This window comes from Vombatus ursinus, unplaced genomic scaffold, assembly GCF_900497805.2.
Source record: "Vombatus ursinus unplaced genomic scaffold, bare-nosed wombat genome assembly UNPS02014794.1, whole genome shotgun sequence".
NCBI classification, from domain to species: Eukaryota; Metazoa; Chordata; class Mammalia; order Diprotodontia; family Vombatidae; genus Vombatus; species Vombatus ursinus.
The window spans coordinates 2,663,351-2,735,439 of NW_020954572.1; the positions used below are offsets into that span (position 1 = coordinate 2,663,351).

General features: G+C 36.7%; 1 protein-coding gene and 1 pseudogene across 2 annotated transcripts; one reads left to right on the forward strand and one right to left on the reverse strand.

Annotated features, from left to right (window-relative positions):
- Positions 1-4,495: 4,495 nt before the first annotated feature.
- On the reverse strand, positions 4,496-37,459 carry GOLGA5 (golgin A5). 2 transcript variants are annotated; one of them, XM_027869997.1, is made up of 13 exons: positions 37,239-37,459; positions 35,066-35,630; positions 29,908-30,135; positions 27,496-27,715; positions 26,834-26,957; positions 20,559-20,762; positions 19,679-19,849; positions 15,680-15,808; positions 12,391-12,489; positions 9,336-9,558; positions 8,585-8,690; positions 6,508-6,571; positions 4,496-5,098 (listed from the first exon to the last, which is right to left on the reverse strand). In XM_027869997.1, exons 2-13 carry the CDS (start codon positions 35,610-35,612, stop codon positions 5,018-5,020), a joined length of 2,196 nt encoding a protein of 731 aa, XP_027725798.1. In that variant the 5' UTR covers positions 35,613-35,630; positions 37,239-37,459; the 3' UTR covers positions 4,496-5,017. The 2 variants fall into 2 exon arrangements, with proteins under 2 accessions (XP_027725798.1, XP_027725799.1); XM_027869998.1 differs by lacking the exon at positions 37,239-37,459 and adding an exon at positions 36,410-36,430.
- A 9,465-nt stretch (positions 37,460-46,924) lies between these two features.
- LOC114048985 lies at positions 46,925-62,963 on the forward strand (annotated as a pseudogene).
- The last annotated feature ends 9,126 nt before the right edge of the window (positions 62,964-72,089 follow it).

A 72,089-nucleotide genomic window follows, 5' to 3' on the forward strand; every position in this document is an offset into this window, starting at 1 on the left:
GAGATTGCCGAGCAAAGAGGAGTGATATGGTCAGATTTCAAGAATACCACTTCAGTCACTGAGTGCAGATTGACTAGAGAGGGGGAGACAATGCAGAAGCTATTTTAATTGTTCAAATAAGAGGTGATGAGGACCTACACTAAGGTGTGGCTGTGTGAATGGAGTGACGGAAACAAGTGTAAGAGATGGTGTTGAGGTAAAATTGACAAAGCTCAGGAAACAACCGGATACAGGTGTGTTTGTGCGTGTGTGGACTTTGAGGCTGCAAACCAGGTACTGGAAGGATAATGGTACCCTTGAGAGAAACAGAGGGGTCCAAAGAGGAGGCAGTTTGGAAGAAAATAATTACTTTGTATATACTGAGCTTGAGTGCCTATGGAACATGCAGTTAGAAATGTCCAATAGACAAGTTGTTGATGTGGAACTGGGGCTCAAGAGATAAAACTATGGCTGGACATGTGGATGTGGGAGACAACTGCATAGAGATAACTGAATCCATGAGAATTGATGAGATTACTAGAAAGAATATAAAAGGAAGAGAGACAAATATGGAGCTTTTGGAAAACACATAAATATGGATGACTAACCAGTGAAGGAAACTGAAGAGTGGATAGACAGGAGTCATATAGGCATTAAAAGCTGAGTTGGGATTTAAAATCAGGTCTTCTCACTCAAAATCTAGTACTCTTTGCACCATGCCACCTTGCCTCTTATGATGATATAGCTTATTTGCCACTCAGTATGAGACCCATTCAAGGAGGTCAGTACCAACTCCGAGTCAACTTTGTTCACGTTCACAGGGACATCTAGTATCACACCCAAATAGAATCTCCTGTCTTTTCCTCTTCATTGTCTCCTCAACCCCACCAAATTTCCTTTATTAAAGATGTAGATAACCAATCACTGCATATTGCTAAACAGTGCCATCCTCAAGATTAATCTTCTTGGTAAAGAGGCAGAGAAAATAGTCAACTAGACAGAGTGCATTTTATTTACTGCCTTTTGGCTGTATTTTCATAGAAAACTCAGGAATCTGAATTCCTCCTAACCCTATTCCAATACTAAAACCTTCCCACTAAATGCTTATCTCAATAGTAAAAGCCTCTATATACCCAAGAGGTTTTTATATTTATCCTATTAAGAATCTACTCCAGGTATTTCCTAGCTTAGATGACAGAGGGAGATGAAGTAGTTTCAATATTAACAATATACACACTTAGTGCTTAAGTTGTTAATAATTTTTTTTCTCATTGCCAATCCTTAATTTTTGCTTAATCAATTTTAAAGTCAACTTCAATTAGAAACAGACCAAAGAATATTTAGGAACCCTACTAATTTGGGAAAGCTTATGATTCACATCAGAATCTCTTTTCTTCAGGTTATCTCTGACATTATGGACAAAGTCAAAATTTTCATCATGTCCCTTCTTAGAATGTTTAATACAAACTACGGGGGCCATCTCCAGTTGTCCTGATCTATAGCTTGCCACTGGACTCAGATGGCTCAGGAGGAGAAAGTGAGGCTGGTGACTTTGCAGAGTTCTCTCTCACTTAGATCCAATTCACTTGCAAGTCATGAATGTCACGGTCTTCTTCGAGAATGAAGTACAAACAAACTACACAGAAAGAATGAAATATTTAGAATCTGGGTATCTTAAACACATTCTAAATAAGTGGGCTTTGTTACGATTGGGGATTATAGGGACAAGGAGAATACCAGCAGAAGACAAGGCTTTTTTTTTTTTTCTATTTGGATATAGAGAAGAGAGACATTCTAAATGAAGCTAATTTATGTATTTCCTGTGGTTTCTCAGTAAGAATTTCTTTTGGTCTCTGTTCACTTCCTGGGTCCTCTTTTGTACTGTTTCCTAATTTTTACATATTTTGGAGAGGACAAGGAGGTGTCTGTGTTATATAGCACACCCCAAGTAATGTGGATGAATTGGAAGTTCTTTCCCCAGATTCCTCACATAAGAATAAGGCACTACCCACAACCTGACATCTTGCTAAGAAAGCTCCTTGCCTCTCAAATTGTGACTTTCCGAAGATTTTCAGCCAGGTAATAGCAAACCTTGTACTTCTTTTAGGGGCCACATCCTGCCATATATAGGCCTTTTTCTGTACACAGCCATCTTCTTTTACCATGAATTACTCAAGACCAAAACATATAAAGTGCTTTCCAAGGTCTAAGTACCAGATAATAGTGTTATTATATCAGGCATAGTTGAGATATTTCCCTTGACTAAAAAGTTAGGTGGAGGCCTATTCAGTCCAGTATGGTATACTTTGTTTTTTTGGAGGCAATCAGGGTTAAATGACTTGCCCAAGGTCACATAGCTAGTGTCTTGAGGCCAGATTTGAACTCAGGTCCTCCTGATTCCAGGGCTAGTGCACTGTACCACTTGGCTGCCCCCAGTATGGTATACTTAAAAGTCAGGTGATTTGGGTTCAAATCCTGGCTTTGCCACTTATTAAATATGGAAATCACTAACTTCTTTGAGCCTGTTACCTCATTTGTAAAATCACACAAGACTGTGAGGAAAGTGTTGTGTAAACTTTAAAACAAATAGCTGTAAATACATGAGGTATTATTCAACAGATAGAGAGTGACTGGTACCAGACATTCTAAAACCCTGCCAGAATCATAGTTCCAGCCACAAAAGAAGTAGGAAGTTCACTGTTACGTGGCTACAGATCTGTGTAGTCACAAAGAAGCAGCTTAAATATCAGAGTACGAGAACACTGAGATTGAATTCAATTTCACAAGTATTTATTATATGTCTATTATGTGCCAAGCACCAAGGTTGGTGTTGGCGATACAAAAATCAAAAACCAAAATAGTCACTGCCCTTCAAGGAGTTTACATTTTCTGGTGGGAAGATGCCTTCACATTTCAATCCACCAAATACTACTTTAATGAGAAAAACCAATGCTCTTATAGAAGGTTATATTTTGTCGCAGTGCACTCTGGGTAAAAGAAAAAAGGCTAAGGAAATAAGAAAACCCCATTTTTGAACTGACAGGCATAATCACAAAATACCATACTACTATCCACATTGTAGAAAGAATTTGATACTACCCAGAAAAGTAAATCATTTTAATAAAGGATTGATGGTCTAACAAGCTCCTTTGACAAGATTGTATTTTAAGTTATGTTGGAAAAGTCCTAAGTTACTAGAGGTTAAGTGGATGGGTAGGAATTACATAAACGCAAACAAATAGTTTTAGTATCAAGAGTCAAGAACTTGGAAATGGAGACACAATTAAAGGTTTAAACATGTACAGAAGTATGATTCAGGAAATGCTCTGTCAAACACTTCCAAAGCCAAGAATGTGTAAAGATTGAGCAAAAGATTTAGAGACTTCCCAACACAAGGCAGGTGGCTGTGAGAAAGGATGCAAAGTTTGGCGATATTCAGTGATGAGACACATGGTAGTTTTCATTTTAAGTACACAAGCTGTTTCTAATCATTTTCAAGAAATATCTCCATTTGGAATTATTTCTTTTTAAACTAGAAAACCCTTTACAAAAACTCACATATCAAATATTTTTAAATGCTTCTAAACTATTACTTTATTCCACCCATGCATCAAACCTGGCATCACAACTCAGCATGTGATGGACTATTGTACCTGAGAAAAAATATCTGACAACTTCAGGGGCTAACTATGGATCAGTTTCCACACCTCAGACTCCTATATACAAGTAACATTACTTTTTCTTACACTGTTAATCTTTTTGTCCAACTTCACACAAAACTAAGAAAGGTCCACATACCACTGGAAGGCCACTTTTAAAGGTTGCTTTCCCAATGATGAATGAGAAGCACAGATGTTCATGTGGTAATTAGCATTCCTACTTATCTATGGTAATACTGAAGCAGGAACCTCTGTTCAAATTATCTGTTTTATATGTTTCCATTAACTACCAACCAAGAAATCTGATAGACATACCTTAGCAATATAGCAACTGTAAAATAAAACGTCCAAGTATATTATCATCATCAGCGTCCATAACAACTCAGGGATATAGGTATGTAGGTAGAAAGTTGCAAAGCTCACTACACTAAACTCTAAAAGGAAAAAAAGTCATTTTTCAAATGACAGTTGGATAAGTCTTCTGTAGGAGTATAAAAATATGAAGGCACAAGTAGCAGCTAAAATAGGCTTGATTCCTGACTGTCATTATTGGAGTTAAGCTATGCTCATGGATGCCATGGGATGGCCTAAGGCACAGTCAAGGGAGAAGGAAAAAAGATAGTAAAAAGGAAGAAGATAAAGCAAAGGCAAACAGAGGAAGGAGGAAGATAGGGTGGGAAAAAAAAAGAGATGCATGCATAAAGTGAGAATGTGTTGAATGTCACTTACTGCTCCAATACCATTCAGCAGTAAGTGCCATAGTTTGCCAACTTTTGTTATGTTGCTTATCATATCATTTGGGAAGGTATATTAGATTGAACAACACAAAACTCTTGGGTAAAAAAAAGGAGAAAGAAAAAGATGCACATTAGATTTTATTCCTGTAAATATTTATGAAAAGATATTGCACCAGCCAATCAGGCCTTTACCATGAAGAGGGGGGAATATTTACAAAGTAAAAAACATGGAAATGCAAATACAGACAGAGTAACTAAAACTTTTATTTATATATCTAAATACAATTACTTTCCCTGATTATAGCCCATAATCAGTAATGACCTAAAGTATAGTATCTGCTATACCAAACTGGTCTAGCCTGATGTTCTTATGAAAATTCATTATGTGTGTGTATCACACTAGACCATTAACTTTGTGAAAAGCAAAGGTTAAGCTGGGCTTATGTCTTTTTCTAAGAGACTATTACCATTTTTTTTAAATTAGAGGCAGAAATTATAGAGCATAGTATTTGTTCAATAATTTAAAAATTGAAAGTAGTACTAAAACAGGTAATGATATATGCCCTTCTCGACCATTTCAGGCAACAGACTTTTTGCAGATCCAAAGTCCAGGGGAAAAAAGACTGATCACTCCAGCTCAGTTCATTTGCCAGTTGGATGGTCATGGTGCATTTCTGGTGTATAAGTAAGTAGAACAATCATGACCCAGAAGTGAAGCAAAGCCTGAAGAAAGAAATGATGTATAGATTAGTCAGCAAGTCATTTAATGAGGACCTACCATGTGTACATCATTGTACCAAGTACTTTACCAAACGTAACCATGGTGCTTAAGGAACTTAGAAATCTAGTGGAGGCATTTTGGTATCAAAATCCATGCTGTGGTAACACATACAGCTATACAATAAATGATCAAATGAATGCAGTGCTAAAGTAATTAATTGCTGCAATAATTAAACAGAGCCCACAGTGTCTTGAAAACCAAAACACAAGCATGACGGGGTGGTGACTAGGATGTAGGAAGAAAAATTCCTTAACAATCATAGTATTCCAAGAACTAGAATGGGCTCTTTGGAAGGTAGTGGGTTCCCCTCACCAAAGGTGTTTTAGCAGAGGCTAAATGACCACTTGGGGATATCATAAAAGGAATTCATGCTTTAGGTAGGGGGTGCAAAGCAGACCTCAAGGTCCCTTCCAACTTAAAGGCTCTTATGATTCTGTGAAATCTTTATCAAATATATACCAAATGATGTGTTTGATGACTAAAGGCAAGATCAGAGTTGGATATTAAATTCTAAGAAGGTAAATGTTTATTAATTCCTTCCTTAAAGAAACTCAGTAAAAATTATATTATAAAGCACCGTGATAACCACAGATTCAGTAACAGTGCAGATCAAATTGTCTCCTACATTACATACTGATATGTATGGATGTGTGCACATGCATGTATATATATATATATATATATATACACACACACACATACACAGTTATATGTATTCATGTGTATATACACACATATAGCTTCTCTTGAACACAGATGCCAATCATTCCCTCATTATTAGTAATATAAAATCTATTTTATGTTTTTCCCTCTAAATTCTTCGAACATACCCTATTTCATTTTCTAAATTTACAGAGCTCTTCCCTCTAGTGGATGACTGAGAAATTTCATTTTGTGTATACACGTTTACTAGGGAAATTATTTGCTTGGGCAACAAACTTACCATACACATAATTACTTTTATACTCATCTATGTAATTAACTAATCTTTGTAATTAACAGACATTCAAAACAGATAAAGGTATCCCAAACTTCGACAACAAATTCGTTAATGAAGCTTGAAGAAAAAATCATTTTTAATGCAGTATGGCAATTTTTAACAGGGCAAGCTTAAAAATAAAAGGTTACATTAAGTTGCACAGAAATTTAAGTCACCTGAGACCCAGATAAAAACTTCATGTCTACAATGTTGTCATTACTTTACCAGTCCTCTCATGGTATACTTTAAAAAAATTTAAGTCATGACTGTCCTAAACTAATTTGACACTTTATTAGCCTGTCAGTTAACACTTGGAGCTAGAAAAAAACTAGCCGAGAGATCAAGTACAGCTCCCCAGTGGAGCTTACTCACCATATATATAATTACGAATATTCTTGCAATGGGGTATCTTCGGAGAAAGATTCCCAGACGGATGCTGTGCAGACATAAAAGATAATTAAAATTCAAAGGAAAGTTTCCCTTACTGGTGACAGTCTTATTTTACCCCAGCCATATTTATTATTAAAGTGGCACATCACCTAGTACAATTTCTTTCCTAAAAACTCAGAGTAGACCGTTTAACCTAGAATAACTATTCCAGCAATAATTCATAGTTGCGAGGAAGTGCTGAAAAGAACACTGCTCTTAGAGCCACAAAGTCTGCCACTTACTAGCTGTATGACCACGGCCAAGTCCCTTTACCTCTAAGCCTTTTTCCTCATCAGAAAGACTGAATTGTGTCACAGGGCTGCTGGGAAGATCAAACAAGATAGTGTATGTAGAGCTTTTCAGTAAGGAAACAGCAAAGCAGCACACAAATGTAAGCTACTCATCACTGTCATCTTTAAGGGGAATAACTATGGTTTAGTTGTCATAGTTAAAAGCTCTGACCCCTGCTACAAAGAAAAGACCCCAACTGGAGAAAGCCCAGAACAGGTAGAAGGCAGGTGTGCTGGACTTAGGCGCAAGGCCCAATTCTTCCACTTTCTGGTCGTATGACACCAAGCAGGCCACTTTACCTCTCTGGGCCTCGGTTTCTTCATCTGCAAATTGAGGGGGTCGAACCAGATGATTTGTAAGGTCTGTCCAGTGCTGACATTCTGTGATTTTTATCCCTATAGTTACATCAACACGAAGCTCGCGTGACTCAATAAAAATTTCTACCATTCAATTTTTCTCCTAGAAATCAAGAAAGAGACTAACAACAAAGCTGGGTGGGATGCAATTGAACCCCACCCAAGAACTGCCATCTGTGACCCTGATGAGAAGCTGTCATGGCAGCAGTAACATGGAGTTTTACGCTAACAAAGAGCCTTACAGGCATCATCTCCTTGGATTCTCAACAGCCTTGGTAGGGAAGAAGCACAACCAACACTCTCCCAACTTTATGGATGAAGGAAGAAACTGGAGCCTCAAGGCATAGTATCTTCTTCAAAGTCATGCAGTGGGGCAGCTAGATGGCTCAGTGGATAAAGCACTGGCCCTGAAGTCAGGAGAACCTGAGTTCAAATCCGGCCTCAGACCAAACACTTGACACTTATTAGATATGTGACCCTGGGCAAGTCACTTAACCCCAATTGCCTACAAAACAAAACGAAAAACCAAAATCATGTAGCTAGTAAGTGGCAGAACCTAATTTGAACCCAGGTGTTCTGACCTCGAGGTCACTACTATTTTCATAAAACTACTCTGTTTCTTGGAGACTTTTGAGTAGAATCCCTCACTTCTGGAGAGTACAAAAGAACAGAAACTAAAGAAAAAATAGCACCAGTCAAGAAAACTCCCCTCCTCCGCCACTTCTTTGCACCATTTTACTCTCTGCCAAAATAAGCAGTTAGCAGATCTGCCTTCTCCCACCATCATCATAAAGGGGAGGCATCTGAGCTGGGCCTTGAACATGAGATAGGACTTCAATGCATTAGATTTTCATATTTAAATTATGGAGTACTGACATAAAGTGTAGCAAGTACAAGTTAACAGGGCCCCCAATATTCAACTCTTCAGGTTACATAAAGATTATGTGAAAGCATTTCCTTTTAAATATGAATGTAACTTTGCTTTTGTTTATAAAAATGCTACAATCTGTACTAAAAATAAATTATTACTTATTTAAAATACAATTTGTTCCATTAGTCTAGTAAAATACAGGACAAATAGGATCTTTTTCTCAATTAAAAAGATTAAGTGATAATATAATTTATAGAAAGGAAAGCCAAGGTTAATCATGTTCCATTAAAAGTTCATGTTTCAGTGACACTATTCTGGGAATATGTAAAGTAAGCCCCATGTCCACTTTCTTAAAATGAGCAAGATAAATGTCACTATTAAAACTATGCAAAACTTTGCAAAATGATGTGCTTTACTCTCCATGACTGGAAAGACTTTTCAGAATAATTTGTGGATCTCAACCCTAAATTACAAGTATTAGTTTTTTGGCATCTCCTCTTACCTAAACTGGTCGATAGTACTGGCAGCTTTCCGTACTCTACCATACATTCCTGCCATACTGGTTTCTGAATCACTGAAAAGAACAGGAACATTTCGTACACGTGTTCCTAAAAAAAAAAAAGAACAGTCAGTTATCACACAGTTCTATTTGTGGCCTTTTTTACTAAAAAGAACTGTCTGTACCTTTATTACTACTCTACATGAAGGCTCTCAAGGTCTAAGCCAAAAGGACTGATGGCAATACTGAATCACTAATTTGCAGCATTTAAATAAGATATTTTGAAAGAAATGTTTGTGTTGGTTAATATAACAACTATCAATTATCTTTGGCTTTTATTTTTGAACTAAGATATTTATCAGAATTTAAGAGGGCAGATCTACTTATAAGAATTTAGTTCAAAGGCTCTCCATTATTCATGGGTAGATAAAAGCAACTCTTGCTTTTAAGCTTCACTGTTAGTACCCACTGAGCTTAACTATGATACACAGCCTTCTATTAATAATTCTTCATATTGTAAGACAACTGTCAACTTTTAGCCTCCCTTTCCTCAGATAAGATACTAATTTCTTTAATTTCTCCTCCTGAAAGTATTTACTATCTAATTCATCATTAGTCAAACTATTTACTGTAGTTAGACAAAATAAAAAATGCTTCCTAATGTGAAGAATTAAGGTCAGTAAGATACAGCATAGTAACATACAAGCTAGACCTTCTAAATTGTACGACCTTTCAGGATTCTTCTTCCAATTACCTTCAACACCTTCAATTCCAGACATATTAATAGAAGGTCCATTACTATGACCAGGGACAGACTTCATCTGTTGCTCAAGCCGCTCCAGCTGATAGACAAGAGAGTTCTTTTCGGTGCTAAGATTCTCCAGCATAGTTTGCTTCTGAATCAGAGTCTCAGTCAGCTGATGAAGTCTATTTTCTAGCTCTGATTGACTGCTATTGCTTAGAGTTTTGTTTGTGAGCTGAAAGTCAAAAAAGTTGTCTGAATATTTCAGTCAGTTCATGAAATGAGTCACTATTCCATACTATACAAATCATATAATTAAGAGCCTATAAGTCAAAACTAAAACTAATTCTCTAACTGGATTCTAACATTCCTAGTCTAAAAAATGCACAATGATTACTGATTGCTTACAAAATAAAGAGAAAATTTTGTTGGCACTTAAAAGCTTCCACCGTTTAGATCAACCGTTTCCACTTAATCCTTTTCCCACTACTTCCTACCATATCTTTTGTTAGGCTGGCGGTCTTTTTCAATGGTTATGTTTATATTTCCCCCAGCTGAGAATGCCCTATCCACTTACATCTTCACCTATCCAAATCCTACCCACCTTTCAGGGTCCAAATCAATTCCTAAATCCTGATGAAACCTTTCTCAGCCCACACATGTATTACTTATTAAATTTCTTTCACCTATACCACAAATCTTGGCACTTAACAGGTACTAAATGATAATCTTTGTTTTATGCAAATGAATCTTGCCTCCCCAATCTGAAGGGCAAGGGTACCTTTTATTATTTTTGTGTCTCCCTCCCATATCACCCAGCATAGAACCAAGCACATTGATAGCTGTTAACACAACAAATGAAAGTCCTGCTTACAATAGGATTACTTTTTAAGATTTTTAAATAATTTCATAACCAATCTATTTTAAGTCAGTCTTTCAGATACTAAGTATGACTTACTCTAATAAGTTTTTTCCTCCAAAACTTTTTTCATAAAACATAAATCATTGATCACTCTAAGTGTGTGGGTATTTGCAAGGTTTCAATAGACTACATTTTTTGATTATACTTTCTTCTATAAGGAAAAATTATCTCTATCCTATTTAAGATTTATAACTTTTACCAAAAATTCTACTACAACTCTTGGTTATCTACCAGCTAGCAAAGGGCACTTTTAACACACAAGTTGAATGAAAAAATGAATTTAGCAGGGCTGATCCTATTTTTGGTTTACCCATAACCTCTGATTCCCTTCTTTCTGCACCTTCAGAGAACTGGCAAGGGAAGAAGATGGTGAAATAGTTCAGCTAAATGTTCTATATTTACCAAGATATACTGTAACTGTAAGTTAGGTAGTAATGTGAATTGTATTCTTAGTTTTTCTAGTATAAAATTACTCTTTCAAATTATCTAAGGACAGATACTTCAGTCAAAATTTAAGACCATTTGATTTTCTATGGTTTATCAAAATACTAAGCTCCATGCCTAAGTAGACTACGAAAGAATTAAATGTCTTTAGAAAAAATTCTGAAAACAGTAAGAGTCACTGATAGATGTATCTTTATGTATCATCTGTTTTAATTAAAACTAAAGGTTAAAAGAAAATGACAAATGTTAAGAAGATATGGGAAAACTGGAACACTCTACCATTGTTGGTAGAGTTGTGAAATGATCCAACCATTTTGGAGAGCAATTTAGAACTAAGCCCAAAGGGCTATAAAAATGTGCATACCCTTTGACCCAGTAATAGCACTTCTAGGGCTGTATACCAAAGAGAACATACAAATGGGAAAAGGACCCACATGTACAAAAATATTTATAGCAACTTTTTTTGTGGTAGCCAAGAATTAGAAATTGAGGTGATGCCCATCAATTGGGGAATGGCTGAACAAGTCATGGTATATGAATGTAATGGAATACTATTGGGCTATAAGAAATGATGAGCAGGCAGACTTCAGAAAAACCTGAAAAGACTTGTACGGTCTGATGCTCAGTGAAGTAAGCAGAACCAGGAGAACATTGTACACAGTAACAGCCACACTGTGCAATGACTAACACTAATAGACTTATCTCTTCTTCAGCAATGCAAGTTCTAAGTCATCTCCAAAGGTCTCATGATGGAAAATGCTATCCACATCCAGAGAAAGAACTATGGAGTTTGAATGCAGATCAAAGCATACTATTTGCTCTTTTTTTTCTTCTGTTTTGTTTTGTTTCCTCTTTCTGGTGGTTCCTCCTATTGGTTCTAATTCTTCCTTACAACATGACTAATGTGAAAATATGTTTAATAGGAATGCATATGTATAGCTTATATTAGATTGTGTGCCATCTTGGGGAGAGTGGGGGAAAAAATTTAAAACTCAAAAGCTTATGGAAGTGATTGTTGATAAATCAAAATAAATTAATAAAAAAAAAATTTTTTAAATGAAAAACCAAATAAGACTGAAGGTTAAGTGTAGCTACAAGACAATGGAATAAGTAAGTCTACTGGTCCTTAGTGACATTAAGACAGACCCAAGAGTCTTTAGCAGGGAGGTTTATACATTCATTTAGCTATGGGCTTAGAGAGCACTAACTGTTAACAGTAATCACCACCACTGAAAACTATGTTTTGCACACTGGAATAATGTATATGTATTCTGAAAATACCTGACCAAATTCACTTTCAACACAATGCAAATGTTTTGAGTGTCTACTTCACACAAGGCCCTATGACAACAAAACCCATACCAAAACAAGCCAGAAAATACAGAATATGCAGTCTCGGGCTCTGACTCTACATAACCTCAAGTTAGACACTTAACTTCCCTGGCTTGTTTCACCATCAGTAAAACGAGAGAACTAATCTCGACCTCTAAAGTCCCTTTCAATTTCATGAATCTATAGTTAGGCCCCCACAAGGCTGATAACAGCTCTTGGTTCACCTTTCCGTTCTTGAAAAAAAAAGCTCAAATTAAAATAAAACACTGTGATCGTTTTATTATTTCCCAAAGAGGCATAGTCTAAAATGGATCACCTTTCCTACACTGTCATCTTTTCCAAAAATTCTGAACACTGCATGATGAATACCTGATTCCTGAGTTTCTGGATTTCGTCTTCTCGATCTTTAATTCTGCTTTGTAGTGTACTTTTGGTTCGATAGAGTTCTTCTTCTATATAACTGAATTCCTTAAAAATGAATAAAGAACATTAATAGGCTTTTCAAGAACTGGAATACTCTTGTTGAAGTTCAGTTATTATAGAAATAATTAATACATTAATAACTAATATCTTGCTCCAAAGACTGATAACTCAATACGTCAGGTAAACTCAATGACTGCACTACAAAAGAGATTATCAAATTAAGAAGAAAATACTTCGTTCTTTTTTTGGAGGGGTGGGGTGAGGCAACTGGGGTTAAGTGACTTGCCCAGACACACACAGCTAGTAAGTGTTATGTGTCTGAGGCCAGATTTGAACTCAGGTTCTCCTGACTCTAGGGTCGGTGCTCTCTCCACTATGCCACTTAGCTGCCCCCCAAAATACTTCATTCTAACACATTCTTTAAGAAACTAGCTAAAGTGTTGGAAATACTGATTATGTTAAAACCAATTGCAATATTATTTCAGGCCAGACTCTTTTGATTATTCCTTCTAGGACTACCTGTCAAGATCATTTTGTATCCTTTTTTGTTTTACCTCTACTGTTAAAAACAAAAAACAAAAACAAAAACTCAAAAACCAAAACCTCCTTGTCTTACTTGGCCAGGATTACAAGCTTCATTATTTTCCATAGCTGCTAGTGTCAGTAAGTACCCCATTTGACTACAGAACTACTTCATGTTTTTGTAGCCAAGAATGCTAAGTTTACTCAAACACTCCCAAATGTGTAAGGAGTAATCAAATGATGTTTCAAAAGTTATATATACGTCAGTTATGCAGATAATATGAGAAGGGGAGTGCTGCTGAAAGTTAAGACTAGGGGAAGTCAGAGAAACATGTAACAAAGGACAGAGCTAAAAGGAATCAGACTTTAACACCTTCATTTTACAGAAGAATCAAAAGAGTGTAGAAATGAGAGGAGAAATCAGAACAGTAACTTAAGAAGGATAATAGTCAATGTAAATGCTTAATAGTAATCTGCCTGATTTTTTACAGGCCTGTAGGGAGGTACACATGTTATGGTTATCACTGCTTAAGTTAAAGGAATACAGAAACCCTAGGAGGCTATTTGATCCCAATACACTAAAGTGTTTCAGGTCCATAAAATGTGCCAAATGAATGGATGGACTAAATGTACATTCAACTCAACTTTTCTCTTATTGCCACTCTTACTTTAAAGAGCACTGTTAACAGGAAACAGTATACCATCTGGTTAAAAAATAAAGATAATCCCTAATCATCAAGAAAATTGAATTTGTGCCTTTTAATTACATGCTAGCTGACCAAGTTAATTAAAATGTCATTTCTGAAAGGACAGATAATTCCATAAACTGAATTGCCTGCTAAGAGGTTATGACGTACTCTGTAGTTTGCTTGTTTTTTGTGGTTCTCATTTGCTACTTATGAAATACAGAGACCTTTACCTCACTTCCTAAAGGCAAATAGATTATGCGATAATAGAAACCAGTTTTAAAAGTAATAACTCCTAAAGGAACAAATATTTCAAAAGCTTTTATCAAGCTAACTAAGACATAGAAAATACCAATTTCTAGGAAACACAAAAAATACATAAAAACTACAGTGACTTAACACCAAGCTTTTGAAAAAGCTACCAATGTTACATATTATTTGGCTTAATACATAAAAGTAAAAATTCAATTTCCTGACTCTGATACTCACCATCTGTGGTCTCTTGGACAAGTCAACTTACTTCCTAGGAGCCCCAGTTTCCTCATCCATAAAATGGGGATAATACTTACACTGCCTACTTTCCAAGGTTGTTTTGAAGGAAGAATTCTACAAACCCTGAAGTGCTCTATACATGTGAATTTTATCATTATACAATGAAGTGCCTATTGTAAGCACCTGATTTTCTAGAACAAATGATTGTTTTAATTAAAAATTAAATCTTTTTGATGAAGGTAATTGTTCTGCCTAAAAACATTGTCTTTTTGCCCTAAAAATATTATTAAATGAATAGTTCTCTATTCCTTCATAATTCTACTTAGTAGTTACCCTTAACAACATCCCAGATTAGTAAAATGCTAATTTTTGTTATTTTTTGGCTTTGATCAACTCCAACAATTAATTCCTCTGTATCTGAATACTTTCACTCTAGTTCTCTAAGTACAATAGTCATATCAAAGGAAAGTTATATAGATTCTGTATTGTATCAGGGGATCCTCTTTACCTTTGTACAGACAATATAAATAGCTATGTAAATAACTATAAATTAGCATGACTATGTTATAAATGATATATATTTTATTATGTAGAATGTATATGATAAATTAAAAACAGAAACTGCCAACAACTTAGCCCAAATTTAGAGTACTGCTTTCAATGGTTTTACACTTACAATGATTTATATAAAAGCTTCAAGTTAATGGAAGCTTCTGATCCCTAAACTCTCTTAAGAGTTTACATTAATAAAGCACTTAATGATAATAAAGTACTTTACATTCTATCAAATAGATCATGTCGGTCTATAACTTACAGATGAGGAGAACTGAGTAAAGAATGCAGAACTCAATAATGAAACTATTCTTTATTTACCCAGTCTAAGTGTGAGTTATCTCTTTGTCCCATTACATTAACGACATGTTTCTCTTAGAACACTCTTGATTCTAAAAGGTTTTCACAAGGCATTTTTATGTCCTAACAGAAATGCTTTGCCTCTTCAAACAGAAGAGGTAGATTAAAATAGTGACAGATTCAGGATTACAGACTGAGAGCTGGAAGGGGCCTCAGAAGTCATCTCCATAAAGATACATGACATTTCACAGCCAGCCACAATCTGACCCATCTCTCTCTCTTCAGCCCTATTTCATAGGATCATAGATTTAAAGCTAAAAAAGACATTAGAAATCCAACCCCCTTCACTTTATAGATGCTAAGCATCTTGTTCAAGGTCACAAAGAGAGCACGCAGGTGAGTCAGGATTTGAACCCAACTCCTCTGACTTCAAATCATGTACTCTTTCCACCAGATTAAAAAACTGTTAAACATTCACAGAAAATATGGCCAGCTAATCAGATCAATTAAGTGCTGTTTGACAGCTTCCTACACCTACAGATTTAGTCATAACTTCAAAATCAATGTTGTCTTGGAGACTGAAATAAACATGACTTTAAATAAAGTGTTTCGTGTGGTGGTTTCCCATACCCAATAAACAGATGACAGATTTCCTTCTACAGTCTTGACAAGACAACGCTCACCTGCTTCTGGCGTTCTAGCTCAGCTTCCACTTCCTGTCTGGCCGCTTTCTGTTCAGCCATTTGCTCTTGGAGGTCTTGCAGCCGTTCTCTTGAAGATTCAGCTTCACTTACCTGCTGACTTTCCATGTCCTTAAAAAAAAAAAAAAAGTAACCAAATTAAGTTAATAACAATAGTTTATATTTACCAAATTAGTCAGAATATAGGCCCATAGAACCCTGCCCCCATGGGACTTTTATAAAATCTGAGAGTAATTTAGAACGAGTGCATGCTTTCTTGACATAATTTTGGGAGGAAGGCTTCTATTTAGACTAAGAATATTTTATGTCTTGCCCTGTACACCTCCCTTTGTGTCCAAGTTTCTTGAAGGATCTACCAAAAGAGCACAAATGCCGGCAGGACGCCTCTGAGCACCAGCCTGGCAAAGGACTGTACATCTGTTGTCTGAAGACCACTTAGCTAAATGTGGAAACATCACCAAGTTGGCTGTAGGGCCCTAATTTTTATGGCGACAGAAATCCTCAAATACAATCTACTAAAGTTATATCTGGATCAGTGGCAGGAGTACTTTTGTCCTATACCGATGGAATCAGGGATCCTTGAAGTATACTACCCATAGAACCAAATACAAACATAGATGTTCAGCATTTAAGCCTTTCACAACCTATTCCGATCTACTTTCCCAGACTTATTAGCCATTACTCGATTCGACCATCTAGCCAAACTAGCCTTCATGCTGTTCCCTTGCACCTAACACTCCACGGTCCCTTCTCCGTGGCTCTGTACAAACTGCACTCCATGGTGGAACAACTCCACCTCCAAAAATCTCTGGTTTCTCTCAAAGCTCAGCTCAAGGACCACTTTCTAAATGATGCCTTGCCTGATCCTTCCAGCTGCTAGTGCCAGCTCAAGCCAACTAAAGTACTTTGTATTTATTCTGTACACATTTATATATGTATATCTTACCCTTAATAAAGTATAAACTCCACATTTTAGGCGAGGCATGTTTGTTTTTGTCTCTGGGTTCCCTAAATCTCGCACAGGGTCTGGCACCTACTAAAGAACGTGCCTGATAAACTGTTATGGAATAATACTCATGGTAAACCTGTGAGGCTGTAGGATACGTATTACTTCCATTTTATAAATTAGGAATGAAATGTGCATTTGCCTAATCACAGTAATTTAATTCCAATTAAAAAATATTTACCCTATTAGGTGGAAAAGACAGTGTTCAAACTTGGACCTCCTAAGCCCTGTGCTATTTTTACTCTACCATACCACCTCCTTGAAGGTAATAGGCATAAGATAAAGATATTTGGAAAGCACTTGGTAAAGGTGCCAAGTGTAATACCACCACCAAACCATCCTCTACTGTAAGCAAACGCATAATTAATTTTGAAATATACAGAAAAAATAGTGGGTAGATAATCCAAAAGTGAAAGGTACAGAAAGGTCGATTACTAAATTCTCAAGCAACAACAGTTCTCATGTATGCAATGCTTTAGATTTATAAAATGCTGTCTTCATAAGAGGTAGGGTGGTGCAGTAGATAGGGTGGGCTTTGAAGCCAGAAGACAAGGAAAATCCTGCCTCTGACATTGATGGTGTGATCCCAGAAAGTCACTTAATTTCTCAGTGCTTTAAGGCAACTCTTTAAGACTCTAAGCTGCAGAGAAGCGGCCAGCCCTGACTGGAAGAAGACACTGCCTCACCTGGAGTTCCAATACCAATGAAGTCATAAAAATCTTTCATATCTGTCCCCTTCTCTTTGTTTCATAACCAAGACCCTAGTTTGGGGCCTCTTTATTGCTTTTTAATTTTCCTCTATCTTCCCTCTCTTTTTGACTTCAGTCTGTTTCTTCCCTAATTTTCACCTCATGATGCTGACAGAGCTTAGCTTTTATCAGGTAGAATATAAGTTCCTTGAGGACAGAAACATTTATTTTTTTAAATTGCACATTTAATGCCTAGTCTAGTACTCTGCTATGGTAAGCACTTACAACTGTTGAATCACATTATGTTACTCTCAAATAACCTTCAGAGAATGCCCAGTAACCTACTAATAAAATTACAGGGGCCTGGTATTCAAGGACCTTCAGTCTGGCTCCAATTTAACTCTTAACTACTATTTCACAGAATCACAGAATTGGAGCTACTCAACCACATCATTTTACAAAAGAGGTAACAGGATCAGAGAGTGTAAGTGACTTCCCCCAAAGTTACACAGTAAACAACAGAGTCAATATTTGAACTCAGGTCCTCTGATTTCAAATCCAGTGCTGTTTGCACCATATCATTTTGTCTCTTAATACCACTATTCCCCTTCACACACATCACACTCCAGCCAATTCTGTGAATGTTCATTTCCCGCTTTGATGCCTCTCCTCATACTAGTATCTCCACCTACATCATTCCTTTTCCAGCTAAACCTGTCCAAACTCCCTACCCTTTCAAGTCACAGCTCAACTACTACTTTATCCAATAAGCCTTTTGCAATCTTGCTTAGTGGTGACTTATTCTTTCTCTGAATTTTACATCCTTCATTCCACTTTCATATTAAACCTTAGAGTTGTTCCTAGACATTTCATCTCCTTTACTAGATCCAATGTAAGATCCAATGAGGGGATGGACCATGTTTTTATTCCTATTTTTCTGCACAGTAGCTTGCAAGCACCAAATTCAATTACAACAACTGCTGAAAGGATCTAAGACAACTCCAAAACACTTATGATGGAAAAAGCTACCCACAACTGGAGAAAGAATTATGGAATCTAAATACAGATGGAAACATACTATCTGTTCTCCTTTTCTTTTGTTATTTTGCTTTGATTCTTCTTTCTCGTGGTTCCTCCCATTGGTTCTAATTCTTCTTTACATCATGACTAATGTGAAAATATGCTCAATATGAATGTAGAAGTAGAGCCTATATCAGACTGCATGCCATCTTGGGGAAGGGGGAAGGGAAAGAGGAGGAGAAAATTTAAAACTCAGAATCTTATGGAAGTGAATGTTGAAAACTAAAAATTAATAAATTGTTTAAATGAAAAAACAAAACAAAACTGGGGCAATTAGCACTGGCCATGAAGTCAGGAGGACCTGAGTTCAAAACCGGCCTCAGACCAAACACTTGACACGTACTAGCTATGTGACCTTGCGCAAGTCACTTAACCCGGATTGCCTCACCAAAAACAAAAAAAACAAAAAAACAAACAAAAAAAAACTGCTGAAGGTAGATTGTTAGTCCCCTAGACGACTACATGTATAAAGATTTTTTAAAATAAGCTACAGCATCTTAAAAAACCTACCAAAAATGCATACTCAGGATGAACAGGAGATATACAATATTGTACCCAGAGTAACCTATAGTTTAGGCAATTAAGAAAAACATGTAGCACATAAAGGATAGCTAATATCATTCACTGTAATCCCACATGTTTGGCATCACACGTCACCAACGATACTACTGTATTAATGACTAAATATGACTCTGCTCACTTTTAGAAAAGCCACAAGTTTCAGTTCTAGAATGGTAATTCCAAATGTAATTTCCTAAGAAAATTTTTTTTGAGCTTCTAACACGTCAAAGTGATATTATCAACATCTAAAGGCACTTAGAGAAAATCAGTTTAGCAAGAGGAACAGTTCTATGCAAATGAAAAATTATTCTCATACCCTAAAATCATTCTGAAGACTACTTAAATGGTATAAAGATCTTCCAGTTTTATAGGCATTTTCTCCTTCTTCCAAAAAAGTACTAGCTAAAAATAAATGTATTTTTAAAATACAAAGTTTTGTTATTGTTATTCTACTACTCTAATCAGTTAGTGAACACAAAATGTGTTATATTGGATAATTTCTGCACAGAAACTCATACATCACCATGAACTTCAGAGATACTAGTTCATGAATGTTCTTGTCTCAGCCTGTATGCCATCATTCACCATTCATCTTACAAATTATTACTATTTTAATCATTGGAGCCTGTGGCTTATAAGGTTTACCTGTAACTCAGTTCTAAGCTGCTGTAGCTGGCCCATCAACTTTTGCATTTCTTCTCTTTGCATCTCTTTCTCATGCCGAAGGTCTTCTAATTCCATAGTACTTGCAGTATGGCTATCTAGACCTTCAAAACCAGAGCCTTCCTTCAAGCTGCTAATCAATTTTTCCTTCGACTAAAAAGGAAAAAAGAGATAATGATTAAATGTGCAAAAAAGATTTATTATTAACAAAATCAAAGTGACAAAAGTGAAAAATGTTTATCTTGCATATCAATCATATCCAAAATTCTTCATCGTGGAAGTTTATATATTTCTAATTTATAGCAATAAAAATAATGGAAACTTGATATGGCACAATCCTTGGGAGTTCATGGCAAGGAAACATTATAATTAAAGAAAAATGAAGGAATCTAATTGTTCTGGTACTTCTGGTAATAAATTCCTAAGATGATTTTTATTAACTTTCACAATAAAATGAGTCACGCTATATAGCAAAGGTTTAGAAGACCATATAAATATAAACTATGCATAAACTGCACATTATTTTTTAATATGATGTGGTAGTGACAAATGTATTTTTATAACCCTTTAAGAATGGCAAAATGTTTGCTCTATGATTCTCATAAAAAATGTGTGAAGTAAATCATCCCTGTTTTACAGAAGGGGAAACTGAGGCTCAAAGAAGACAAAGGACTTACTAAGGTATCACATAGTTGGTGTCAAAGCAGAATTTGAACCAAAGGCTTCTAGACTCCAATTCTAGTACTTCTATTAAACTTCAAAGCAAAATTCACCCTGCCTTAGTAAATAATGTTACACAAATTCTTTCAGAGTTAATTTTCTGGAACATGTTGACAGCAAAAAGTACAACTCTTATGCTCACTTGAAGTATGCGAGAAGCTTTTTGTTTGTAGTCAGTCAGTTCTTGTTTAAGGGACTCAACACTGGTCTTGGATATTTTGACGTGCTGTTGCAATTCATCAGCTCTCCTCTTCTCATCCATGTATTTTCTCTCTGCTGCGGTGACTGCTTCTGCCAAATTCTGATGTTCTATTTCTACTTTACTGAGGCGAGCAGCAAACTCACTCTGAAAGAAATGTTCACCACACAGTCATTATTCTATCATTTTGGCTTTGATTTTGCAGCCATATATTTAAGAATCTACACACATTTACGAGTTCAGTACTAGCACAACAGACAAAACATAAAAATAGGTAAACAGTTGCTCCTTAATAGACCAATTATGGATTGGAGAATTTACAGTTGATGGTATTCCAGAATGCTTAACATAAGAATAATGTAATATTTATAAGTGGAAAAGTCTTTTCCTTGAATGATGGATGACTTTTAAAAATTTAATCCTATTTAGTAAGATATTTTGAAATAATCTCTAAATATAAGGAACACTTTAAAAAAAAATCACAACATTTGAAGATGACAGAGAGAAGGCAGGGCCTTGCCCGAGCTCTCCCCCAAACTCCTCCAAAGACTTTTAAATAATGCTCTAAAATAAATCCTGGAGTGGCAGAACCCATAAACAGATGGAGTGAAACTATTTTCCAGTCCAAGATAACTTAAAAGTTTGTCAGGAAAGGTCTGTCACACCGGAGTGAGAATGGAGCACAGTCCACAGCAGGCTGTGCCAGAATAGTGCAGAACGGGACCCAGCAAACCAGAAGCAGGCCTTGGGAGTGAATGAATCAGCAGCTGCTTCCATAGTTCTCAGCCCACAGATGGTAAGGGAGTTGAACAGCTGATCAGAAGAGGATTATGGGGGTCTCTTTACTGGTACTGAGGACAAGACTCTGTTGATCTGCCCATACATAGATCCAGGTGGCAGTCCTGGGTGGCAGTCCCAGGGTGAGGAGGAGCACTAGCACAACAGAGCTTGCAGCCACAGTGGAACAGGGACCTTCATCATACTTCCAAGGAAGAAAAGAGCGCTGGTGGTCACTCACAGACTAGAACACAGGCCAGGAGAGTAGTAAACACACTTCTCCTTATATTACACCACCTTGGAAAAACTGAAAACTTACAGGTCCCTAGAAGTATCTCTGAAAACAGCTGCATAAAACCCCTGAAGCTTGGGAGAGTGCGCCCTCCACCCCAGAAGCAGAGCCCCACTTTAGTAAAGAATTAAAAGTCAAGAAATAGGTTGGGAAAATGAGAAAACAGAAAAATATTCTGACCACAGAAAGATGCTGTGATGACAAGGAAGATAAAAACATATTCGGAAGACAGCAAAGTCAAAATTCCTACATCCAAAACCTCCAAGAAAAATATGAATTGGTCTAAGGCCATGAAGGAACTCAAAAAGGATTTTAAAAATCAAGTAAGAGAGAGAAAGGAAAAACTGGGAAGAGAAATGAGAGTGATGAAAGAAATCATGAAGAAAGAGTCAACAGCGTGATAAAGGAGGCAAAAGAAAAAAAAACTGAAGAAAATAACCTTAAAAAACAGAACAGGCCAAATGGTGAAAGAGGTACAAAAAGCCAATGAGAAGAATGCCTTGAAAAGCAGAATTTGCCAAATAGAAAAAGATAAACAAAAATTCACTGAAGAGAAGAACTCCTTAAAAAGCAGAATTGGCCAAATAGAAAAAGAAGTACAAAACCTCACTGAAGAAAATAATTCCTTAAAAATTAGAATTGAGCAAGTGGAAGCTAATGACTCTATGAGACATCAAGAAACAATAAAACAAAACCAAAAGAATGAAAAAAATAGAAGACAATGTGAAATAACTGATCGGAAAAACAACTGGCCCGGAAAATAGATCCAGGAGAGATAATTTAAAAATTATTGGACTTCCTGAAAGCCATGATCAAAAAAAGAGCCCAGATATCATCTTTCACGAAATTATCGGAGCAGCTAGGCGGTGCAGTGGATACAGCACCAGCCCTGAAGTCAGGAGGACCTGAGTTCAAATCTGGCCTCAGACCAAACACTTGACACTTACATATTTGTGTGACCCTGGGCAAGTCACTTAACCCCAATTGCCTAAAAAGAAAGAAAGAAATTATCAAGGAAAATTGCCCTGATATTCTAGAACCAGAGTAAATTAGAAATTAAAAGAATCCATTGATCATCTCCTGAAAGAGATCTCAAAATGAAAACTCCCAGGAATAATATAGCCAAATTCCAGAACTCTCAGGTCAAGGAGAAAATACTGCAAACAGCCAGAAAGAAACAATTGGATCATGGAGCCACAACCAGGACAGCACAAGTTTTAGCAGCTTCTATATTAAAGGACTGGGGGGCTTGGAATATGACATTCCAGAGGGCAAAAGAGCTAGTATTAAAATCAAGAATCACCTACTCAGCAAAACTGAGTATAATCCATGAGGAGGAAAAAATAGAAATTCAATGAAACAGAGGACTTTCAAGTATTCCTGATGAAACAACCACAGCCGAATAGAAAATCTGACTTTCAAATACAAGACTCAAGACAAGCATGAAAAGAAGAACAAGAAAGAGAAATCATATGGGACTTGTTCAGGTTGAACTGTTTACATTCCTACATGGGAAGATAATACTTGTAACTCAAGAACTTTCTCATTATTAGGGCAGTTAGAAGGAGTATATATTGACAGAGAACACAGGTTTGAGTTAATACAATGGGATGATAGCTTTAAAAATAAAATTAAGGGGTGAGAAAGAGGAATGCACTGGGAGAAAGGAAAAGTGAGAGGTAGAATGGGGTAAATTATCTCACATAAAAGGCAAAAAAGGGTTATTACAGTGGATAGGAAGATGGGGGATGTGGCAGGGAACATTTGAACCTTATTCTCATCAGAATTTGTTTCAAAGAAGGAATAACATATACACTCAATTGGGTACAGAAATCTATCTTACCCTACAGCAGCGCTTCTTAAACTGTGGGTTACAACCCACAGTTTTAAGAAGCACAGAAGGGGTCTCAAGTGAAAAAAGTTTAAGAAGCCCCACCCTACAGGAAAATAGGAGGGGAAGGGATAACAGAAGAGAGCAGTGTTCATAGAAGTGAAGGTAGACTGGAAGAGGCAACAGTCATAAGCAAAACTCTTTTGAGGGGGGACAGGGTGAAAGGAGAGAGAAAATAGTATAAAAAGGGGAGGAAGTAGGATGGAGGGAAACACAGTTAGCAATCATAACTGTGAAAAAAATTTTGAAGCAAGTTTCTCTGATAAAGGCCTCATCTTGCAAATATATAGAGAAATGAGTCAAATTTATAAAAATAAGTCATTTCCCAATTGACCAATGATCAAAAAATATGAAGTTTTCAGATGAAGTAATTAAAGCTATCTATAGCCATATGAAAAATGTTCTAAATCACGACTGACTGGAGAAATGCAAATTAAAACAACAATGAGGTACTACCTCACAGCTATTAGATTGGCTAATGGGACAGAAAAGGAGAATGATAAAAGTTGGAGGAGATGTGGGAAAATTGAGACACTAATGCACTGTTGGTGGAGTTGTGAACTTATTCAACCATTACGTAGAGCAATCTGGAACTATGCCCAAATAATTATAGCAGCTTTTTTCTGATAGTAAAGAAGTGGAAATTGAGGGGATGTCCATCAACTGGGGAATGGCTGAACAATTGGTGATATATGATTGTAATGCAATACTATTGTCCTAAAAGAAATGACGAGCAGGATGCTCTCAGAAAAACCTGGGGAGACTTACATGAATTGATGCAAAGTGAAATGAGTAGAACCACAAGAACATTGTACACGGTAACAGCAATACTATAAGATGATCAACTGTGAATTTGACTTAGCTATTCTCAGCAATACAATGATCCAAGACAACTCTGAAGGACTTATGAAAAATACTATCCATCCCCAGAGAAAGAACTGATGGAATCTGAATACAGATTGAAGCATATTTTTTTTAATTTCTTTATTTTTGTTGGGTTTATTTTGTTCTGTTTTCTTTTACAGCATGACTAATAAGGAAATATGTTTTACATGATCATACATGTATAACATATATCAAATTGCTTGCCTTCTCAATGAGGGTGTTGGGAAGAGATGGAGAGAATTTGGAGCTCAATTTTAAAAATGAATGCTGAAAATTGTTTTTACATGTAATTAGGGAAAAATAAAATATTAAATTAAAAAAATAAACACACACACTTTAAAACTGCCTAGCACAATGGTGACACATTTGGGGGCTCAATCTTTTTTTTTTTTTAAGTTGGCCGTTATGCAAAGTCACTCACCACACACACCAGAGCAAATAGGAGTGTGGTACATAAAACTTGAAAAAAATTGCTTTGTCAAAACATGTGAAAGCAAGACATAATGTCAAATTCATAGAAAGAAGCAAATTTAGAAATTCTAAACCTCACCCCAAAACTAAGCATTTAATTAAAGGGCAAAAAGAGTGTTTTATAAATATATTAATTACATTAATTTATAAATAAATCAGAGGAGCAAGTAATAAATTAACTTTCAGATCTATAAATGGGGAAGAGCTCATGACAAAGTTAGGGATTAGAAAGGATCACAGAAGTTAAAATGAACAACTTGGATAGCATAAAATGTTTAAGTTTTTGCACAAACAAAACCAATGTAGTTAACATTAGAAGAGAAGTACATGAATAGGAAAAACTCTTTACCAGAAGTTTCTCTCATAAAGGTCTCATGTCTAAGATAAACAATGAACTGATTCAAATTTATAAAAATAAGAGCCATTTCCCAACTGATAAATAGTAAAAGAATATGAAGAGGCAATTTTGGATTAAGAAATCTAGGTTATCAATACTCATATGAAAAAAATTCTCCAAATCACAAATTAAATTAAAGTAACTTTATAGTTCTACCTCAAACCCACCAGATTGGCAAAACCAGACTTGGCAAAATTTGCCAAAACAAAACTTGCAGCCTGGAGGCAAAACTCTCTAAATGGCAGATCCAGATTAAAATGTAATTGGGACTATTTAACAAAATAAAAATACAACATAAATAATGTTAATTTGTGGCTTTCTAAGTCAATACGTAGTTGCAATGATCTATTTGATATCAATGGGCAAAAATGGAAAAAAAAAAGAGGAAGATGTCAAATGCTGGAGGCGCTATGGGAAAACAGACACTGTCTGTTGGTGAAGCTGTGAAATGTAAACTAATCCAGCCATTATGGACTATGCCCAAAAAGTTATTAAACTGTGCACACCCTTTAATCCAGCAGTACTACTACTACCACTTCCCAAAAGATAAAACAAAGAGGAAAAGGAGTTACACATACAAAAATATTTACAGTAGCTCTTTTTGTGGTGACAAAGAACTATAAACTAAGAATATGCTTATCAATTAGTTGGGGGATAGCTGAACAAATTGTGGTATATGAATGTGCTGTAATGTTCTGCTGTAAGAAATGCAGAAAGGGACAGTTTCAGAGAAACCTAGGAAGACTTATATGAACTGATGTAGAATGAAGTGAGCAGAAACAGGGTAATAATTTATACAATAATATAAACACTGTAAAAACAATTTTGAAAGACTTAAGAACTTGGATCAACAGAATGACCAACCACAATTCTCAAGGACTCACTAAGCATCTACTGAGAAGAGATAGACTCAGAGTGCAGATTAAGACCTATCTTTCTAGATATGGCCAATGAGGGGGATTTATTTTGCTTGACCACATATTTATTACAAGAGGGGGTTTTTTTTCCATTCTTTTTTCAAGGGAGAAGAGGTAGGTTGGAGGAAGAGTTTTCATTAATTGAAAAAAATTAATTTCAAAAACAATAGTCCTAGAAATACATAATTTATCAAATCTAAAAATAATCACATGAACTGTCTCAAAACATGAATTCTGGTAACTTCAGAATCAAGCTAATTTTTGTAACTCTAAAATTACCAATAACAAATTTAAAAATTAGCAGATTTAACAGTGAATGTTTATGAAACTGTGAACTCTCACTACATATATATAATATATATGTATAAAATATATGTATATTCCACTTACTTTATAACTTTAACAAGACTGAAGTAAAAATGTCCCACTTGTCATACTAAAAATGTTAAAGTCTGGTTTATTTGCCTAAAGAAACAAGGTATTTCTTGAAATGCTACACTGTGTAGTTCTGTTAGAAAAGATACATATACAGACAGAATGAAATGATATTGGAAAAATAATTCCCCTTATAGTGTTTGCCATTCTAACCTGCATCTGCTTGTAACTATCCTGTTCCCGCTTCAAGGTCGACTCAGCATCATGCAATCTTTCTTGTAGAGTTTGCAAAGCTTTATTCTGCATACTGTTCCCTTCACCGTGATCTTGCAGTAGTCTAAAAGAAAGTATCCATTTATTCAAACATTTATTAAGCATCTGTGTACAAAGCATATTATTTTACATGAGTGTCTATCAAAACACTGAATTAAGTAATTAAGTGATTAAATAGACCAATTTAAAAAGTGTCTCCTTACACTTCAACCTGTAACAAAAAGATGGTTTGACTAGGTTTTATGTTGAAGTATTTTCGTTTTGTTAGTAGCCAACACTAAAATTTTAATGCACCAGAATATAAGCAGTCATCAAGTCTGTAATTATGTGACAGCAATATTCTTACATTGGATGATTTGCTATACCTAGGATACTTAATTGCTCTTATTTCTTAGCTAAGGATTATTTTTTTTTTTAAACCAAATACTTCCAGGTTCAAAACCTGCTTACTGTAGTAAATATGCATTTTCAACGTTTAGAAAACAACTTAATTTCCCTCTCTGGGACATTCACTAGTTGCATTTAACTAAAACGGAAGATTTCTGGAATATTTTTACATTATCCTTTGAATGATCTCTCATCTCCAGCAATTTGAAAGCTACCGTGATTTTTCACTCTGCAGTGCTTCTAAGGCTTCAGTTCGAGTATTCAGCAGGTGATCAGCTTCCTGTAATCTCACTTTCAGCACAGCCAGCTGGGAATCCTTTGCTCCTATTGCTTCAGTCAGATCATCAACTTGAGCTCGAAGTTCTCGCACTACCTGATCATTCTTAGAATGGTCGACATTCCATTTCTCCATCCTTGCTCGTGCCTTGTTTAATTCTATGAAAGAAAGTATTTAACCATGATAGATCACCTTCCTATAGTGCATACACATCATCATTTGAGTAATTTATCATATCCAGCAATTTGAGGACTGTGAGGCAAGTAGTAAGATTTTAATCCCCATTTTATAAATGGGGAAATTGAGGCTCAGAGATTATCCTGGATTCTAGCCGAGATCTTGTCATGCTAAGTCTAGCACTCTTTTCTAGTATAACCTTTTTTCTTCTAAACTACATATATAGAGAAAAGGAATATGAGTTTCTCTACTCTTCACTTAACATATACTCATTATTAAAATCAGTTTGTTAAAAAGTATTTTTAAATTAGTTGCCCTAATCCTTTTATCTCATTTCCTTAGCTCTACCATTCACATCCATAAACAAAACTATTGACAAGGAAAGGACATGGAACTAGGTGCCTTGTCTTAAATACCTAGCTCCTTTACAGCAGTCTGTCACCAAGTGTCTAGAAGTCAAAGCTAGTTCATGGCAGATAGCTAAGCAGAAAACTGACAATGGATTTTTCACTCTCTACTAGAGCCAGAGGAAAAGAATTCTAGCCACATCTTAGGTAAAAATATGTTAACTTCACCTCCAAAAGAAAAAAAAAAACCAATCAAAAAAAGACAACACACAGGATGGGTCTGTTTCAGAACACTTTTTCAAGAAATGATGCTAGATTTCTACCCACGGAAGCGTAAAGTGCAGGCCTTAAATAAAACCACACTAGAAATTCCTTCCCATTACTTTCTAACAACAGCTGCTGTACATTGGCACTCAAATTCTTCCTTAATGTGATGATGTATAAGATTCATAGGAGTCATTGTGTATATGGCTTTCCTCACTCTGCTTAATACAATATAAATGGAAAGCACAAACAAAAATGAATGTGCAAAGTTACATAGAAAAAGCTTGGCCCAAAGAAAAGATACAAGAAGGAAATTATCTCCTACTCCTTTGCAAAAGTGAGGAGTCCATGGGCATGGAACATTGTATAAAATGTCAGCTTTTTGTGGGAGTAAGAGAAGGAATAAAGAGGGAAATCTAGACAAAGTAAAAACAGAAAATACTGATAAAAAAACAATTTTTAAAAGACTCAAAGGAAAGAAGTACAACTATTTCCATGTATGAATAATCTTAGCTGGAAAATTTTTAAAATATACTGGTATTACAGTAACATATCTTCTTGCCTCACTCTTCTTGGCTTCCTGTTTGCATTCCCTTGAACTATTTTACCTGTGTCAACTATAATGATACTTGCTATCTATCCTTTTATCAGCCTCAAGATGGACATGGACTGTCTCTTCTCCTTTTTCTTTCTCCTAAGATAACCCAATCACATCATTCCTATCACTTCTGGGGCCTCACCTTATGGTCACTTTAGGTTTTCTTCTGAGGCCTAGTTATTTTCTCACAAGGAGTGCAAGGCTCACTCTTCAGTCATAGAGAGTGGCAGGGATTGTATTGAGAGCAAGAGATGAAACACCAGAAGACTGAACAGGCACAGGTACCCCAGAAATCTTAAAAGATCTCTAATAAAGGCCTCTAATAAATTGAACAGATAGTCTATGGAGAATTTATGGAAAGACATGCACAAAATTACATAGGACAAAGTAGCAGAGAGGGATTGCAGCCTGGGCCAAGAAGGAAGTACCCTCATTGGTGAGCAGTAATATTAATCTTGAGATACTGGTGTGGTAAGGTTGATCTTCTAATGTTTTCTATTTAATCACATTTTTGCACATCAGTACACTTACTCTAAGATTTTTAAATGAACTAGTTTTAAAATTCAATGATTCTATATTTGGATGTTGCCAAAGAAACTAGAGTGCAGTAGTTAAAAGGGGAATTTTTTTTTTCCCATTTTTTTCTTATCAGTCCCATCCACTCTCACAGGGAAATATGCTCCATTTAAAAAATTATGTTTAGGGGCAGCTAGGTGGTGCAGTGGATGGAGCACCAGCCCTGAAGTCAGGAGGACCTGAGTTCAAATCCAACTTCAGAACAAACACTTGACACTTACTAGCTGTGTGACCCTGGGCAAGTCCCTTAACCCCAACTGCCTAAAAAAAAAAATTACGTTTAAATTTTAGTTGTAGAATCATTTTTATGTATATAATACAGATGGAAATCAAAATAATTTTCTGATTTAGGTTATAAAACTTATTTTTTAACTATGAAATTTTCTACCTTCTTGTGTTTCCTTGGATCTTTGAATTAATGAAGCCATTTCTTGATTTAAAGATTGAACTTCATTCCTCAGTAGTTGATTCTCCAATCGAAGATTCGACAATTCCTGGGACCTGCCATCATCGTTAGCAGAAAGGCTTCGATCACTAGACTTGGCACTGACGGATGTATTTTCTTTTGCAGCATCCACTTGAGCTCCTACTACAGAATCTGAACTGTCAGAGGTTTCTGTGAAAAGGGAGAAAAAAGTACTTATAATTCTGCAATATGCATTAAAAACTACATGTTATTATGAGATATCTTTCACACTACTACAGGTATTATGAAAAGCAAATTTGAAATTCCTCAAAAAAATTTCACTTTGAAGGATACTTTTACTTCCACAAATGGGACTTATGGAGCCTGAAGGACCAGAATACACACGATGACAGGGAACAGAAAAAAAATCATGAATTTGGAAATCAAAGAAGCAGGAACAGGTATCTAAGGGCACATGCTTAAGCAAAAAAATCAAAATATAGTGAAAAGATCAATAGCCTTTGAGTCAGATCACAGTTTTGATTCCTGGCTCTTCCAACTGCAGGTTGTGAGACCTTTGGGAAATCATTCACTTGGTGCCTCCGTTTTCTGACTTTGGTTTGAACCTCAGTTTTGTTTCTTTCTCTGCTACTTGTTTTCTTGGGCAAATCACTTAATGTCTCCAGGGCTCAGTTCTTTCAACAACAAAATGGGCCAGCTGGATCACACGCTTGCTAAGGTCCCTTTCAATTCTAACATCTATGGTCTTACAATCTACTGAATAGGGGAAACTATCACAGAATGGTGAGGATCATTTAAATATTATACAGAAAGAAAGCTTTGTAAACCACGTAGTATGATAACATCTGGGGCACTTTAATTGTGGAAACAGGCCAAGAACTTGAAATTATTAAGACTAAAAAAAATGGCCATGAAGTGCAAGAAAAGGGAATTCTTCCTCTTCCCACACCATTGGCTTAAAACAAAAAACTCATCCTAATAGAATGTTCAAGTTTGAAATGGGGTCAGTGAAACTGATTCAGAAACAAAACTAAGTCCTTGAAACTAAGATAATTTACTTAGAAAGAATGAAAGAAACACTGATTCAGACAACTCGGTTTTCATTTGTTCAAAGACAGTGATATATCTGGAATAGACCCCAGTGGACAGAGCACTGAACTTAAAGAGACAGGAAGACCCAAATTTGAATCCTACCTCAGACACTTTCTAAACGTGTGACCCTGGACAAATCACCTAACCTTTCAGTGTCAGTTTCCTTAGCTGTAAAATGAAGATGATAAATGCACCTAGAACATAGGGTTAAGATTAAATAAGAATAAATGAAAAGTGCTTTGCAAAAAGTGTTATATATAAATTGCTATATGTTAGCTACTTATTATTATAGCTATTAGATGGGGGGGTCATTATCTAGCCTAATCTCATTTTTACAGATGAGAAATCTGAGGCAGATTCAGGTCCGGAAGTTAGTTCTGTTGATCGTACCCCTTCCATTATACTACAATGCATTTAAATTTAATGTTAATACAGAATTTCATACTTGTTATACAAAAAAAGAAACCATATTTTTGGGGACAAAGTTAGGAATATTTAATGCCTTTAAAATGACTGAAACACTAACTTTAAGACAACAGTATAGATCAGTATCTTCAAATAAGAACACATAGCAAATGAGTTTTTCAAAATGTCAGTCATTAAATGTGACATATGTGAGAGTCATAGGAAGAATATTAAGTAGACAGCTGGTAGCCCAGTGAATAGAGATCTGTGCCTGCAGTCAAGAAGGACTAAGTTCAAACCGAACTTAGATACTTACTATGTGAACCTGGGCAAGGCAATTAATCTGTCTATCTCAGTTTCCTCAACTCTACAATAGGCATTATAATAGCACCTACCTCCCAGGGTTGTGGTAAGATCAGATAATATTTGTAAAAGTGCTTAGCACAGTGCCCAGCACACGGTAATTACTATATAAATGTTTGAACCCTTCCCTTATAGCCTTTTAAAATTTACGTAAGAGCAGAACCAGAAGAATACTGCACACAATAACAGCAATACTATGATAGACTTAGCTCTTTTCAGCAATGATCTAAGACAATTCCAAAAGACTCACGATGAAAAATGCTATCCACATTGAAAGAAAGAACTATGGAGTTCGAATGCAGATTGAGGCATACTATTTTTATTTTTTGCTTTTTTTCTCATGGTTTTCTCCTTTTGTTCTGATTCTTCTTTCACAACATGACTAATGTGGAAATATGTTTAACATAAATTGTACATGTATAATCTATATCAGATTGCTTGTTGTCCTGGGGAAGGGACAGGAGACGAAGGGAGGGAGAAAAATTTGGAACTCAAAATCTTATAAAAGTGAACGTTGAAAACTATCTTTTCATGTAACTATAAAAAAAAATATACCATTTAAGTGGAAAAAAATAAAATATACTTAAGTATACAGTTTTAAAAGATTATAGGAGCTGAAAAAACTTTCAGATTATAATGCAGACAGACGTCAAAGGCTTAACATTAGAAACTGGCATCGTGCAATAGTATTTATCATAAAAACACAGTATTTTCAATTTATCTCCATATTTACTTTATGCAACAATCCCAATGAGGACATAATTTTGGCTTATCACCCACACACTCCAGAAAAAAGTTTTATAGTCTTGATGAAAGGCTAACACCATTGCCACAGACAGAGCTATTTAGCAGAAAATCACAGTAAAATCCTCATCAACATTTTTTATAACCAGATTTGTGATTTCACTGGGGCTCCCTGTGTGGAAACCCCCTCTACCAATTGCACATCAGCAACTGCTCTACAATTTGTACTCTTCAAGAATTGCCTGAGGCTCTTCCAAGTTAAGTGGGTTGGCCAGGGTCACTTCACTTGGTCAGTAGGTATTTGAATCAGGAATCCAATCCGGGGATTCCTTACTCTAAAGCCAACCCTATCCATAACTACACCATGCTGCCTCACAATTAGGTAGATAAATAGATTAAAAACCCCAAAGCACAGTCTTGTCCAATTCCTAATAGTCACATAAAAACTATCCCAAATGTCAAGACTGAATCTTAGGTCAAAATCCAGTACAAAAACTTCTGTTACCACTGAACTCTTACTCAAATAAAAATAATCAAAGTCTCAACTGAGATCTGTCTTTAGAGCAAAATCAAACAGAAATTTTGGTAGGAAAAAACAATGGTGATACCTTATAGAAATGTTTATAATAAGATGATCTAGAAAAAGAATGCCGATAAAAGTGAGATGAATAAAAACTTTCATTACTATTTGCATAGACCTAGTTATACAAACCTAAAGAGTGTAAGATACTAAAGTTTCCATTATTAACTGTTGTTATCAAAGTAAAAACTGAAAACTATAAAGGTTATCACAAGTACACAAACACTGCAATAAAATTCCATGAATAAATTCTCAAACTATAAAAAATGTTTATGATGAATACCAGTGGGCTGTCCACAATTACTATTTGCTGATATCTCAGTATACTTTAAAATTCTATGCTGAGAAAACTGCTCACTTCAAATCACAACTTTAGGCATGCTACATAGGTGTTTTATTACTATTAAGAAGAGAAGGGACTGTGTCATCCATTTTTTAATTTCCTCTAGAGTAGCAAGTAAAGGACTCAGCATCGCCACAAAACAGAAGTTGGCTATCACACAATTCATATTTTCCCTGAATCATATGGCTTATCATAACTATCTTCTATAGCAATCTTGCCACTGTGGATTACTTTCCTTATGGTGGGTCTTTTGATCTAGTTTTATTTCTCTTGGAATAAATATAAATTCACTGCTTTCAACTCCCATGTACAACTAAATACCAAGAACAAAATAAATCTCACATAGCAGAATTTAGTAAATGCATCTATATAAATGATCAATACGTACTCCTGTGTTAAAAAATTCACATCACTAGATAAGTCATTTTCAGAGTACTACTTCTTAAAAATCACTTTTCCATTTCATCATACAGATCAAATATTACTTAAAATCTTAACTGGATGCTTCATTGTAGCCTGCAGGTGACTCTGCATTCTCAAAGGCAATGCCATTGGCATGGAAGCTCTGGTGAGTCCTACCAAAGCTAAGAAAGTTTTGAATACAGGAATGGAGGCAGACTGTACATCATTCAAAGACTAGCCCAGTTAAAGTTTTGAGATGCTCATCACTGGGCTGGCTATAAAGTGATGAATTCTTTTGATCATAGCAATCAGACTGTCATGTCAAAAAAGTTATAGGGCTGTTATCTCCACTGGTAGAAGGAGTAATCACACCAACAAAATTATGGACCTCTGAAATATGTCACATATGGATCACAGATTCTATTCAATGACAAACCAAGAAAACAAAGGTGGTAATATTTAAGAGAAAAAACCCAAATCTCTACTAACTTCATTAAAATGGCTGAAATGGGCACCATCAACCGCTATGAGGAATCATTGCAAACTCAAGTTGCACTTTTCACCACTATAAAGTACAAACAGCTGCTTTCATTGGCTAGCCACTCCATAGCCTTCATTTTTGCAGATGGAACAATGCAAATTCAGAGGTACTAATCTCATAGACTGAGAAATCAAAGCTCTTGTTTAACTACCTTCAAATCTTTCTATCTGACTTAGATCAGAGTTTCCATATTTCCTTATGTTTCTATTGGGTAACAAAAATGAAAATAAGAAGTTGACAAAAAAGGCATGAATTCAAAGAATACAATTTTAAAATTCCAGACAACAGCATTCTCAAATCTCTTAAAATACCCTTATTCTGGTGTCCTAAATATAGTGGCAGACCAACTTTGAGGTAAGTTCTAAGATTCTGGGCTGAATAAATGATTACCTTACACATAACATTTCAAGGCCCTTTGCTGTGAAAACTCTAAAGAATATCGGTGTTCACTGCTGTTACTCTAAGCACATGCTGCTGTTCTATTCTGGGACAATTATCTCTGACCAGGTATCCCTTGGACTAGGAATAGACTAGAGGAAGGTGGATCAGAAATACCACTGGAACTTCTTTATGCCATGGCTTCATATCTAATTTACACTATTGCTTTCAACATTGTAATTCAAAATGACATATAGGACTAATTAGCTACCATGGCCTTGACTCCTGGTGAAGTTTTCTTCAGTAGTTTTGATGCTGGGTGCACCAGTAGACACAGAACTAATGCTTGATGTCCGAGAATGACTCTGAATAGCTGCCTTGCCCCTTTCTCTTTTAGTTTCAACCCTTCCATTAGGTTCCTTCTCTGAGCTATTGAGAAAATCAAATAGCTGTTCATCATCAGGTTCAGACTTTTTTCTTCGAACAAAATGGGAAGAAGGCCTAGGAGTTGATGTATTTTCACCCAGGTGGGAAACCTCCACTGATGTCCTAGATCCCACTTTCACATTTGCAGTCCCTGCTAAAATGGTAGCCTTCTGATGTCTAATATGATCTGCTGCAGAAGAGATGTAATTAGCTTTAGATACAGTCTGATATGTCAAGTCTGTATTTTGTTGGTGTAGTTCAGGATATTCAGTGTCTGTGTTATATATGATGTTACTGATGCTTTCTTTTTTACTAAGAGCTGTTGCGGCCCCTTGGTCAACTCTGTTCAGAAGATCCTCAGCTTTTCCAGCAAGATCCGAAAACCAAGACATGATGGAAGTTGTATAACCCTACAGAATCGAAAACATCAAATTAGTAATTTACTAATATTATCGTTACAACAAAATATACACATAACAAAAATACAGTAAGCCATAATAGATGGTAGAGTTATTTCAGGCAGTAATTGATAATAAATTTCTCATAGTTCATTTAAAAAAAAGAAGTACAACAAATATTGAGTACCCATTATGCACAAAACACTGTAATAGATGATATAAAAGGTACAGAGAAGAAACCAGGAATCCTGCCCTCATGCAATTCAGTCTTTTTAGAGTTTGTTTTAAGGATACTGATACATAATGAAGTAAAGGAAACATAAAGTCTCTTAAAACAGAATAAGAATAATGCAATGTAATGTTGCAGAAAGGGCACTAGACTTAGGACAAGGGTTAGAATACCACTTTTAACACCAGCTGTGTGACCGGAGGCAAGACACTTAACCTCTTTGAGCCTCAATTCCTTCATCTGTAAACGTGGGATAATACCTGTAGTACCTACCTCACAGAGCTGTAAAGCACTTTGCAAACTTTAGAGCTATATAAATGTCTGCCATTATCATTACCTTCATGTTAAAATGTAGAATTATCATAGTTACCTTTAAATTTGAGACAGGGCAGTTCACATTTGTGACTTATTTAAGTTGTACAATGACTATGACTAAAGACCCTAATTCTAGTAATTAAACCAATTAAAGAAAAATACAAGATGAAGTTAGTTGCTAGATCATAAATTTATGATAGAAACATACCAGCCTAGTACTCTCTCCTAATAATCAAAATGCACTTACCACTTATCTCCTGCCTGGCATTGTAAATTTAACAATTATGCTCCAGACCAAAAGCATTTGCCATAAAACTGACTGCCCAATTAAATCATACAAACTAATTAATACAACAGAACTTTGGGCACGTGCCCTATAAAAAGAGAAAACTGAGAAGGTTCTCAAGCTAGCTCCAGTTCTTTGAGTCTAGCCTCTTACAAACTACAAACTAATGAGATGACTCCTCAGGCAGGGGGCTTCCAGAGATGGGGGAAAAAAAAAAAAAGATGGGTGGCCAGGAGCCTCTGTGACTAAGCCAGGGCCATAACCAAAATTCCGATTTTAAAGTTCGTGACCCAAGACACTCATTACAGAACAAAATATTAGAGGGAGGCCCTAATGAGGGAATTTTTAACCTGTGGTCCATAGACACCCTCCAAGGCAGATTTCGGAGGTGAGGCGCGGGTGAACTTGGATGGGAAAAAAAATTACACCTTGATTTCAATTTAAGTGATATCTTTCGTAATCCTATATTTCACTTTATGCATTTTAGAATATTATTCTGAGAAGGGAGTTAATAGGCATCACCAGATTGCCAAAGGGGTCCACAACTCACAAAAAGGTTAACACCCCTCCCCCTGACCTTTTAAAAGGGAGAAAGAAGGGATGGACAGGAGGAGCGAGGAAGGGGCGAAAAGACCCCTGGTGTGGGTGGGAAGCAGGTGTGGGTTGGCGAGGAAAAGGAAGAGGAGGGTGACGGGCCCCACTTTTTGCTCCTGGCTAAGGAAAGAAGGGGTCAGTCCTCAGCCGTTAACCGCCCACCGGGCAGAGGCCTCAGGCCGCGCCTCCGCCTCACCTGACTGCGTCAGTCCCCGGCCCGGAGCTAAGGGATGGACGCCTGCCTTCCTCCTTTTCTCCTTGTTTTTTTTTCTCCCTTCTTCCTCCTCCTCCTTCCTCCGGAGCTGGAGGAAGGAGGGAGCCCAGCAGCACTCGCGCACCCCCCTGCACCAGCCGCTATCCCCGCTCTCTCTTCCGGGAGACGTGGAAGGGCGGCGTGAGGACCCCAAAACAGAGTATCTCTTGCACTGCCGGAGCCACGGTCCTAAACACAGAGAGGCGAAGGCGACTAGAACAGCGGGGTCCTAGCTTAAGGCCACGCCTTCCTTTCTCTGGCTGGACCAACCGATGGAGGGGCGGGACTAGGCACGCACGTGACTTGCGCAGCCTACCACGACCGCAGATGCGGCTGCTGGTGATGATGATGGCAACAACTCCAGGCCACACCTACTTGGGGAGGGGCCACATGGTCCTAGGAGATCCACGCAGTTAGGAGGAATTCTACTGCCCCGCCTCCTCCATATATCTCCCGCCAAATGTCCTCAGACTTGGGCTCCAGGTTAACTTTGCTGAGTGGGCCATCCATATGCAGCTTCAAGGGTAGAAACAAACTTCGACAAACTTTTATCAGACCTACTATGTCCAAGGCACTGTGCTAAGTGCTGGGGGTACGAAGACAAAAATGAAACAATCCCTGCCCTCAAGGAACTTACATTCCAATGGGGGAGACAACATGTGCCAACATAGATTATATCCAATATATATGAATCAAATACAAACTAACTTTGAAGGGGAAGGCATTAGCAGCTTGATAAACAGGAAAGGCTAGCCAAAGTAGATAGCCCTTGACCTTAGTCTCAAAGGAAACCAAAGGATTCCATAATGTACAAGTGTTGAGAGAGAGCATTCCAGGAATGTGCAAAGGGAAAAAGCATAGCATGGGAGGAACACAAGGTCAACACGACTAGACCATAGAGAGCATGGAAGGAAGTAATGTGTTAAGTGAACTGAAAAGGTAAAAAGAGCTTTAAATGCCCAACAGAGGACTCTTACATTTGATCCTGAAGATAATAGGGAACCCTTGGAATTTTTTAAGTAGGGGAGTAACATGGTCAGGCCAGATCTTTAGGAAAATCACTTTGGCAGCTTTGTGGAAGACGGAATGATTTGGGGAGACACTTGAGGCAAAGAGACCAGTTGCAAGGCAATATTGGTAAGAGTTCAGCTGAAGGGGCAGCTAGGTGGCGCAGTGGATAGAGCACCAGCCCTGGATTCAGGAGGACCTGAGTTCAAATGTGACCTCAGACACATAACACTTACTAGCTGTGTGACCCTGGGCAAGTCATTCAACCCCATTGCCTAGTCAAAAAAAAAAAATTTGAATGCAAGAGTTCAGGGCATGAAGTAGGGCCCTGGCCGACTGTGTGGGGGGAAAAAAGGTGGTATATCTGAGAGATGATATGAGGTAGAAAGGACACAATTTGGCTAACTGGATCTATGGGATAAATCAGAATCAGAAGTTGAGGATAATAACATGGTTGTAAACTAGGGTGCCTGGAAGGATGCCTTGAACAGAGTTAAGAAAGTTCAGAAGAGGGGGGAGGAGAGATAAATTCTGGTTTTGAACATGTTAAATTCAAGATGACTATGAGACATCCAGTTTGAAAATGTCCAAAAGGCTATTGATGATGGAGGATTAGAGTTCAGGAGTGAGACAAGGGGTAGATATATAGATTTAAGAGTCATCTCCATAGAAATGATAACTGAACCTATGGAAAGTGATGAATTTTCCAAATAGAAGCATGTAGAGAAAAAAGAAAAGAAAAGGGTACAGGACAGAATTTTGAGATACACCCAAAGTTGATAGCAGTGACAAGGAGCATTATCAAGCCAAGATGAAGCAGAATAAAATTGTTTATAATGTTTTTTTTTCACATTAGTGATGTTGTAAGTAAGAATTAGAACCAACAAGAGGAACCACCAGAAAGAGGAAACAAAACGCAACAGAAGAAAAAAAAAATAGCAAATAGTATGCTTCGATCTGCATTCAAACTCCATAGTTCTTTCTTTGGATGTGGATAGCATTTTCCATCATGAGGCCTCTGGAGATGTCTTAGATCCTTGTATTGCTGGGAAAGGTTAAGTTTATCAATATTAGTCATCACACAAAGTAGCTATTATTGTGTACAACATTCTCTTGGTTCTGCTCACTTCATTCAGCATCAGACCATACAAGTCTTTCCAAGTCAACCTGTTCTTCATTTCTTATAGCACAATAGTATTCCATTACATTCATAAACCACAACTTGCTCAGCCATTCCCCAATTGATGGGCATCCTCTCAATTTACAAGAATTGTATATAATGTTAAGAGACTTTATTCAGATGGTTTGATTACTCCCTGTTAAAGTTGTTAGGGAATCTGGGTAATATCAAGGCCAAATCCTCATTTTACAGATAAGGAAATTGAAAGTGAGTTGTCCAAGATCATGCAGTTATTTAGTAGCAGAACTAGGACAAGAACTCAAATTCCTTAATAATAGGCACTTAATAAATCTTGAATGAGCCCAAAGCATGTCATATAGTAGGAAGAATATTTGGGAATCTAGGCTTTGCTAACATACAGCTACACGATCATGGACAAATTTCTTTATTTACTTCAACTTGCTTTAATTAATCTTTCTGTGTTAATCACTTTCAAGAGGCTTTTTGAGGATAAAATGAGAAATTTAAAAAGCACTATAAAATGATCCTATGTGTAAATACAAGACAATTATATATTGGGGGCTTATAGTATCATATAATTGCAACACTGAGGCTTTTACAAAGTAATATATTTACTTCATAAGTCATATTCACAAATATGCAAATTCATTCTCCCTAAAGCATGGGAGGCATAATCCTCCTTTCTTTGCATCACTTCAGTCTTTGGAGAGAAATGGGATTGGGGGGCAGCTACATGGTGCAGTAGATAGAGTGCCAGCCCTGAAGTCAGGAAGATCTGAGTTCAAATCCAACCTCAGACCAAACACTTGACACTTACTAGCTGTGTGATTCTGGGCAAGTAACCTAACCCCAATTGCCTAAAAAAAAAAAAAAAAGAAAAAAAAAAGAAAAGGTATTAGGTTCATAGTTTAGCTCAGTTCCCATAGAGCACAGTCCCAGTTCCAACTGCAAAGCCCACCCCAGCCTCCAGGAGTCCCAAGCATCCTGGCTTCTCCTGGCCAGCTGTACTACCATACCTTCAATCTTGACTCCAAGGTCACCTTGGCCTGTACTCCTGGCCTACGGAGAACAGTTCAAACAGCTGAAACTGAGAAGGACAAACAACACAGAACAGAAACAAACACCACCAGACCCATTTCTCAGAGCTGGAGTAAAAAAGAGGAAAGCAGGGGAAGGAGAGTCCTTCTCTTTTCACTGATTCAGTTCATGGTGTCCATACTGTTGGGCAAAGCAGGTGGGAATAACCTAAAAGAGTGAGGCTGAAAAGACAGTGGAAAGAGAGTTACTCATCTCACCACTTTTAAAGATGCAGGCAGCCAATCAAGGAAACTACCCCTACCAATGTGGTAGAGGAAGCCAAACTAGGTACGCTCAAAAGGGCAGCCCTGGTTACATAATATTTGACTTGAAAAAGTTTAGTATAAAGCTCCCTGAGGGGCAGGACCATTTTTCCCTTTTTCTTTGTATCTTCAGTGCTTAGCACAGTGGCTGGCACATAGTAAGCACTTAATAAATACTTGTTAACTGATTGAACTAACTCATTATACAAATAATAGGATCCAAAACTGAAAGGACCCTCAGAGGCGGCCTAGCCTAACCTCCTCATTTTATAGATGAACAAGCTGAACCTCAGAGAAGATAAAATAACTTGCTCACCAGTGGTGTGCTGGAGCCAGCTCCTACCCAGTTCTGAGACCTGATTTCAAAATTTTTAATATGAGCATTTACACTTCAGAAGTTAGCAAACAGCTACAAGTAAGGGCTTAATTCAGGGGTGGGGAACCTCAGCATTGAGGCCACATGTGGTCCTCTAGGTCCTTAAGTGCAGCCCTTTGGCTGAATCCAAACTCCATAGAACAAACTCCTTAATAAACGGATTTGTCCTGTAAAACTTGGACTCCATCAAAAGGCCATACCCAAGGACCTAGAAGGTCACTTGTGGCCTAGAGGCCACAGGTTCCCCTCTCCTGGCTTAATTTATTGTTTTCTTGATTGTCTAGACTCAAAAAAGTGATGAAGAAATGTTAATAATACAGATTAAACTTAGAAGTGTGTCAGGTGTACTTTTTTTTTTCTTTCCAGAGAGCCAGTTGTTAAATATTTACCAACACACACCTAGTACATGATATCTTTATTGGGCAAGAAGAATAAAAAGAATTATTCCAAAATAATATGATTGAAATTATTATTGAACTGCATGAAATAAAATGTAAATAAAGGGGTAGTGATACTCCAGTGTGTCTCTCATCCTTGGCTCAATTGTTAACAATAACTTTAGATAAAACACTTTCCCTCTCTGGACCTACAGTTCTTCCTTTATAAAATAAGAGAATTGAACTGGTCATCACTAAAATCCCTTCAAATCCATGTTCAGACATCTGGCCAGGCTAGTTCCCTGAAGAGGAGGTAAAATGCCCCACTCCCAAATAACTACCAGCCATAGACTAAATAATGATCAAGAAATCAAATGGCAAAATATAGTCACTTCTTCCACTTTAGAATTGCACAAGAGGTCAATAGGAAAAGATAGGAAAGACAGTGCAATGCTTCCCAGAATAACCAGAGAGGGGAGAGGGACATGTAGCCTGCAAGGCTCTATATATAGAGGCAGCAACAATGAAGGGCTTACCTGAGAAATCTCTAAAGTGATCAGAAAATACCAAGATTAGAAGCTTGAAAACCACTGAGCGTTTGCCTTAGGAGTGTCCAATTTGGTGCCTCAGCACTCAGATTTGGATATTCTAGGCCTAGGGATTCCAAGGTTCCTTCCACTGTGTCCTGAGACACCAGAGAGGGCCTTGAAGATCCAGTGCTCTGAACCTCAAAATAGAGGTCAGTTTAGGAACCCAGGTAATCCAAGTCAAGACTATGCAGGGCCAACTACCCCACCCAAAAGCATAACAGGAGGTGGTGCTTGGTCATGGCATAAAGCCCCAACTCAGGAACTAAAGCCAGAGAGATTAGTAAATCAAAGAAAATTCCTGGCAGTATCAAAAATTATAACAAATCCAAATACTCCCCAAAACAAGACTGCAATTCCATAACAACTACAAACAGAAATTCAAAAGGAAAAAATGAACTTTGTATAAATACTACATAAATACTCAAAGAAAAAAAGTAAGACATAAAAAATTCAATAAAAATTCTTGAGGAAAGAATTGGGAGAACAAATAGCTTAGAATAGAAAGTAGTAAACCTTACCTAAGCAACAGGCTCACTGAAACCTAAAATAGAACAGAAATCAATGTCTCACTAAGACAGCAAGAAATATTAGAACAAAACCAAAAGATTAAAAAAGAAGAAGAAAATGTAAGACATCTGATATCAAAAGAACTGACCTGCAAAACTGGTCAAGAAAAAATGACTAAAGAATTATTAAACTCCCTGAAAACCATGATTTAAAAAAAAAAAGTTTGAACACTTTATTTCAAGAAAGCATAAATCAAAACTGCCTTGATCTATTTAGAATCAGAGGGCAAGGTAAAGATTTAAATAACTCACTGATCGCCTCCTAAAGAGCCCCACAAAAAGAAAAATCCCAGGAATGTCATACTTCAAATCAAGAGCTCCTAGGTCTTGGGAATACTATACTTGGGAATACTTGGGAATACTATAATAATCCTGCAAAAAATACTAAAAATATGCTGAAAGAAGCAGTACCAAGAGACCACAGTCAAGATCACGCAAGACCTAGAAACTTCTACTCTAAATAAAAGATCATGAAATGCCATATTCTTTTTTTAATTAATAGTATTTTATTTTCCCCCAGTTACATGTCAAGAAAATTTTAACACTTATTTTTACAAGATTTTGAGTTCCAAATTTTTCTCCTTCCCTCCCTCCTCTCCCCTCTTCTGAGAATGGTAGGCAGTTTAATATAGTTTATACATGTGCTATTATGTAAACATATTTTGATATTAGTCGCAGTTGTGAAAGAAGAAATAGATCAAAAGGAAAAAAATGAGACAGATGAAATAAGTGAAAAAATATGCTTCAATCTACATTCAGAGCCCATCATTTCTTTATCTGGGTATGAATAGCATTTTCCTTTGTGAGTCCTTTGTACTTGTCTTGGATCATTGTGATGCTGAGAAGAGCTGAGTCATCATAGTTGATTATCACACATGTGGCTGATACTGTGTACAATGTTTTCCTGGTTCTGCTCATTTCACTTTGCATCAGTTTGTACAAGCCTTTCCAGGTTTTTCTAAAATCTACCTGTTCATTATTTCTTATTGCACAATAGTATTCCATTATATTCATATTCCACAGCTTGTTAGGCCATTCCTCAATAGATGGGCCTCTCCTCAATTTCCAATATTTTGCCACCATGAAAAGGGTTGCTATAAATATTTTTACACATGTAGGTCATTTTCCTTTTTTTATGATCTCTGTGTATGCACAGTTTGGTTGCCCTTTGGGCGTAGTTCCAAATTGCTCTCCAGAATGGTTGGATCATTTCACAACTCTACCAACAGTGCATTAGTGTTCCAATTTTACCACACTCTCTCCAACATTTATCATTTTCCTTTTTTGTCATATTAGCCAATCTGATAGGTGTAAGGTGGTACCTCAGAGTTGTTTTAATTTGCATTTCTCTAATCAATTGTGATTTAGAGCACTTCTTCACATGCCTATAGATAGCTTTGATTTCTTCATCTGAAAACTGCCTCTTCATATCCTTTGACCATTTATCAGTTGAGGAATAGCTTGTATTCTTATAAATTTGACTCAGTTCTTTATATATTTGCTATTTACCTCCTTAGTTTCTTTCTTGTTTATTTTTTGGTTGTATTTGTTAAGTTCTGAGAGGGAGCAGTTGAGGTCCCCTACTAGCATAGTTTTGCTGTCTGTTTCTTTCTGTAATTCATTTAACTTCTACTTTAAGAATTTGGATGAGGGGCAGCTAGGTGGTGCAGTAGATAGAGCACTGGCCCTGGAGTCAGGAGGACTTGAATTCACATCTGGCCTCAGGCACTTGAAACTAGCTGTGTGACCCTGGGCAAGTCATTTAACCCCATTGCCTAGCCAAAAAAAAAGTAATCTTAAAAAAAATAATAATTTGGATGCTATACTACTTGGTGCATATGTTTAGTATTGATATGGCTTCATTGTTAATGGTACCTTTTAGCAAGAGGTAGTTTCCTTCCTTAACTCTTTTAATTAGGCCTATTTTTGCTTTTGCTTTGTCTGAGATCAGGATTGCTACCCCTGCTTTTTTTACTTCAGCTGAAGCATAACAGATTCTACTCCAGTCCCTTACCTTTACTCTGTGTCTCTCTGTTTCAAAGGTGTTTCTTGTAAACAACGTAACGTAGGATTCTAGTTTTTAATTCAGTTTTTAATTCTGCTATCTGCTTCTGTTTTTTGGGTGAGTTCTTCCCATTCACATTCACAGTTATGATTACTACCTGTCTATTTCCCTCCATCCTATTCTTCCTCTTGTTTGTCCTTTCTCTCTTTTCACCCTTTCCCTCCTCACCAGTATTTTGGTTCTGCCTACCACCTCCCCTGATCTGCCTTCTCCTCTGTCAGTCCCAAACCCACCCTTGCCTTTTACTTAATCTCTTACTTCCTTTTACTTCCCTGTCATATAAGATAGATTTCTATATTCAACAGATTGTGCTTATGATTCCCTCTTTGAGACAATATTGATGAGAGTAAGGTTCAAGTGATGCTCATTGCCCACCCTCCCATTTTCCCCTCCATTGTAATAGGTCTTTCCCGCCTCTTCTTGTGAAATAATTTACCCCATTCTACCTCTCCCTTCCTTCTGCACCCATTGTACTTCTCTTTCTCATTCCTTAATTTTTTTATGTCATTCCATCAAATTCACCTTACACTCATACCCTCTATGTATATTCCTTTTAGTTGTACTACTAATGATACAATTTTTAAGAACTGCAAATATCATCTCCTTGTGTAGGGAAGTAAATAGTTTAGCTCTATAGAATCCCTTATTTTTTTCTTTTCCCTTTTTACCTGTTTATACTTCTCTTGGGTCTTGATAATGGAGATCAAATTTTTGGTTTAGTTCTGGTCTTCTCCTTATGAAAGTTTGAAATCCTTCTATTTCACTGAATGGCCATTTTACCCATGCTGGGTAAGTGATTCTTGGTTATAGTCCTGGCTCCTTTGCCTTCCAGACTATTATGTTCCATGACCTCTGATACTTCAGTGTTGTAGCTGCCAAGTCCTATGTGATCCTGATTGTGACTCCCTGATTTTTGAATTGTTTCTTTATGGCCATTTGTGGTATTTTTTCCTTGACCTGATAGTTCTGAAATTTGGCTATAATGGTCCTTAGAGTTTTTATTTTGAGATCTCTTTCCTGAGGTGATTGGTGGATTCTTTCAATGCCCATTTTGTCCTCTGGTTCAAGGACATTAGGGCCGTTTTCCTTGATAATTTCTTGAAAGATGCTGTTCAGGTCCTTTTTATTATGGCTTTCAGGTAGTCTAATGATTCTGATACTGTCTCTTTTGGATCTATTTTCCAGGTCAGTTGTTTTCCCCATGAGGTATTTTACATTTTTTTTCTATTTTGCATTCTGTTGAATTTATTTGATTGATTCTTGATGTCTCATAGAGTCATTAGCTTCCACTTGCCCAATTCTAATTTTTAAGGTGTTGTTTTCCTTAATTAGGTTTTGTAATTTCTTTTCCATTTGACCAATTGTACTCTTTAAGGAGTTATTTTCTTCTGTGGATTTTTGTATCTCTTTTTCCATTTGACCAATTCTACTTTTTAAGCAGTTTTCCAAGCTGTTGACTTTATTTTCATAATTTTCTTGTATCACTTTCATTTCTTTTCCCAATTTTTCTTCTACCTCTCTTATATGATTTTTAAGCTCCTTTTTGAGCTCTTCCATGAGTTCTTTCTAGGGCCTTTGACCACTTCTCATTTTTCTTTGGGGTTTTGCCCATAGGTGTTTTTACATTGTTGTCGTCTTCTGAGTTTGTGTCTTGGTCTTCCCTGTCACTATAATAACTTTCTATGGTCAGATTCTTTTTTTGTTGTTCTTTGCTCATCTTTTTTTTTTCTTTTATCTTTTTTTTTTTTAATTTGAACTCTGCTCACAGGGTGGAAGTGGCACTGCCTCAGGCTTCTTGTGTCAGTGACTGCAGGCACTGACTATTTATCTGGTGCCAAATTGATTTTGCCCTGAGGCCATGGGGAACCCAAATGTCTGGTGCTATGATGAGGGGGTGGGGTGGGTGCTGGTGACTGGCACCTCTGAAAGCTGTAGTGATCTGGCAGCTTACCTGGTGCTGAGCTGGGGTCCTAGTGGTGGTGTCTGACATGTGCTAACATGTGCCCCAGTGGGGGCGTTTCTGCATTTCCCTGGGGCTATACTGAAGCAAGGGGAGGTCTGGCTGCTGAAGGATGTCTGTTTTCCTGGACCTACACTGAAACAGAGAACTGAAGCAGAGGCTCTCAGAGCTGAAGTCTGCCCATTTCCATGGCTATTTAAAGGCACATGGGTGGGGAAGGGGTCCTGGTGTTGGCATTTGCCTGCTCCACTAGACTGGGGCTCAGGACTTCCCACTGGTTTCCTGAAGTGGGGCTTGCTGCTGACTTGCTGGGATGCTTCCTTCCCTGGAAATTGCTACCTTTTTACCAGAGTGAGATGGACCTTTCTTGCTGATCTGGGTTTCTTGGGTTAGAAGATTGTTTTCCCCCATCTTTTTGCTGGTTCTGCTGTTCCAGGATTTGTTTTGGGGTGCTGTTTTATGTTTGTTTGGAGGTGAATATGGGAGAGTTATAGTGGTTTACCTGCTTATTCCGCCATCTTGGCTCCTGGAAGTTCCAGAAAGTAAATGCAATATTCTTAGAGGCAAAAGAAATAAAATTACAACCAAGAATAACTTACTCTACAAAGTTGAGTATAATACCATAGGGAGAAAAAAGTGAACCTTTAAGGAATAAAAGATTTTCAGGTATTTTTATGAAAAGACCAGAGTTGCATAGGAACTTTAAATACAAATACAAGATTCCAGAATCTAGAGAGAAAAATTTATTTGAGCAACTGGGGGGAACTGTAGGATGATGTAGTATGAACAACCTAATGGGGGAGAAGAAACAAGTCTTCCTTCAGAATTTTAATGTCTTCAAAGGGTATTGAGGGAATTAAATTTTTTGAAAAAGAGGTCCTAGGGTGGAGTAGTTCTATTTTGAGAGTCTGATCAAAGGAAAAAGGAGGAAAGCTAAAAGGAATATACTAGTGTAGAAAGGAGAAAGAAGAGAAATGGAACTTTTTTTCATAATTGGGGGAGGGCATAAAAAGAAGAGTATAAAAACATGGAGGAAGGGTAAAGGGAATGGGCAGTAGGTGAAACTTTTATCTGAAATGGACAAAGGAGGGTTGAACTCACACTCAGAATTTGGTGTAGAAATACATCAAACACCAGGGGGGAAAATGAGAATAAATATGGGAAGGGCTTAAGAATGAGGCTAATACTGGTAAAGTAATAGCTGTAAGCAAAACAAACTTCCTGATCCTAAACAGTGGAATAAAAGGGGAGAAAAAAGAAAGAAAAGAATTAGAATCTAAAGTGGGAGGAGGGCATGCCTTAAATTGCCTCTTAAACAATTGGGGAATGACTGAATAAGTTGTGGCACGTGAATGTAAGGACTATTGTTATGCCAGGACTGATGGAAGAGATGGAAGAGATCATTTCAGAAAATCCTAGGTGGTATGAACTTAGGTAGACAGAATAATTCTCCTACTTAGGTAGGATAATTTATACAATAACAGAAACATTATAAAGAAAAACTACCTGAAAGATGTAAGAAAATCTGATCAGTGCCATCACTAATGATGTCTCTAGAGGACCTTTGATGAAATATGTTACTCATCTCCTGATGAGAGAAGTGATGAAAGAAAGTAATGAAACATACATTTTTGGATAGGACCACTGTGTGGATTCATTTTGCTTGACCACTTATTTGTTAGAAGGAGTTTTTATTTCTTTCATTTATTTTTTTAATTGATGGGTGGGGGTAGCAATAGCGATGTCAATAATAATAAGAAGTCTATTATAACATTTTTAAAATGCACAAAAGAGAACAGAAGGAAATTCAGAAAGAAGCACATACAAACTGGACAGATTTGAAAGTGATGTAGCGGTATAACCTATACCAGATTGCATGCCATCTTGGGGAGGGGAAAGAGAGGGGGAAATTTTTAGAACTAAAAATCTTATTAAAAAAATCAATGTGGAAAACTATCTTTACATGTAATTGGAAAAAATAAAATACTATTTACAAAAAAAAGGAAGAAAGTAATGTAGTATTTTATATACTTTTTAAAAAAGTGAGTAGTATAAATGGAGAGTCATGATTTCATAGAATCATCTTTTTGTGTTCTATATACGTATATGGAAATGCTCTTTTTTGGTGTTTAAGTTTCAAATTTAAAAAGGATTAATATATATATATACATATGTATGAAATAATTTCCCAACTCCAGTCTTGTATGATTTTCTAATATACTCTGTGGTTCTGTCAGGTTCCTATTTCTGTGTGCAATTTTCTCTATATGACAGCGGGTGGCACCCAATACTTTTGAGTAGATGATTATTATTTTGCTTTCAAATCCTACTTATGCTAAGAGGCTGCCAGAAAACATAAGCTTATAATATGTGTTTGAATTGACTTATGATCTTTTATATAGTGTTTTAAAAGAGTTACAAAGATAAATTCTTTTTAATTCTTAAATTCATTCATCTTAGATATCTTCTTGAACATTTTGAATCTTCTAGAGTTCAAAGAACCTTTGCCTTTTCCACAAGACACATTCCTTGATAGTTCTGACTATTGCTTCATTTATGCTAGCATCACACTATGCCAAGGAAAGGGGTCAGTATTCTCCTTATTTCCTATTGATCTTCCCAGAGTCTCCTTTTGCTCCAGAAAGAAAAACACTCAACAACCTCTCCTACTTTGGGGTTAAATCCATCCATCTATATCAAACAGTCCAAGGATCCTTATTGCCATCACCTGTTGGCTTACAAATCATTCTGCCTCCTTTCTAAAGAGTTTGGTACCAAGTTCAAAGTCTTCCTCTACCACCCCACTCCTTGCCCTTATACTTGGTGACTTTAATACTCATATTGAAGTTTCTCCAAACACCTTAGCTTCCCAATTCATCAACCTCTTCAACTCCCATAACTCATATCTTTAAAAAAAAAAAAGTTTTGCTGGTGCTCTTCTGTTTTGTTTCTGTTATTTCCCAATGACTACCCTCCCCAGTAGAACCCTCCCTTGTAATACAGTTAAACAGAATAAATCAACACATTGACCATGCCTTATAACATATGCCTCATTCCACACTTTTGCTAACTACCTCTATGGTAAAGGGCATGTTTCACCATCAGCCCTCTGAAATAACTACTTGTCACTGAATTGATCAGAATTCTGAAGCCAGAATGCAAGAGTAGACAGTCATCAGCTATAATCAAATGTGAGTGCCCCAATTTTATTTTGGGTGATGGAAATCTCAGGCTAAATGAAATCTCTTCTAAGAAAGTGACTTACGTATACAACAAAAGGCTCATCTACCATAAGTACAAAAAGGGGAGAGCTGTGTAAAGTCTGGATTAGTTACTTCTACTGTACCCAGAGAAGTGAACAAATGAGATGGCCTGAGAAAACTTGACCAACAATAATTTGAGGAAGATGGGCTTTTCTCCCTTGTGCATCTGGGTCAAATGTAGATCAAACTATTCCCTGGGGATGGTGTGAGATTTTAGTCAGTTACTTGATTCTGGTTATTTCAAGTTCCCCTTCCTTCCTCTTTCTCTTCTATGGTTTTCTCTTCTTTTAATATGATGCTGTTGAATCCTTTTCTTTCTCAAGATTCTCTTTAGATACATCTTCTTCCCAAAGACAGACCCCTTTCCTCATCCTTTCCTTGGTTTGCCTACTTATCTTCCTTTTTTCCACCTCCTTACTTCTGTCTTCTCTTTGTTTCTTCCCTGATTCTTCCTATAACTCAGAAAGAGCACTACTTCATTCTTATCAGAATTCTGTCACTGTATTACTGTGCGAACTTGAGAATATAACTTCCCCTCTCTAGTCATTTGTTTCCTCCACTGTGAAAAGAGTATCTTGAACTTTTAAGTTCCCTTCTAGTTCTAAAAATCTAGGAGGTCCTGTTACAATTTACTCCTAGGCTGGTGGTTGTTGATTTTTATACTTTTAGATAACTTTAATTTTTTAATTTTTAATTTTACTTAAATAATTAATTTTATACTTTCTTAAGTAGCTTTAGCCTCATATAAGGGAAATAGTATCTTGGAGCCCTGAAGCTGAAATGTGAGCTTTACATTACCTTATGCTTTACTTGTTTATAATTTTTTTACGTAAACAAATTAAGAGTTCTAATGCTGGGTTTCTAGTACTACGTGGTTTTGCATTTAACCCTCATGACAGCATGCCTGTGCCAGTTTTTATGTCTATTTAGCTCACTCCCTAACTTCATCTGAGTGTATGAAACTTGCTTCTTGATCATGGCTGGCTTCCCCCAGAAGAGCAAGTAACATATAAGTTAGCACGGCAGAAGAAGATATTAGTGGAGAAGACTATCCAACAGAAATTCATGACTATCTGTCAGCATTTGAGAATTCCCTTCATTCTGTGGATGAAATGTTAAAGACCATAATGTCAGTTTCAAGAAATGAATTATTACAAAAGTTGGACCCACTTGAACAGATCAACTTGGATTTAGTTTCTGCTTGTACATTGAATTCAGTGTTTTGGGTTTACTTGGCCACTTAAGGAGTTAATTCCAAGGAACATCCAGTAAAGCAGGAAATAGATAGAATAAGAATATATATGAACAGAATCAAAGAAATTACAGACAAGAAAATGGCTGCCAAACTGGATAAAGGTGCTGCTTCAAGATTTGTAAGAAATGCTATCTGGGAAGCCAAACCAGAAAAAGGATCAATGTCCTCAAATAAAGGAAAAAAGGAAAAAGTGAATCTTTGGTTTTATTTGGTGAATATTCAGAAGTATTCCATATTAACTTTTGGCCCTATCCCTTCAAAAATAGGTAGAAAATGGAAGAAGATTGTATTGAATTTCAACTGGAGAAACCAGGTTTAAAAACACATTGGTATGAAATTTTTCTTGGAATTTGCTACATAATGTGCCCCCCCTCCAATATTTTAATTGATTTTTCTGGTTATTAAAAATTTGAAATTTCATATCCATATTTGGCTAAATATTAACCTATAAATTATTACATTTCAGCTCAGTGTTTTTTGTAAACATATTTGCTATTATACTGCTCTTATGAATTACATGAATTCTACAAGTGAAAAGTATACATCTGTTTTCAGTATATTGTGTTAAAAAAAAGATGAAGTGACTAAATATTTCTTTATAGTGCAGTTATTATGGTCATCTCTTACTCGTTTCTAGAAATCATTGATCTTTTAAAAATAAGTAATTGAAATATGATATTAAAACTTAAAGGGTCATATAAAGCTTACAACTATTTGTCTACAATATCCATTTAAAAATAAATGGAAATGTTATTTAAATAAGAGTTGAGATTTCATATTGAGATTTTGAGTAAAGAATTACAAATTCTTACAAGTCATTCCCCAAATTGATAAATGGTCAAAGGATATGAACAGGCAGTTTTCAGAGGAAGAAACTAAAGATATCTATAGTCATATTAAAAAATATTCTAAATCACTATTGATTAGAGAAATGCAAATCAAAACAACTCTGAGGTACCTCATCATACCTATCAGATTGGCTAACATGACAAAACAGGACAATGATAAATGTTGGAGAATATGTGAGAAAATTGGAACACTAATGCATTGTTGGTGGAGTTGTGAAATGATCCAGCCATTTTGGAGAGCAATTTAGAACTATGCCCAAAGGGCTGTAAAACTGTGCATGCCCTTTGACTCAGCAATACCACTTCTAAATCTGTATACCAAAGAGATCATAAAAACAGGAAAAGGACCCATGTGTACAAAAATATGTATAGCAGCTCTTTTTGTGGTGGCTGAGAATTGGAAATTGAGGGGATGTCCATCCACTGGGGAATGGCTAAACAAGTTGTGGTATATGAATGGAATGGAATACTATTGTGCTATAAGAAATGATGAACAGGCAGATTTCAAAAAAACTTGGAAAGACTTACATGAACTGATGCAGAGTGAAATGAGCAGAACCAGAAGAACATTGTACACAGTAACAGCCACACTAAGGGATGATGGACTTTGATAGACTTGGCTCTTCACAGCAATGCAAGAATCTAAGACAACTCCAAAAGACTCACAATGGAAATTGCTATCCACATCCAGAAAAAGAACTATGGAGTCTGAATGCAGACGGAAGCATACTATTTGCTCTCCTTTTCCTTTGTTGTTTTGTTTTATTGCTTCATTCTCGTGGTTCCTCTTATTGATTCTAATTATTCTTTACATCATGACTAATGAGCAAACATACTTAATATGAACATATAAGTAGAGTCTATATCTGATTGTACGCTGTCTTGGGTGGGGGAGTGAGAGGGAGAGAAAATTTAAAACTCAAAATCTTATGGAAGTGAATGTTGAAAACTAAAAATAAATTAATTAATTATAAAAAAGAAAAAAAGAATCACAAAAAAAGAATCACAAATTCTTTCACCTGGAAAGAATCCCAGATGCCATCTACTTTCAACACTCTCATTTTATCAGTGAAGGAACTGCAGCCCAGAAGTGACTTGTTCCCATTCCTTTACTCTAAATGCTAGAGTTATTATCTTTATTGTTTTAATGACTCTTTTGAGTAAGTTTTTGTCAGATGATTCACTTAAGTCATCCTGTTCATAGGGATTGTGTTGCAAAGATTCCTATGAATAGTTAACCATAATTACTCGTTCTTGATTAAAAATACTTAGATAGCTGTTCAAGTGCTCTCTCTCTCTCTCTCTCTCTCTCCCTCTCAGTGCTTTGTCTATTCTTCCAGTTATGTTTTCTTAGGTTACATTATGGTGGGCCCACACAACATACCACCTGGGGGCTGCTTTGGGGGGCCCACAGGTCATATGTTGTGCAGGCCTGCATTATGATAATAGTTGCAAGTGTCCATGTCAGGTAGAATCCAAACAGGGACATTACAGCATCCTTACAATTTGTCTCATTTTGGTGCAACATTTATTAGTGATAGTTCTGTATTGAACTTTTTTTTTCAATATCTCATGAATTAAGCCCATAAAACTTTGACTACATATTTCCAATTAATGCAAATGTAAAAAACCCATGCTATCACATACAGGAATGCCAAAAACAGTAAAATACTTTAATTTTTGAGAAAGAAATCGATATGATTTTTGTGTGATTAATGCTCCATATGTAACCCTGAATAAATGGGTTTCTTGATTTATAGAAACACATATTGGAAATGGTCTTAAAGTGTGATGGATTTTGTAAAGCATTTTGGGCTCTTTCTGTGACACTTGATGAGGAAAGCATTGATGGAGTCACAAATTCTGTTCTGGCTATAATGTCAGATAATTTGAAGAGTGGAAGAACATTTATAACTACTGCATACTACATTTGCAGCCTTTCAAATAAAATTATCTTCTTTAAAACATTTTTGTGATAATTATTATTATAAGATTAAATGCAGTGTGCATGCTTTTGTGTTGTCTTTATCTATTATGCAATGGTTATTTCTGAATGTTTCCTACTTTTATAAAGGTTGGAAAAACAAAGGAAATTATTTGTCATAAAAATAAAAGAAACTTGCTTCTCTATTCTCTTCTGAATTGCTGCAGCAGCTCTTAGCAGGTTCCTGCCTTTACATAATCAGTTCAAAGATTTTGAGACAAGGAATATTATATTTGAGGCAAGGAATATTATAATCAGATGAGAGATAAACCTCTATCTTAAGCAACTTTTAAGTGTCAACAGCTCATCCACCTGTCCTACTGGCTATTCTACTTTTTTTTTTTAACTATTTATTTATTTATTTTTAGTTTTCAACATTCACTTCCATAAGATTTTGAGTTTTTGAGTTTTAAATTTTCTTCCCCCCCCTTACCCCTCCCCAAGATGGCATGCAATCTGATATAGGCTCTACTTATACATTCATATTAAGCATATTTTCACATTAGTCATAATGTAAAGAAGAATTAGAATTAATTGGAGGAACCATGAGAAAGAAGAAACAAAATAAAACAACAAAAGAAAAGGAGAGCAAATAGTATGCTTCCATCTGCATTCAGACTCCACAGTTCTTTCTCTGGATTGGCTATTCTACTTTTGAATAAGCCCAAATGATTGTACATTATTTTTGTACATTATTGGTCAGTAAATCTGAACCTGCCATTGTTTACAGTAGATATAAATGCAGAAAATATACTTACTGAGAAGTAGGACTGGACCCTCCCCCAAGACAGACTAGAGATGGATGAAAAGAGTTGATTTGGATTAGTAGAAATCTGTCTTGGGATCTTGTTAACTTCCTAATATCAATATTTCTTAGGAGCTCTGAGACTCTTTTTTCCTCCCGTTTTTAAAATGATGCCATTTGGCATTAATTCTCATGACAATTGTCCTGCCTAGTGTGAGGCATGATTTTGAGGGTGAAGTTTTGTGCCTGGTTGGCTCTCAGCAGCAGATTAAAATCTGTTTATGTGTATACATATTGATAAAATTTCACTGGCTGAAGAAATACTCCCTCCAGTCCAAGGTGATCCTATTTTGTTCAGCCTTTATGTTCTCTCCAGAGAAGCAAGTTCTGAAACACAAGTATCTGTTTATCAATTCAAGGGGCGGCATTCCATAAGATGTTAGGAGCAGATGAAGTAGGAAACACACCATGTAGTGTCCTTTTATTAGGCTTTATTATTTGTGGCTGAAATTGTTGGGAAACAGTAAGAAGGAAGATGAAGGGGTGGGAATTGATCTTTCTTCTCCTTAAACTGGATATTGGGTATTTGTTAATAAATTATTGTTTTCAGGGTAAAACACACACACGCACACACACCCACACACCCACACCCACACACACACACATACACCCACAATACTAGTAGAATTTTGTTATTAAAAAGATGGATTGTTTTCTTCACCATAAACTTAAGGTCATTAAAGGAACTTTACAGTTTCCTAACAGCAATACAGCCCACTGTCTTCCCCTTGTCCAGTTCTGGACTCAATTCATTGTCCATCTGGACTATCTGTCCTAGATATACATACTGGTGGGCAAGCTCTATAAGTCGTCCATCCAAATTCATATTGTCATCTGGGTAATAAACATTCTTCAGCAACTGGTTCTTTCCTGTGTGGATGGTTAGGGTGAATTTCTTTGTGCAGTTGCAGATTTTATCCAAGAGGCTCTTCATTGTTTTGGGGCTTGATGTAATCAGTATAGTAACTAACAGAAGCAGAACCAGTTATACAACGAGTACAAGAATGAATTGGTTTCTTGGACTACTAAGGCATTGGTCCCCCAGGGCAAGTGACGCTGGCCTTTAGATTCTAAGGAGTGGAACTTCTTAGGGGTTGAACTCCTACTACAATAGAGACCTTATCCTATCAGAGTAATTTCCATTAACAATCAGTTCTTATCAATGTATTTGTCAATTTAGCTGACTTTTTTCTCTTCTTTTTTTGTCCATAAAAATTATTTGTTAGATGAGGTGACTCTCTGGGAGGGAGAAAGGCAGTGGAAGAATACTGGGGGAAATTTAGGCGAGATAAAAAAAATAACAAGAAATACATGCATATATATGTGTATGTGTGTGTGTGTGTGTGTGTGTATACAGCTAATGGAAACAAGTTGCTTTTAGCAAAGACATTTACTAAGAACAGTAGTTACCTGGGATATGTTCTCCCACAAACAGACATAGTTCATGGGAATAGTTGGCACAAACTTAGAGTACAATGGAATGAAATGTACAGTTAGCTAACACACATGACCAAAATAACGCATAACTACAGTATTGCAGGGCTTTGATGTCCTTTCTTTCTTAGTAGACTGCTCAGGAAGTTCCCCCTTTGGTGTAGCATCTCTGCTAGATGTCATTCAGTTGTAATCCTAGAGTCAGCTTCTCTCAACAGCTTGACTCTTCATTGTCAGGGGTAGCTGTCTCTTGAAACCATAGCTATCTCTCTTTACAGTTGCCAAGGGTCCCACTTCTTATCTTGAAGAACTGCATGTAGATACAGTCTCTTCTCTATTGGTCCTGTAGCTCTGCATCAAAAATACATGGTAGATGGGGGTGGGAAACAGGAGAGAGAATTCTCTTGTTCCTTTCTCCCCAACCCCAACCCAAACAATGTCCTCTCAAGAGCCAACTTCCTCCTCCATTTCTGACTCCAAGTTTTGACTGCTCCAAAACTGAAGAGCTGTCTTTTAAAGTTAGCTCATTTCCCACCAGCCAACGGGTAATTATCTCTCTTGTTGTTGTTTGTCCTTCTTTATTAAAGAGGATCATGATATCAGGAAGGTGATGTCATGACTTGCAAGTGAATTGGATTTAAGTGAAGGTAGGCTGTGCAAAGTCACCAGCCTTACTCTCTCCTTTGGAGCCAGTGGCAAGATATAGATCAGGATGACTAGAGATGGCCCTGGATGCAGTGGGAGACCATGACCTTTTTAACCTAAGGTCTTTTCCAGGTCTCACTTTGACTGAGGAAATGTCCATTCAGTGATTAAGACTAGGTAAGAAATGAGGCAAAAAAATAGTCTCTTTTATGTAGTCAAAAAACAAAAAAACAAAATCAATCTGGGAGGAGAAAGCCAAAGCAGAAACAATTGCTATTTACACTCACTCTGAGTCATCATAGCCTAAACAATGCCCAAGTGAGACTTGGGCCAGGACCTACTATTGGCTAATCAATGAGAGCAAGAGTGATTTGGGTTGCAGGGTTGCCTCACAGATCATTGTTTGTCCTTCCTTTTCAAAGAGTCACCAGCCTTACTCTCTCCTCCAGAGCCATCTGGGTCCAGTAGCAAAATATAGATCAGGATGACTGGAGATGGCCCCAAGCATAGATTTTAAGTAAAAAAGAAAGGAAGAGATCATTTTGGGGTGGCTCCATGGAGATTGTGGGATTTGAACTAGACTTTGAAGAATGGGAAGGATTTGGATAAGTAGATACAGAAAGAGACTGACCGAAAATAAACACTTCCCCATTTATATATGGACTTGCTTGGAAAGAATATGGACTGATGCTGAGTGAAGTGAGCAGAACTAGGAGAATGTTGTATACAGTACAGTCATGTTGTGTGATGACTAACTTTGATACACTTAGCCCTTCTCAGCAATGCAAGGATGTAAGAAATCTCTAAAGGTCTCATGATGGAAAATGCTGTCCACATCCAGAGAAAGAACTATAGAGTTTGAATGCAGATTGAAGCATACTATTTGCTATTTTTTTCTTCTGTTTTGTTTTGTTTTGTTTCCCCTTTCTGGTGGTTCTTCCTATTGGTTCTAATTCTTCCTTACAACATCACTAATGTGAAAATATGTTTAATCGGAATGTATATGCATAGCCTATATTAGATTGTGTGCTGTCTTGGGGAGGGAGGGGGAGAAAAATTTTAAACTCAAAAGTTTATGGAAGTGATTGCTGAAAACTAAAAATAAACTAATAATAATAAAAAAGAAAAATTAATTATTAGAAGCTCCAAAATGGAAAGGATTATCTCCGGAATTAGTGAGTGACCTCTGTGGTTAGAGGTCTTCAAGAAGAGACTGAATGACCTCTTAATGGAGGTAGAGAAAGGATTCACGATTTAGGTAGAAATTGCAACTAGAGGGCCAATGGGTAATTATCTCTCTAACTCAATCTAAAACCTCATATTCACTGAAGCGATAGTACCTTGTGATTACATCCTGGGGTACTGACATCTTTCAAAGTATTTCTGTGACTACATGAATGGGGGGGAGGTGGAAGGTGGAGACATTAAATCCTTCATAAACATCTACATATATATATATATATATAGTTATACACATATATTTGTGTGTATGTATATAAAAAAACTCTTGCCCATAGAGTCCAAAACTTACAGTGTATGGTGCCTCACATCTCTCACTCTAATGTATATGTGTGTGTGTGTGTGTGTGTGTGTGTGTATGTAAGCTACTCACTTTCTGGAATGACTTGTTCATTCTAACCTACATTCCAATGACATCATGAGGGTGATGTTTTGACTTGCCCATAAATTGGATTTCAGCTAGGCAGAGTTGCCTGAAGTCATCAGCCTCACTCAAAGTCCAGTGGCAAGACAAAAATCAAGATGACTGGTGATGGCCTGGGAGAACTTCTCCCAAAGCCTCCATTTAAAGAGGGCTCCCAGACCAGCCAGCTCTTCTACACCCCTTGAAACAAACTCTACCATGCTCTCCCCTTTTACCCTTTCTTTCAGCTTTCTTTTGTGTGTTGTCTTCCAAGTTCCTTGAGGGCAGGGACAGTATTTTTCTCAGTACTTAGCACAGTGCCTGACTCATAGTAGGTGTTTAATAAATGTTTATTGACTGATTTACTTATCACTAAGTCAAAAGAAATAATAATATGACAGTTAGTCACATACTAAAGCATACATTATAATTTACACATAAGCCTGGATCACACTCTCGCAGTGATGTATTAAAGTATCTATGAGAAAGAGTGAGTACACACAGAAACATCACAGGGAAGTATATGAAGGAGGAAAACCCATGTGCTCGAATAACTCATAACTGTGACCTATAGATTTTGATGTCATTGGTCCACTCGGAAACCTTTATCAAACAAAGCCGCTTCTCTACTAGCCGCTTCTCTGTAGGCCCTCCCCACTCCTCAGCTGGGCATCTCCTCTTCTCTTCTATTTTTGAATTGACATAGCATTTACAAGATCTTTCAACTTATAATCACCTTAAAAGTCCATTAGAAAAGTGTTACACTATCAAACTGGCTAGCAATTCCTGCTATCAGTGCTTATCAGTGCCATCTACAAAGCTCAACAAGATCTTTGGGCACCATAGGCCAACTTTTCCCTCACCAAGATGTTGAGTCATCCAATCGGAACTGAACTCACAGCAAAAGAACTCAGATCCACTGTTTGGGTAGTAAGGCAAACCAGCCTTGTCAGCTTTTCATTCACCAGAATTTATTTAGATCTCAGCATCTCTTCTTAAACCACAGAACAGCCACAAAAACCTTTCCGTTTTCCCCTCTTAAACCAGAAAGGGGCAAAAAAAAAAAAAAAAAAAAAAAAAAGAAGGACAGGCATTTCTGAGAAACTTCCCCTCTCTTAAGCTTATAAGCTCTGATAGGCAATAGCTGGTACTAAAACTATTTTCCATTGACCTTAAACCTTTATTCAGCCAATTAGAAACTAAAAGCTGAAGTTTTCTTATTAGGTAACTGCTTCTACTAGTTTCTTCAAATAGCTCCAACAAAACTTATTTTTAAGCCCCTGCTGAGTCTTCTGGTGTGTCTCTAGTCTCTGCCTCAGCCTCAGCCTCCCATATCCTCAGGGGTTAAAATAAGATCTTCCTGGTACCCAGAGACTCAGCTTTTACTTACTTGTTAACAATTTCTCCTATAAGTTCAATAGTCCTTATTTAATCATCCTTCAGTCTCTAAATAGTTACATGATTTTTTTCATTTTTTTAGTTTTACCCTCTAAGTTAAAAATAGTTACATGTAAATAAGCTGAAGGAATCCTTTTAGCACTAAATTGCTCCATATGAAAGAGCTATACCTTACACACACACACACACACACACACACATGCCCATATATATAAACATAAGAATATATATACAAATATTTACATGTATAAACATACAAAAATATAAAGGAGGAATGTGAAAGTATTCGCTGATTAATTTAGAAGATCTCATTGAAATTATTTGCAAAAGCATTTGGTGCATAAGCTACAGTTATTTTCATAGTAATCTTTCTGCAAATATTTATCATCCATGCTACAAACGCTCCATGAGATAATTTCTTGTTAACTTTGGATGAATGACAAAACATTTCCAAGGAAAACTTGTGAGTCATTCTTCCCTTTAGCTACAAGTTCCTTATGCTTTAGGTTTCATTAGATTGCGAGGATTCACTTCCTCCAATGATACGTCCACTCATTGGTCATTGGACAAGCATCTCGCATTTAGAATACTGAGAGCCAATTTAAACTTTATAGATGATCTAAAAACTGATTCTTAGCATCCTGTCCCCTTGCCATTGTCACTGCAGAAGGAAGATGCATAGGACTGAGGACCATTTTGTATTTTTCTTTGTTTCATGAGTTGCCAAGGCCAAAGAATTCAACACGAAGTGTCCAGACTACTGCAGATAAACTTCTCCCTATTTAGCTAGAAGGGTTATGGAAAGCAGATTGTTTATAAGAGTGACCTTGAAGCCTTTCCAGCATTGTATAACCCAGGATATCAAGGTCACTTCCATAACATGGTAAGGCTTCAGAGTAAAACTTTTATGGAGAAGCACAGAAAGAATGTTTATGATAAAAAGACGGATTGTGTCAGGGAACTGCACGGTATCATGCAAAGCACTGGACAATTTCCAAAAAACCCTGTTACCATCGACTTCTCCCCACAAAGAGTGAGTACCCCTTTACATTGGGATGTTGAAAGATTCTCCTCCCTTTTCCCTGAAATTTAAGCAACTCAGTTTTGTGACTGACCCTGAGATATTGCTGCTGGAATTGCAAGATGATTAGTCAGTCCTCATCTCAATCCTTTATACCTGGTCAGCCGTAGACTCCCAGATCATATAGTCTACCTAATCATCCACCCGGGGCACTAGGGTCTAGACGTGGGAATCTTGCTATCTACTGTGACAATCTACTTCCCTATGACTCCCTTTATAATCCCTATGATTACTTAGACCAGGAGTTTTTAAACTATCTGTGACTTTTTTTCTAAAAAATATTTTGATAACTGTATTTCAATGTCATTGGTTTTATGTATAATTCTATGTAATTTATTAACTTTAATTTATTGATTAAAAGTATTTCAAATATTAATAATTAAAATTATTAATTATTCTGATAAGGCATCCATAAGCTTTATCAGACTGCCAAAGGGATCCATGACACAAAAAAGGGTAAGAATCTCTGCCTGGCCTAAACCAATGCTCCCCTTTCTGGCAACTACCTAATATATGTTGTATTCCCCTAGTTAAATGTAAGCTCCTTAAGGGGAAGGACTATTTAGCTTCTTGTATTTGTATTTCCAGTGCCTAACATAGTATTTGAAACATGTAAAGTGTTTAATAAATGCTTGTTAATTAATTGATTGATCTGCAGTGCCTGTTCGATGTTTGCATGTGTGTGTATATGTGTATATATACACACACACATATATAATATGTATGTATATCCAGATATGTATATATACATATACATGTTTTATATCTATGGAGTAACTCAATGGACCACCCCTATAACTACATGTCATAATCTACAAAATAAGCATCTTTCCTTCATTTGGTTTTCTTTAACATGAATTATTGTGGGCAGCTAGATGGCACAGTAGAGTGCTGGGCCTGGAGTCAGGAAGACCTGAGTTTATTTCAACCTCAGACACTTACTAACTCTATGACCCTGGGCAAGTCACTTAACCCTGTTTACTTCAGTTTCTCAATCTGTAAAATGAGCTAGAGAAGGAAATGGCAAACCATTCTTTGCTAACAAAACCCCAAATGAGATTATGAAGAGTTGGACACAACTGAAAAATGACTCAACAACAAAAACACATAAATTATTAGGCCAAACTCTTTTGAGTGGTTATGGATCTCACTAAAGATTCTCTGAAGGATTCTGTTGCTTGATGCAACCAGTACAAAGTCATCTATGAATGCGAGTATCTTGAAGACCTCATCGTCTATATGGAATCCTTCACTTCCATTTGGACTCTGTGCAGGGCATCAGATATGACAGTAATGAACATCTTTAGTGAGCATGTATCTCACAGTTTTATTCCTTGATTAGTATTGATAATCAGAGAATAACTTTATAGTTATCTCTATGAGTGCCTCTGTCAAAGAATCTTTTATGATTTTAATATATATATGGGATATACCTTGTTGAAGAGGCTTTACAGCTATGTTCTACTCTACTGAGTCAAGTACTGTTAAAAAATCCTTTAAAAGCCTAAAAGTACTTTTTAAAAACCATAAACACAACTGGATCTTGTATTCTCTATACCTTTCAGTTAATAGTATAACTGAAGAAGTAGAGTTTGATATAGAAAGGAGTTTGTGAAGTCTTCTTGTCCTTTGCTCACATTATCTGGTAAGAGACCATGTTGTATGCCCTAGGGCCTTCTCCCTTCTATGGCCATGTGGTCATGAGAAACAAGCCTTGGTTCTTGCTCTTTTTGTTTGTTATTTTCCATTCTAGGTGAAGGGAGTGGAGTCTCTAGGACTCTGGGAGTTCAAGGGATCTGCAGGCATTTCAGGCCGGGCTTTGCAGCCAGCAGCAATGGCTTAAAGGCCAAGAAACAACCTTCTGGACCCATGCAGCAGAAGCTAAAATGAGGACAGTGCTGCCCTTGTATGTGAATTTGGTGGGGCCAATGTTATATAAGAACTGAATTATGTTTTGAGCCTAATCCTCCCCAGAGATTGAGTTTTGTAGGGGAGATTGTTTCCCTGAGGTGTTGAGGAAAATATTCATACATTTGTCCTTTCTATATCTTTGAAGCAAATATCCTTTTATATAAGATAATTTATGTTAGGTAGTTAAATGGAACTGAAGTGCAAGTTACTGGTCCCTAACAATGGGGGGAACACTGCAAGTAGGGCCCCAAGCCCATAGCAATAGAGTAGAAACATCAACAAACCCCTCAGGGTAGCCTATGTTGTTTTCAAGAAACAAACCCCAAAATCTGAAATAGATTTAGAAAGAAATTTATTAAGTTATTTGGTTAAAAAAAAAAGGGAGCTGAAAAGAAGGGATAGCTCCTTCCATAAGTCTTTGTGAGGTTACACTATACAGAGTTCAGACTACAGAGTAAGTGCATTTGCCTGATTGGCTTCATGTAGACAGTAGGTAGTCTCCTAGAGAAGGGTGGTTTGAAATGTATATTAGCAGGTAAGTCAATCTAATTTAGGGACCCCAAAACAAGCACTGGGTAGGATCTCAGCATTCATTACAACCATCTAGCTTCCCTGGAGGTGACTGATCTCTACAGTAAGCTTTTGGGGTTAGAAAAATTTTCTAGTTATGTAAAGATAAAATCAAAAAATAATAATAAATGATAAATAATCCACAATCCCCTTTTTGGGGCTTAAAGCCCAACATTCTCATACTAGTGAAAGTACAATTACAGAAGCAGAAAAGTAAGTTATGGTGTCAAAGGATTTCATTAAAATAACCAGAATCAATGGCACCTTCCTCACTACCTATCTCATCTAGAGCGTGATAGAATTCCTTTAAGGAAGTGTAGTGACCATATTGGCAACAAACTTTTCCCAATGTTTCATAGTCAGAGGGATCAATTTGAGTAAGTCTCAGGGGCTCTAAGTCAAGGGACTTGAACTTACACCGGGAAACAAGTGCACTGTGGCCATAAATGTAATTCAACATTCTTTGGGTATCATTTTTCAAATTAATAACATTTCTTAGACAACAATTTCTCAAAAATCACAATACAAGAAAAATCAGAAGCCTAATAATAACACAAACAATACTATGTATTTTAAAAACATAACACAAAACTTTTTGCCAGTCAAATTACATCAATTCACTTGACTACATTTTCTGAATCCTCTGATAAAGAAAATCACTTTATGTAACTATCAATATGGCATTCTATACCAATTGCATACAAAAATGCAAGTAATAGAGTAATTACACTTAATAAAAATAATAACTAACATATGTATGTATATGTGTGTGTGTGCCCAAGGTCACATAGTTAATAAGGGTCTGAGGCCAGCTTTGAACTCAGGTCTTCCTGATTCCAGGACTCGTGCTCTATCCACTGTGCCACCTAGCTGCCTTCAATTCTGCTTATTCTCTACCAAAGGACCAAACTAGCCTAACCAGATTTCTTTTTTTTAGCAGTTGCTTAACCAAAACCTTTAGTGATCAAGTCAAGGTGATTAATTCCAGCCACATAAAACTAGGTTCAAACAATATCAATAAATGATAAATAATAATCTACCCCCTAGAACCTGAGGAGTGATATAGCAGCTCTGCTATATCAACTTTCAGGTTTTAGCACATTTCATATTTCATCTAAGTTTATTCAATACAATTTGTATTCAACAATTATTCATTAAAATACATGTTATATGTAAGGCAGTGATATAAAAATGCAAAAAGAACCAAAAACACAAGACTTGCCCAGGGTCACATAGTCTATATGTATTAGAGGACCTAGACTCAGGTCCTAAATCACAGGATCATAGATTTAGAGCTGAAAGTATATCTAGTCCAGCCCCCTCATTTGATAGAAGAGAAAACTGAGGCTCAGATCACTTAAGTGACTTGTTCAGGGTCACATACTCTGTAAGTGTTGGAAGGAAGATTTGAACCCTGGCCATCCTGATTCTAAACCCTGTACTCTATCCATTACCACATACTCTCTTCCTGACTTTGAGAGCCGCTCTCTACCCATTACTTCTCGCCCCCCCCCCAGCCTCATGAGCTGTTATTATAATGACATTATACTATGTATATTAAACAATCTAAAAAGTAATATTCCTGTGGACCCCTGATGTTCATACAATAAAGGAGCAGGGAATATTTTCAACCTTAAAAGAAGAACCAGATTGCTGAATAGCATCCCAGAGTAATGCCATTTACCCTCATATCCTTTACAGAGCATTGGGGAAGTATTTACTCAGCAAATTCTATTTCAGACCTGTAAGCACTTTTAAGTCATTTTGCACACATTTCTTTTCTTTTCTTTTTTTTTTTTTAAACTACCACATGACAGGCTGAGGGAACTAATCACTGTCAGATGACTAGCTATATTTTCCTCTTTCATTATTAGCATTGACTCTGCTAAGCCAAGTTCTTTCCTGGTGATTTTTTTTTTTTAAATCAAATAATACAGAGTCTATAAATCATTTACTTCCCTGGAATGTCTTGTCTTGCCTAAGAGCGCTTATCTTGCCTGGACCTTGTTTAACTAAATAACTGACTCCTTTTTTCCCCCTTTATTTTTAGGAAAGCTAACTATGGCCCTAAGTCCCATCAGGTTTAAGCCTAAACTATACTACGGCTGTACTCTTTCTCTTTTCTCTGACTCCAGTCAATGTTTATTATGTCCCACAGGATGCTTTTCAAAATAGGTGAGATATTATTTTGACTAATCACTCAGTTGCTCTGTAGAAAGGTAGTTATACTTACCCTAATTCAGGTCCTCATTATCACCTGTCTAGAATAGTAAAGTAAACAAAAAAATATCTGATGTCCCTTCTCCTCAGGGTTGACGTCTAGTCCTGACAAGGGACAGGAGAGACAATATATGGCTGTAATTATTTTTTCTCTGATTAGTTTTCTATTCTGACAATCTTTTTGCTAGGTCATTGTAGAATAAATGCTGAATGCTGAGTGTCTGTGTCTCATCTATTGTTTTTGGACATTTTCTCTTCTCTCCTCAACCACCTTATTCACTCCCATAGATTCAACTACCATCTCTGTGCAGATAATTTTGAAGCTAGGCAGCCCTGACTTCTTTGAGTTTCAGAAACACACCTCTGTCTATAGAACACCTTCCCCTGGATGTCCCTCTTCAAACTCAAAATGCACAAAAGTGAACTTAGTACCTTTCCCCGCCAAAATTGGTTCCTTCTAACTTCACTATTTTTTTTTCACCCAGTCTCCTACATTTAAATTTTTGGAGTCAATTTTGACCTTTCTGTTGTTGTGTCCTGGTAAATATGACTCTCCAAAAGGAAAAAAAAATGTGTGTATGACACATTTAAATTTAATCTGCAGTAGTACTATTTTCGCCATCACCTTCTTAAGTCTGGACAACCAGTAAAAAAAAAAAATCAAGTTGTAATTTGTAATGTCTGTAAATTTCTGAGGTATAAATGCTCACACTGAAATTTTAACAATTGGTTCTCAGTTCAAGTTCATGCTAACACTTGATACTTGCTAGCTGTATGACCCTGGGCAAGTCACTTAACCCAGATTACCTCTCAAAAAAAAAAAAAAGCAAAAGCAAGCCCACTCCAAAACACCCCTGTCCTTATCTCTCCTCTACCTCGCACATCCGATCAATTACCAATCTTCTTAATTTCACTTCCATGATATTTTTCACATCTATCCCATTTTGTCCCCACGTCATCATTTTTTTCTAGGCTCTTGTTTTTATTCAAATAAATTTTTATTGATATACTTTGTTTTTATAGACTATATTCTGCCTCCTCTTGTCCTCCCCCAGGTTGTCCTTTATGATAAATAAAGTCTAGCAAAACTAAGTAATACATATGAAAAACTCTGACATTATATATAGTATTCCATATTCATGGTTCCCCACCTCTACAAAGAAGCAGAGAGATATGTCTTCTTGTATTTTCTCTTATGAGCCAAATTTGATCATTATCATTTTGCATCAAAGTTTATATGACTATTTTGTCATTGTATTGTTCTATTTCATTGTATATATTGATTTCCTGATTCTGTTTTCTTCACTTTGTGCCTATTCACTTTCAGGGTTATGCTATCATCAGCTCATATACATTATACCATGTTTTCCTGTATTTATCATACTTATCACTTTTTAATCCCTTCTTCACTTTTCAAAATTTCTAGTGTGTTGCTTATTTGAGGATTCTTTATTTATTGTTGTCCAATTTTTGTTTATGTTGCATGCCCAATTCATTAATTTGTTCTTCTTCTCTCTCTTTTTTTGGTGAGAGCATTCAGAGGTATAAAATTTTCCTTAAGATCTGCTTTACTTGCATCCCATAAATTTTTGTATGCTGTCTCATTATTGTCATTTTCTTTTTTTTAAATTAATTTATTTTGATTTATCAACAATCATTTCCATAAGCTTCTGAGTTTAAAATTTTTCTTCCTGTCCCTTTCCACCTCCCTCCCCAAGATGGTGTGCAATCTAATATAGGCTATATATATACATTCCTATTAAACATATTTTCACATTAGTCATGTTGTAAGGAAGAATTAGAACCAATAGGAGGAGCCACCAGAAAGAGGAAACAAAACACAATAGAAGAAAAAAATAGCAAATAGTATGCTTCAATCTGCATTCGAACTCCATAGTTCTTTCTTTGGATGTGGATAGCATTTTCCATCATGAGACCTTTGGAGATGTGTTAGATCCTTGCATTGCTGAGAAGGGCTAAGTCTATCAACATTAGTCATCACACAGCATGGCTGTTACTGTATACAATGTTCTCCTGGTTCTACTCACTTCACTCAGCATCAGTCCATACAAGTCTTTCCAGGTTTTTCTGAAGTCCTTCTGCTCATCATTTCTTACAGCACAGTAGTATTCCATTACAATCATATACCATAACTTGTTCAGCCATTCCCCAATTGATGGGCATCCCCTCAATTTCCAATTCTTGGACACCACAAAAAGAGCTGCTATCAATATTTTTGTACATGTGGGTCCTTTTCCCATTTTTATGATCTTTTTGGAATACAGCCCTGGAAGTGGTATTGCTGGGTCAAAGGGTATGCACATTTTTACAGCCCTTTGGGCATAGTTCCTAATTGCTCTCCAAAATGGTTAGATCATTTCACAACTCCACCAACAATGCATTAGTGTTCCAATTTTCCCATATCTTCTCCAACATTTATCTTTTTCTTGTTTTGTCATGTTGGCCAATCTGATAGGTGTGATGTGGTACCTCAGAGTTTTTTAAATTTCATTTCTCTAATCAATAGTGATTTAGAGCATTTTTTCATATTGTCATTTTCTTTGATAAAATAGTCTGTTTCTATAATTTGTTCTTTGACCCATCAGTTTTTAAGAATTATATAATTTAGTTTCTAATTACTTTTTTATTTCTTCTTTAAGGGCCCCTTATTGAACATAATTTTTATTGCATGTATTTAATATTTCTGGTTTTCTACATTTTTAGAGAGCTCTTTCATGTTCTAATACATGGTAAAAGTACCATGTCCAACTAAAGAAGCATGCAAATTCCTTTCTATTCCCATTCAATAATCACCATGGATCTATCATTTCTAATTTTGTTAAAGTTCTATCCAGGTCCATAACTTCTTTCTTGTTTATCTTTTAGTTAGATTCCCCTAGGCTGGAAAGGAGTATAACTCAGGTCTCCCACTATCACAGTTTTACTATCCATTTCTCCTTCCAATTTAATAACTTTTCTTTAAGTGTTTAGAAGCTATTTAATTTGGTGCATATATGTTAAGTAGTGATGCAGATCCACTCTCCAAGGTGCCTTTAAGCATAATGTAATTGATTATCTCTTTTTATCAAGTCTATATTTTGGGCCAGCACAACCAGAGGCCCACAGGCAGTTTACTGCCCACCCTGTGGGCAGCTTGCTGCAGACCAAAGGATTTCCTCTACATACAAAGAATGTTTTCCTCTACATTTTGCTGCCTGAAATCCTTTGGCCTGAGGCAAGCAGCGAGAGCCTTAAGGGCCTGGGAGCTGCAGCTAGTACAGGCCTGCTGTATTTATTGTAGTCTTATCCAAAATCATGATTGCTATCCCTGCTTTTGTGAGTCCAGCATGATGGATTTTGATCCAGCTCTTATTTTAATTCTACGTGAATCTTTACATTTCAAATATATTTACTATAAACAGTATATTGTTTATAGTAGCTAGGGCAGCTAGGTGGTGCAGTCGATAGAGCTCTGGCCTTGGAGTCAGGAACTCAAATCTGACCTCACACACATAACACTCACTAGCTGTGTGACTCTGGGCAAATCACTTAACCCCAATTGCCTCACCCCCCCCCAAAAAAAATAATATATTGTCAAACTGTTTTCTAATCCATTCTACTATCTTCTTCCATTTTATGGATGAGTTCATCCTCAACTTTCATAAAGTTCAACTTTCAGAATTGATTGTTAAACATGCATTTCCTTTCATCCTGACTTTTGTACTTTCTTCTCTCTTTGCTTCTATCCCCCCAACCCTTACATTTAAAAGAAGGTGGTAAAAGAGAGGTATGGTATAGCTTTTCTTCCTCTTGCCCTATCCCTAATCCCAGGTTTTTACTTTCTTCCTTCTCTTTCAATCCGCATTTCCCATATATTCAATTTTTTAAATCATTATTTCCTTACCTATCTGCCCTCTCTCTTAAAATTCTCTCTCCCACCTTGTCTCTATTCCCTCCTATTTCCATTTTGAGTTTAATATTTCTATGTATTTCTATACTGAAATATCTACATGTGGGTATGAGTGTGTTGAACTGTGCTCAATCTTCCTTTACTCAATTTAGATGGAAAGTGAAGTTCATGGGATGCCTGTTCCCCACCCCTTACTCCATGATGATGTCGTCTTCATCTTGGGCACCTCTATTTTATAATAATTATTTCTCTCCCTTGTCTCCTCTCTTCCCCACGATTGCCCTCCATCCCTCCAATTTTCATCTTCTCCTAAGATCGCCGAAACACAATAAAACTACCCCAAAAGCTTCTATCATTTTTACTTTTCTCTATGACCCTTGAAGCTTTTAGGGTTCTGAGAAAATGTTTGTAATTCAATCCCTTATTAACATGTAAACAATTCATCGCCACACATTTCCTTCCAATTAAACAAATACGTGTAGCTTTCTACGTCTTTGGGCATCTGTTTTTCTATTTCAAAATGTCTACTCAATTCTGGCCTTTTTATTAGAAATCTTCTATTCCATTAAATATATTTTCTCTGAGGGATTACACATAGTTTTGCTGGATAGATTATCTAATATGCCTTTCTAACTCCACTCTCTTCCTTCTCTACTGCAGCTTTCACATGTTGCCAGAGTAATATTTTTATGAATATATAATAGATCTGCTGGGTCTAGAGGCCTGGGTACCCTTTCTCTAAAGTGTCCCAGTTCTGGGCTCACATGGACTTCCTGGGGAAGCCTGGACTTTAAAGAGTGCTGCCAGGCTTTTTTGTTTTGTTTTGTTTTGTTTTGTCTCTGGCTAACTACACCCTACAGTAGACCTTTGGGAGCAATTTTTTAAAAAATGCATAAGCTTGGCTCATAACCCAGTTCTTCCTCAAAAGGGGAAATATGGTGCCTGGCATATAGTAGGTGCTTAATAAGTGCTTATTTCTTTTTCTTCTCTTCTCTTCCCTTGTAGTAAAGGTACTCAATGTATCAAGTAGATCAGTTATAGTGATGAAATCTAGAGATTTAGGGGTGCTGGGACTCCAAGATCGCAACGCGGGCCCTGCCTGAATGAATTCAACCCAAATCTTCTTTCAGCCAGAGAAAAAGTTTATTGGAGATAAACCATACAGGCCAGACTCTTAAGGAATCTGAATATTAGTAACGCCCATAGGGACGAGCGGGCATGAGAAAGTCTCAGCCTTTTGGGCATGAGAAAGTCTCAGCATTTAAATGGGGGCCAGGGTGGATCTTATATACATTAAAGTAACTTTGGGTGACCAGGAAAGAGGCTGGGAAAAGGGTCTAGATGAGAATTCCAATTGGAATGTCTGAGAGATTGAATAGACAATGGGAATAGATAATGAGAGGAACTGGAAGGAAGAAGTTTGAAAGGCATCTGAATAAGATCAAAAAGTGGGGCCAGGGCTTTCAAAGGGAGATAAAGGGAGATAAGGGGAGATAAGGGGAGTCCATAAGGAACCGTTTGAGACCAGAGTAAGAAAAGTTTAAGGGTTTTCTGGGGCCTGTAGATAAATGGGAGCCACATTCTTTTTGGGGCAAGGGGCCCATACCCCATCATTAGCACAGTTATTAATTTATTCTACCACAAAAGAAATGCTTAAAACATAAGAAAAACCTCACAAGTGTGCATTGACATATCCTTAAATCATGACTCAGTAACCTTTTACATCTATTATATTCTCCTGGGAGGTTTATCTTTAAAACGTTAAAACATTAAACACTTTGTGGACCTGCTGAACAGACGTTTCATTTTCATCTTGTCTTTATATTGTCCAAACGACTCACTCAAGGTCAATATATTCCAGTAAGCCTGAGCATGGTTTGGGCTCATCCTCTTGGTATGATCTTCTCTGGAAAGTTTTTTCAGATATAACCTGTTGCTGGGTAATCAGTACTCAATCAGACCTCCCCCTCACACTCACAAGGTTTTCTCAAAGGCCCATCTCTAGATTTCTCTTCTGTCATCTGTAATCAGGAGAAGAAACACAAGGCAGACAATGCCACCAGAGACTTAATGTCCAGTCTCAGGTTTGTCTAGGCCAAGTACATGTGTTCATTACCACCTACAGGTAGTCATCATAACTGTCAGAGGGGTAGAGAGGAGCATGAGATCTCTGTCCTCCTCTTGCTCCAAGTCTGAAGGAAAGGCTCAGAGAATACCAACACACTCAACATGTGGGAAGACAGCAATACCATAAGTTGGCTCTCCTTTTAAAGTCTACTGAGGAGATGGGACTTTTCCTGCTCAGTTGCCAATTATTTTTAATACAGTCCCTTTACCCCATCATGTGAGTAGGGGAAGGGAGCACATGGGGACCAGTGAGAAGCCTCTAGTTTTGCATGTCTTTT

Excerpts from the sequence above, each read along its gene's own strand:
- GOLGA5 (XM_027869997.1), bottom strand. The coding sequence starts at position 35,612 with ATGTCTTGGTTTTCGGATCTTGCTGGAAAAGCTGAGGATCTTCTGAAC. Across the intron at positions 20,763-26,833 it reads ATAGTTACAAGCAGATGCAG|AGTGAGTTTGCTGCTCGCCT; the intron begins GTTAGAATGGCA and ends CATTTCTTTCAG. Across the intron at positions 19,850-20,558 it reads AAGCTTCTCGCATACTTCAA|TCGAAGGAAAAATTGATTAG; the intron begins GTGAGCATAAGA and ends TTTCCTTTTTAG.